This window comes from Mytilus galloprovincialis, chromosome 14 (assembly GCF_965363235.1).
Source record: "Mytilus galloprovincialis chromosome 14, xbMytGall1.hap1.1, whole genome shotgun sequence".
Lineage (NCBI taxonomy): Eukaryota > Metazoa > Mollusca > Bivalvia > Mytilida > Mytilidae > Mytilus > Mytilus galloprovincialis.
In genome coordinates this window covers 34,874,184-34,946,272 of record NC_134851.1, presented here as the reverse complement: position 1 = coordinate 34,946,272, position 72,089 = coordinate 34,874,184, and the positions used below count along the sequence as shown (strand labels likewise).

Below are 72,089 nucleotides of genomic sequence, written 5' to 3'. Positions count from 1 at the left end.
CATTTGCCATTTTTAATTTACATGTTTTTCTCGTCAGCTTCCGTCAAATCAAAAGTTGACATTTTGTAACTAAGGAGCCGCCATGTTGACTTGCTGAAATGGGTAAATATGCAAATAATGCAATAGAATAGAAAATAAAACAAAACCTACCTCAAAAAATCAGTTTTAATACAATATCATACGAATTCCGATGGTTCATGTAACAGAAAACTTTCAAGTTTAGCGGTTTCATTTGTATGACGTCATGTTTTGAAATGACTTAAATGCGCCAAAAAGATTAATAGACTTTCGCGAAATTTTATTTTATTTTTATTTTGTTGATTTCTCCGAGCTCTTGTGCATTACTTTTTTTTATTATGCATACGAATAAGAATAAAAGTTATTTTGTCTTTTTTAAAAACAATAAAATCGGCAAAGGATCTGCAAATAGGTTCCAATACATGTAGATTTACGTGGGAAGTATATTGTAACAGCCATTATTATGCATATCTCTGAGTCTGCGCTAAGTATATTTTATCGAGAATTTTATCACAGTGTTGTTTACAAAGCTAAAGAAGCACGTCATATTAGAATTTATTATATGATTTCAAAAACTGCTGAGTCAGGTGAGCGATACAGGCTCTTTCTTGAGAGCCTCTAGTTTTCTGTTGAACTTATAGGAGAAATAGAGGTAATATTGAAATAAAAAAAGAACTAAATTACAGAAATCGCTTAAATTTTACAATTATTTAGTTTATTTACAGCTCATTTGAAAACAGTAATAAAAAGTATAGGTCACAGATGAGTTAAAAAAGATAATTGAACTTTAAAGCCAAAAAATGGCATTTTTGCACCAAAGGGAGATAATTTCGAGTTTTTGCAATGATATAAAGATCTTAAAACTCATCTGGGGCCAAACCGAATCGATTTTTCTGGTTGAATTTTGTACCTTATCATAAGGTAATAACTCATTGTGTAATAAATAAAATTTGTAATGAAAAAACACATGTTTAATTTTTTGCAGAATTTTTTGTACCCACGAGCCTCCCTAATATTTTAAATACAAGTCAGTTTCAAAGGTTCTTGACCTAAAATTTAGATTTGGTTTAAAAAAAAAATCATTACTAATTATAAAGGGTACTCACCCAAAAGTTGTCTATAAATTTGTTATGATATGCATAAATAGGGAGATATGATTATGAACTATATTTTTGAAGCTTAAAAGACTCACTGAGGGCAAGTACATGAACCTAAAAAGACTCAAAAGTTTAATTCCATTGAAATCGTAGTAAATATCAATCCATGGTAAAATATGCATGGTTACAGCTTGTTCATAAATCAGTCATATTCTCAACATTATAGAACCAGTCATAATAGAAGACTCAAAAGTCAAAACATTAAAGACAAATTCTTGGCTTAAAACAATTAATTAAACTTTAAATCACCCGAGTTGTATAGGAAGTTAAAAGACACAACAAAGAAAGATGTGATGATTAAAAAAACTCGGTGCAGTCTGTTTTGGCATCAGAAAATAACATGATGGTATAGCAACACAGAACGTAACCTAATGCTTAAAGTCCAATACTCTGTGTTGAAGACTGAACTTAGACCTATAATGGTTTAATTACTTTTGCAAATTGTGACCTTGGATGAAGAATTGTTACATTCCAGGCACTCATACCACATCTTCTATCTAATAACATATCATAATGCACTTAAGTGCACAGAAAATCTTCAAATAAGTGAAATCAATCAATGAAAAAATATGTAATAAACAGTTTTTATTAAATCTTTACTATACAATAAAAGGATAATATTGGAAGCAAAATGGTGAAAATTATTCCTCCAAACAGTATTTATTGCACTTAATGTAACATGTGCAAAAATTAATTGCCATATGAAAATGTACTGAGTCAATATTCATCAATTTTAAAATATTCATATATTATCACCCTATATTACAGTACAAGTCAAGGTCAGTTTTAGTGTCAAGGTCAGTTTAAGTGTCACATTAATATATTACCCTATATTACAGTACAAGTCAAGGTCAGTTTAAGTGTCACATTAACATATTACCCTATATTACAGTACAAGTCAAGGTCAGTTTAAGTGTCACATTAATATTATTACCAAAGAAATGGAAAACAATAATAATAAAAAAAAAACCCATTAAAGTCATTGAATATTATCCCTCCAAAGAATATTTATTGCACTTGTAACATGTACAAAATTAAATGCAATATAAAAATGTACTGAGGCAGACTGAGTATATATACACCTAATAATATTCATTCAATTACCCTATATTTTAGTACAAGTCAAGGTCAGTTTAAGTGTCAAAATATTAATATTATAAAGGAAACAGAAGACAAAAAATAAACAAATACATTAAAGTCATTGCTTTCTAAAGAACAATTAATCAACTGGCTGAGCTATACAACTTGTTTATGAATGCCATGACCTAAGCGTTATAACCACTGTTTAATATATTTTACCAACATTTATCACAAGTGTTAGTGGGAACCCCCGTCTGGTACCCCATTGTGTGACTGACCAGAAATGACCAGGTCAGACCACTCTGAATGTGACTTACAACAAAATTCCTTAGTTAAATAAACAGATGGTACTAACAATAGCTTGTGTGGCTGGGAAACACATTATATTTCTTTATGTTTTGTGATGTTATTGTGAAAGCCAATAACTAGAAAATATAGCTTTTTGATGGCTTTATTGTAATGGGTTGCACAGTATATAGCTATGATAGTGGAGTGAGGGTTTTTTGTTCCTTCTTAAGAAAATTAAATGCAGAATGCACTGTTTATTATAAAAGTTTGCAATATATATGATTAAAAAATATATCAGAAGAACTGCATTTCTACATGTTTTTGGATTGCAATATAGAGGCCCCTCATGGGGATGTTCATGAGAAGACTCAATATAAAAAAAACCTCACAAATAAGACCCTTGAAGCACTTAATTTTAATAAAAATTAGACTTTGGATTTTTTTTCAACTGGTTATAAACTTATATTATACATGATATTAAAATATATATATTATATATTTGTCATAATGAATGAATTAAAGATAGAAATGTAGTAACACCTGTGGAGCCATTTTACTATTTGTTTATGTTTGAGTGCAGTATAGATTAGTTTGCCCTTTAAGGTGGTACATTACACTATAGGGAGATAACTCTAAAAATCAGCTTGATGTGCCAATGTTTGCCTTTGTTGAAGATCTCATTAACTTTTAGATGAAGAACAGCAATAAATTAAGCATTGATCCTTCCGTTTTGTTAGTTGACAGATGTTTTTAGCAGTGTCAGATCCAGAAATTTCCATAAAGCCCACTGACTACTAAAGAGGGGCCCCTATTCAGTTAGGCTTCAGTAATTCCCTATAAAACCAACCAAACCTTCTCACTAAAGAGGACGTCTGGGTTACACTTTTAGCCCTTCCCCTAAATCTGCCTCTGTTTAGGGAATAGGTCCATGAATTTATAAACCATATTTTTTTGTAATTCAACTTACAGTATTACAACTTGACCCTATTGTGCCCCTTAAATGATGAGGATATTTCTTCTCAATGAAAAAATATCTACCATGATTGAAGTAGATTGTTTTCGATTACAAGAAGAATTGTAGAATCTAATTTAATCTGAGTGATGACCATCATGTTAAGATCAAAACAACATGGCATAAAACCCACTTGAATTCATCAGATGGCAAATCCATTAGTATAAGATAATTATGATGCTATATGTACTGTATATTTAATAATTATTGTATTCAATAAGTGCTGGCATAAATTTGATATTGAGTTTGAAACCACCATTATATAAATTTATATTGAGTTTGAAATTACCATTATGTAAATTAAATTCAGTTTAAAATAATCCAATCCTGTTAATTTAAATTGAGTGTAAATTAGCATAATTGTGTAAATTTAAATTGGAGTTTAAAATTACTATTGATCGAGTAAATTTAAATTTAGTTTGAAATAACCATAAATTATGTAAATTTACTTTGAGTTAAATTTACCGGTACCTATTGAGTAAATGGACAATGAGTGAGAAATTACAATTGTGTACACAATACATTGAGTTAAAAGTTATCATTGTGCAAATTTACTTTGAGTTTGAATTTACCCTTATACTAAACTAATATTGAGTTAAAATAACATTGAGTTAGGCAAAATCTGCAATCAAGCCCGCATAGAAAATACATACTTTGCTATTTATAGAAACATTTAAGAGGGTGTCCATGGAAAAAGCAGGCAGTGGATGGCACATGACATACTTTGTTTTAAATTTTTTTTCATCTATTTCATATCACAAATTCATTCTTTCTCAAAGTTGATTTTTTTTTTATTAACTGCAACAAATAAAGAGAAAAAAAATACATAGAAAGCACTGAAAATCCATTGAAAAGGGGAGATAACTCTTCAAAATTTTGTTGCATTGTTAGTGAACTTTAAAATCATTTTCTGAGCCATCCACTGTTGATTCAAAAAATATCTTTGACATAGTATATCCTTTGTATGATATAAACATTGCATTGAAATAAAAAATTCAGTGGGAAAAAATTTATGTTGTGCCACCCATATATGATTTGCCTGATATTTACTTGGACAACCTCTTGAATCCATGAAATCAATGAAAAATTGAATACCCCTCTAAGTATACTATTTCCATATCCGTAGCCAGGGGGGGTTCGGGGGTTTCGAAATCAAATAAGCACTGTTAAAGTCAACGTTTTGTTCAAATTGTGACTGTTAAAGTCAAGTTCATGAGTCCAAAGAACAACCCCTGGGAAATTCCTGGCTACGGGCCTGCTTTCCCTGTTGTAAATTTGTAGGTGTTTTTGATGTCATTTATTGTTTATCAGAGGCTCTGTTGTGCTGGATTTCAGATGGAATAAAATTTTTAATCTTTACAAAAACTTCTTGTTTTAAACTGTTCAGGGTAAATAAAGTCACTAGCCTTGAGACTGGAAGTAAAAAAAGTACAAAATATGTTCATGACCTTTCCAATTATTATCGTAAATGTCTAAAATAAAATGATCAACCGTAAAACACCACACAACAATTTCCTGAATTCTGACACTCAGACCAGATGACATTTTCTGAGTCATTTATAAAGATTATCACAGTCTTAAACAGTGTTAAAGCGTGATAATAAATATGACATATTCATGGCCTTAAAGTACAAATGGTCAGTGAACTCTTTAACAAAGTATTTATAACAGTAGTATTATCAATAATTAGTGGTAGGTTCAATATCCTGGCTTATTAAGTAGACTCTCTTCCATTACATAAATCTATATTTTTACAGGTAGCATATATACTTATTTTCGAGACAACAGACCTGTTACATGTAAGTAATATTATATATTATTCACTGTCGATAACAGATTATTATAAAAAAAGAAGATGTGGTATGATTGCCAATGAGACAACTCTTCAAAAGAGACCAAAATGACTTACAGTGGATTCATTTATTTTCATGGGTACCAATTTTCATGGTTTAAGGAAAACTTGCATGTTCATGGATATTCAATTTTGTGGTTTCACTGAAGCCTGCATAACAAGCATATAGAAAGTTTGTTATTCGTTTAACATTTAATTTCGTGGTTAATCTGTACCCACGAAATCCACGAAAATTGGTATCCATCGAATATTATTTAATCCACAGTAGATATTAACAACTATAGGTCACCATACTGCCTTCAACAATGAGCAAAGCCCATAGGGCGTGGTCAGCTATAAAAGGCCACAAAATGACAATATAACAATTCAAACGAGAAAACAAACAGCCTTATTTATGTATTAATGGTTCAAATGTCATGAAAATCATATATTTTTATCAACAGGTCATCAAAAGTATTGTGATAAAAGTTTACAGAAATTAAACGAGTCAAATCTATTTTAGTCAAAGTGTTTGGTACCACAATAAGTAGAGTGGGATCTGTTTTACCCTTCTGAAAAAAAAAGTAAAATCACAAAAACACTGAACTTAGAGGAAAATCAATTTGGAAAGTCCATAATCACATGGCAAAATCAAATAACAAAATGCATCAAAAACGAATGGACAAGAACTGTCATATTCCTGACTTGGTACAGGAAGCACCTAAGCTGGCCTATATATATATATATAGTTTTAGGAGTGTTGGTTTCCAATCTTCGGTGCCTGTGTAGTGTTTTATGGAATTTGAATTGACTATTCATCTTTTCTTAAGCCATGTAGTATAAAATGATTTGACTAATGCATTTTATTGCCGAAATTCTACATCTTTTTATGGTTTGTCAAATTGTGTTTTAGATATGCTGTATTATAAGGGGTGTGTCAAATTTACACAAATGAACATAACAATAAAATGTTCCTGAGGAAGCATACAGTTTATTATACTTATAAAAGCTAGTCTGCTTCAGTGCAGTATTTTCTTGATGTGTTGAAGACCCATTGGTGGCAGAAGTTGTTTTCTGCTCTTCGGTTGGGTTGTTGTCTCTTTGGCATAAAAGTTCAAATATATATAAATAGCCAGAAAAAAGGACAAACAATTTAACAGACAGCACAGTTTGATCTTTCGCCGCAAGTATAATACAAGAATGAGTTGAACTTTGTAACAGCAAACTTAAGTAATGATTAATATTGATATCATATGTATAGTAATAAATGTCTGTCCATCAATTTGATCACCCATGTGATTATATACATTATAGGAAAAGTAGAATCAATAAAATAATGTCACAAAGGACTATTTTTTTACTGGACATGTTAACTTTTTTCTTGAACTCTGACCAAACAGAAAAAAATCGATAAAAAGATGTCACGAAGACATTTTTTGCGCTTAAAAGACGATGGAAAAAATTTCATCAACTCACGTGAACACGTCCAATGACAATATTTTTGTTCTGGACACCTAAACTTTTTTTCTTGAACTCAGATCAAACAGAAAAAATACTACACTGATGTTACATTAAGAACATTATTTTCACTGGAAATGTTCATTTTTATTCATGAACTTGAATCAAACAGAAAAACATTTTGTAAAGATGTTACATTATTTTAAGGACATTTTTTTCCCTGACATTCTTATTTTTTTTTCTGAACTAGGATCAAACAGGAAAAAATCTGTGAGGATGTCGCATGAAGGCCATTATTTTTCTTGGACATTCTAATTTTTTTTCTTGACTGTTTAAAAAAATCAGTCAAACATCTGGCCAAGGGTATGTTAAGTTTATATGTACTTCGTTAAGGGTTCATCAAATACATGTATCATGTATTTATTGATTCACAGTGTCAAGGCACATTGTATAGAAAATTAAGCTAAGGACTATTTTTAGAGCTAGACATTTTGTAAACAGTAAGTTGTTTTCTTTTAAACCACATCAACTTTACCATGGTTTGGGTATTTGATAAAGATATTGAAATTATATAAAGTACACATTCTGGTGTGCTAAAATAGTCATTTATGAGATTTTTAGAGAGTTGTGTTCATGTTTTGTTCATGTTTCTTAAGGTGGTACATGACACTACAGAGAGATAACTCTGTAAACATGTTGAAATTTTAATCAAGTTCTTTTGTTAAGAAAATATCATTAGCTTTTTTTGGCTGAAGTAGACCTCATTTTTGCAATTCAAAGTACTGTTCTTTAAGTCACAAATGGCTTATAAAAGTTCCAGTTAAGAATTGAGTAATATAAATTAACATTTTTTGGATGGGGTTAATATTTTTAATTGTTTTTAAATTTTAAATTTATTTTAAAAGAGCTTTTTTATTATATAAGTGCGATAAAGAAACACTAAATTATATTCATTTAAAGCTCTTACGTATTAAGTATAACTATGGTTAGAAGTTGACACTGTTTTACTGTATGATGTCCACCGAATTGGAGAAGATCTAGTGGACCCAGAACATTAGAAAAAGTAAAATATTTAAACGGTTGATTTAATGACAAAAGTTCTGTTCAATTTCTCCCAACGACCAGAGTTGGGTCATGGCTGTTTGGACAATACCTCTATTAAATGTCTAACACAATTTTCACAACTTATTGAAATGCGAGTCATTTATATGAATGCTCTTTAATGAGATAAATTTTTAAAATTCTTCGCTATTTACAATAGCACATCAAACAGTTGACCTAACTATATTGAATTTCAGTTTAATTAGCTCAGACTTGAAAATCAAGTCCATTTAATTGTGTTTTCGTTGCTAAGGTTACACACTAATTATGGTCACATCCTATTTTAGGCCAGTATGTCTCTATCAAGAATTGTGTTAAGATTAAATATAAGTAAATCAAACTATTTTTAATTTTAGTTTCTTGTGTACATTGTGGAGTTTAGTGTGGCGTTCATTATCACTGAACTAGTATATATTTGTTTAGGGGCCAGCTGAAGGACGCCTCCGGGTGCAGGACCTTCTGCTGTTGTCTTTTCCATGGTCGGGTTGTTGTCTCTTTGACACATTCCCCATTTCCATTCTCAATTTTAATAATGCAAATTAATTGACAATTCGATTAATATCCTGATCAGAAAGCTTAAAAATGTTCTTTTTACTGAGAAATGTATCAAATAGTGGAAATCCTGAAGGGAATTGACCTTAGTGTACTGGTAATCATGAAATTGATTTCAGAAATCAAAAAATATTCCATAGAAATTAAATTTTGCTTATAAAAACTACATTACTAATTGATGCACCTAAGCATGTGTGATTTTTTTTTTTAAGGATTATAGACTTATTAAGGTGGTACCCAACACCTTACCTAAAATTAATTTGGCTCGTTTAATTTTCTTAAAAATTGGACAAAGTATTTACTTTTACCCTTTGACAAAAATATAATTTTTTTTTTAAATTTGAACCAATCGTTTAATCAGAAAAATTACACTGGTTATATAGCAGTTTGACAAACACTTATTTTGATCGTTGAAAAGCTTAATATTCCCTTAACAACACAACGTAATTAAAACGCTTTGCTGATTTTACAGAGTTATCTCCCTGTATTGTTAGGTACCACCTTAAAGCTGAATTTTTAGTTAACCTCACATCTGTGATTTAATGATCTGAAGTCAATTATTGGGAAAAAAAGATAGAAATAAATGAAATTTAAAATCAAGTGATTTTGTGAGAATTTGAATACATTCAGAGAAAAAACATTTTTTGGGGAGGAATTTTTTAAGCCGTAACACATTGGTTAACACACATCTGATTACTTGCACAAGAAACTTGGCCTCCCTACTCTTATGATTTGTTTAACTCTGATATAATCAATCAGTTTGCTAATCATAGTAAAATCTGATTGATTGGTTATTGGTTGTTTAACATCCAGTGACAAATATTTCATGCATGTTCTGGACGAAGAACAGGATTGTATGAACTATCAGAGTTGATAATTTCACCCAAATAATAAAGTATGACGAGCATTATTAAGTCATGTTAATTATGTGGTATAGTTAGTTATCAAAGGTACCAGGATTATAATTTGATACGTCAGACACGCGTTTCGTCTACATAAGACTCATCAGTGACGCTCAGATGAAAATAGTGGTAAATCCAAACAAGTACAAAGTTGAAGAGCATTGAGGACCATTAATTCCTATAGGTTGTGCCAAATACGGCTAAGGTAATTTATTCCTGGGATAAGAAAATCCTTAGTTTTTCAAAATAATATAAAATGGAATTTTTAGTGCAAACAATAATAAAAAATATCCAAATCTTGTATCAAAGTGGCTGTGAGTGATTTTTTGGCATGACCACAGAGTATAAACTATCACACTTTTAAGAGTCATGAAAGTATCAGACCACAAACCTTTAAAAGTCATAAAAAAAACCTCTCGGTTTGGCGTTACCACAGAATTTGAAGCTCACACTTTTAAAAGTCATGAAAGTATGAATGCTGACCTAGAAAAGTCATGAAGTGTCAGACCACAGACCTTTAAAAGTCATAAAATATATTGGTGAACCTAAAATTAATTAGGCATTAACAAACTTACAGCAATACTTTCTTTGTTTATATATATGCCATCTTAAGATATTTTCAATACATTAAGCTTCCTTTATAGCTCTTTATAAAATAAAAATAGAATAGATCAATTGAGTAATACATTTTGCTTGGATTATTTTTTTTACACGAAAAATAGCCTGTCTAACTGATAATTAAGTACAAAAATCACAGCCTATTTATGTTAGATTCATAGATTCAATGTTATTTGAGGGATACTGACTTTTATGGATTTTGTAAGTTTACATGAAACAGGAATTTCAATGTTCAAAGTAGTAAAAGTAATTGTTTTCTGTCATCTTGTATGCAAATTAGGGTAAAACCAAAAATTAGAAATACATGAATTAAAGTAAAACTTTACCTCAATCCATAAAGATTGGCACCTAAATTTCCCAGTATGTAAAAAAAGAAAAACAGTATCATTATTATTTGTTAGGATAAAGAAGCATTTTTTTCTAAAAAGCTGAAAGAAAAAAAACCCAACTTAATGGTCACTCATAGAAATTATAAACATTCCTGCTTGCTTTGACTGAAGGTCTTAAATGTTGTAAAAATTGAATTAAAGGGGAGGGGCTAGTAGAGGAGAGAATAAAATTCTTTTAAGTAAATAGTTTATTTCAATGACTATAAAAACCTATCTCAGAAAAAAAAATGTGACCTTCAGCCTTGAGGCAATGACACATTATATACAAACATTATAAAACAAATTTTTCTTAAAAGTTTTTAACAGGTTTTAATGAAACTTGATAGGTGGTCCCTTCTTTCTGTGTTGTTTCTTTTCAAATTTTTTTCGATGGTCACGTAGGTATACCTTTTTTTACCTAAAAATTAAAATGAAAATGGGAAAATCGAGAATTTCGATTGCAAAATTATTCGGTAAAATTGAATCTTAAGTCCAGCTGTCAGAAAAAGGGTCAAAAACCTGTCAGCTACGTAGTGTTATAATTAAATCATTTGGTTCAATTCTATTGATTTGTTCTTCTTTTTTTCTCTATATGAGCTTCCTCAATAATGAACACCAATGAAAAATCTAATTAAATGTTCAATGAAATTTAATTTATGCATGAACAAATAAGGAATTAGCAAAATTGTCAGTTTTAAAATTCAGGTGATATTATCCATTCCAACAGCTTATATATAATGATGTAAATAATGTCACATGCTAATTGTTTAAGCCAATAATGGGAAGAAAATAAGTACAAATAACTTATACAGTTAGAGGCTACCATTTGTAAGTAAAATCAATATTTAATTGGATTATTTAAACATTTACTTTAAGGATAAAATTGCCATTTGTTATTTTGTCTTCAAGATTATGGTTGTGTTTTAATGTTTTTGTGTATGTGTATAACTTTTTGTACAAAGTAGTAAAGTTTTAAAAAACATAATAACATACATTCTGATAGCTAGGGGTGTTTGGGGGTTTAAAAAAGCTTGCACCTGCCTTGAAAACAAATAATGCTTTGAAAGACTATTGACTGTTTATTCAGATTCAAGTTTTATGATAAATATTTAAGCGTCATACAGTCACCCCAAAAAAACACCTCTGTTGGAGGCATCTTGGATTTTAGCTTGGTATATATGTAAGACTCAGATCGACGTCCGGTCTCTAATCGAAGTCCGTTCCTCAAATCGACATCCAAATCTGATGTCACAATAAAATATCCTTCCAAATCGACATCTTTCTGTTTGAACCCGTTGACCCGGAACTTCTTAATTATTAGCAATATTAATTATGTGGAAAACAAAAGGGTCTGGAGTGGTGTAATTTTAAATCAACAGCATTGTACTATATTATAGTTATATATAAAGTTGAATTCTTTGAATTCATCGTTTTTACGTGATGACGGCTGACAAATTGGACCTCCTTATTTTAGTATTATAGATATGAAAATAACAAAATATAAGTTTTGTGCTTCCACATACAACACTTTTAGGAATAACATTTATCAGAAATGCATTAACCTTAACGTTTGACAGCCAGTGATATAAGTGAGCATAAGGAACATATAAATAGCCAATTCATTTAAGGTCAACTTTGCCTGATATATAATATTATATACTGTTATATTGTTATCAGATTCCTTGAACTTTGACTTTCCAACCAGGAAGTTGAGTGGACACTCATGATTGTCATTGAAACTGACCTAGTTTCATGATGGGGTCAATTGATACAGATGTTTAAACTCAGTGGTCATTCCACTTCAGATAAAGGGGGGTTAACTCAGTTGGAAATTTGACAAACATGTCAATCAACTTATTGATAGAGTTAGTAATCTATTAGAATATTTATACCATCTGCCAAAACTGTTATTATCTAAAACAACATTGCCAAATAACAAACATTCTTGATAAATGGAGCCTGTTACTCAGGAATTTAAATTGAATTTTAAGTATAGTGCCTGGTTAAAAAAAATCATGATGGAATACTATCTTAATTAAGGACCTAAATGCAGACACAAGATACATAGATAATTGTATATTTCAGTGGCGGATCCAGCCATTTTAAAAGGGGGGTTCCCAAACCAGAGTTAAGGGGGGCGGGTGGTTCCAACTTTATGCTTCCATTCAAATGCATTGATCGTCCAAAAAAAAGGGGGGGTTCCAACCCCCGGAACCCCCTCCCCCACCTGGATCTGCCAATGTATTTATGAGTTTTTGGTGGATTATACCACTTTTCATGTGATGATGAAAAATTATTTTTGTGGGGTGCATGTAAAAAAGAAAACAAAATGTATAATTCATGTCTAGTGCATGAACTCAGAAGATGATGGATAACACATCATAACAATTTATGAAATTCATATTCCGTGTTTATATATCTCAATCTATAGATTCCAAGATGTCCCTAAAGCTTAAATAATGTGATACAAAATCCATTTGAAACTTTTCCAAGATCAATTTAGCGATCACTTAAATGTGTTTTAGGCTTTTTTAAAATATAGCACATAATGAAATTTGTAGCTTCTTTTTAGAAACTGGTTTGTAGCCTATAAAGTTGTTGTTATGCCCCACCTACGATAGTAGAGGGGCATTATGTTTTCTGGTCTGTGCCTCCGTTCGTCTGTGCGTCCGTCTGTGCGTCCGTCTGTGCCTCCGTCTGTGCGTGCGTCCGTCCGTTCGCTTCAGGTTAGTTTTTGGTCGAGGTAGTTTTTGTAGAAGTTGGAGTCCAATCAACTTGAAACTTAGTACACATGTTCCCCATGATATGATCTTTCTAATTTTAATGCCTTATTATAGTTTTTACCCCAATTTCATGGTCCACTGAACATAAAAAATGATAGTGCGAAGTTCAGGTTAAAGTTTTTGGTCAAGGTAGTTTTTGATGAAGTTAAAGTTACATCAACTTGAAACTTAGTACACATGTTCCCTATGATATGATCTTTCTAATTATAATTCCAAATTATAATTTTGACCCCAATTTCACGGTCCACTGAACATAGAAAATGATAGTGCGAGTGGGGCATCCATGTACTGTGGACATATTCTTGTTTTATTTAAAGTCATGAATTCTAATGATCAGGATAAATTTCTAGTTTTGTTGCTTTTTGTAATCTTTATATTCTTGATTTTCCCCAAAATCTTGATTTTCAAATAAGTACAGATACAAGAATGTATTATATTCAGACATGGAAGCTATCTCTTGTTTGTTAGACTAATGAAAATGGGAGATAACTCTTTTTGTCAGACCAATAAAACTAGGAGATAACTTTTGTTTTTTAAAACCAAAAAAAATGGGAGACATTTCCAGTTTGTTAGACCAATAAAAATGGGAGATATTTCCAGTTTGTTAGACCAATAAAAATGGGAGATAACTTTTGTTTGTAAGGCCCAATAAAAATGGGAGATAACTCCTGTTTTGTCAGCCCTATAAAAATGGGAGATAACGCCTGTTTTTCATCCCCAAAAAAATGGGAGATAACTCCTGTTTGTTTGTCCTAATCAGTGAAATGATATTGAGTCTGTACTTCATTTATATCTGTTCTCATAATCTGATAACTGTCATTTATTAGTCATGGTATACAAGCAATCATATCCTAATAGAAAACAGTTTTTTCTTACACTTCATGAAAAATGTATACCTACTGCTAATCTTTTAGACCTCCTCTGTGGAGGAGATTATGCCAGATGCTTAGTTTTTCCAATCAAAGTTTTTTATCAAGTTTTACAGTATAGTTACATATTTTAAGCTTAAAGAGATATAATTTCATAATGATGTACATGGATTTTATTTAAGTTAAAACAACTATCTTAATGGCCAGGTATGATGTCTTTTTCTCTCTGTTAAAACAAGGATTTGTATAGTAAGATCTTGGTTAAAATTGCAATACTGATCGAGTGATTTTATTTTTAAAATCACAAAAAATACTATCAAAACAATTCAAAGGTTAAAGTGAAGTAAAAAATTATTTATGAGGGTGGGTTTTTTTTTAGTGAAGAAGCAGATTTTGTTCCTTCCTCTCTAAAAAAATGTTCAAATGAGGGTATTTCATCTTTTATTAAGGAAACAAAAGTCTTGATCCCTGCTTGTTCTGGTGCAATTTGGTTGGTATTTGAATTCAAGATGACATTTAGCCGACAATTATCAGAAAATTTACTCAGACATTTAAATATAAGTTGAAAAGTTGCAAAGTTGAAAAGTTTTGAGGATATATATGCGTCATATTGAAATACGGCAGTATAAAATATCAGTGGTTGTCGTTTGTTGATGTATATCACTTTTGTGTTCTTCCATTCTTTTTTACATAAATCAGGTCTTAAGTTTTCTGCTTTTAATTGTTTACATTTGTTATTTTCGGGCCTTTGATATCTGAATATGCAGTCTTGGTGGAGAGTTGTCTCATTGGAAAGCATACCACATTTTATTTTGATAATAACATGAAAATAAGTTTGTTGAAAAATTGATTTTTTTTGTATATAGGTTTGTTCTCACTTATAACAATACTACTGTTTTTTGGTTTGTCTTTTTTAGCTTTTTTAAAAGATTTAGAAGAAGTAAAATTGTAAACAGTTTTGTATTTTTCACTTTCAGATTACATGCACTAATAAAGATTTACGAAAATAAGAAGATTATATCCAAAGGTAAAAATATTGTAGAAGGGTTATTTATAGACAGGATTATTTCTTTAAAGATGTTATTCTAGTGTTGAGTTTATTGCAATTTGAAACTTCAGGCATATTTTCATCCAATAGAGCTATTTACTGCTGCTTTTTGTAATACAAAAAATTGATATTGAATAATAAATAACTGCTATTTTAAGATCATAGACTCAAAAACAGAATGCCGTTTACAGTTTTGACTTAAGAGGATTAAATATATCCTTGCATGGTCTGATTAATAACAAACTCAGACATATAGTAATATAGTTATACATATAATTATATTAGTATTTGGTAATATTACATATTAAAACGTAAGTAATTCTATATTATATTTCTGTATGATTGCAGTTTTTTGGATAATCAAAATTAATCTCGGATTATTAAATTTTTAAATCCTCTAAATTCAGAAAATTTGTGACAAAAAATGCGACAGGGCTATAATCACAATAATTAAAACTCACATTTTGGAACTTTTTATATGAATCAAACAGAATTTTTCTGAATATTGCTAAAATTAAAATTTACAGAATTATAGTATCAGCTTTTAGTAACTATTTATGTTATTACTGATGTTAAAATGCCTCTTTATAGATGTAACATATGGTAGTATTTATGAGGCATCAAAATGGTTTTGTTCTGTGACTAATACCAGACTTAACTAATCGATCAGATCGGTAATCGAACACTAATCGATCATATTTGATCAGTACTCGATTGATGACTTGAAGTCATCGATCAGTAATCGATCAAACTCTCTCAGGAGTTTGATCGATTAGTGATTGATTAGATTACTGATCGATTTAAGACCGATTACTGATGGATTAGTGATTGATTAATGACAGATTAGTGATTTTATTATTATTGACAAAACAATGCTATTCCAGAAATAAGCCTTATGAAAGACATCATTTGTGAAATAAAAGTTCCATGAAAATATTTTCACCATTGCCAAAATTTTCTGGAATTCCTGGATTTACTCAGTAATACATGTTTATACAATATGCAGTCGTAACCAAGAGAAGCGTATTTAAAAGCTTAGCCCTAACAAATTCCTGACTAAAAACTACATTTTTGTAGGTTTACCCATGTATATTAGTCCTAAAAACTATGATATGACGTCTTGAAAGGCTATTGTATTTTTTTCTTTTATGCCTTTCATTGACGGAAGGGGTCAAAGCAAAATTTAAAATAGCCTTCCAAGATGTCATAATTATTTGGACTACTGTTTATATAATTAGATATGACCTACAACATTATTTCCATGTGAATTTGGATCCAGCACTTACCCAACCCTTCCCGTATCATATTTTTACTTATCAAAAATGTATATCTGTCATAAAATGGTTTTTTTTTATGAAAATAAGATTAACCTAAAGTATACATGCATATAACTGATGAAAGATACATTGCTATTTTTTCTAAACACATCAGAATTTCTTTTCAGGATACATTTGTAGTAATGTAATGTTTCATTATTATATATTGTTAATGTTAATTAAGTGAAAATGTCAAAATAATAGGATCAAAAGCACAAACAGCAAATAAATAGCTGGTAAGATTGTATGGGAAAATACACCAGTTTCACATTTAACTGCGCATGTCTAATCTAATTAGCAAAACTATGAAATCACGCGATAATTCTCGAGAGTTTATCAACTGGGGGCTAACGGTTGTAAGCAGTGACCATTAAGACTTGGAAAAACAAGCATCTGATTGAGTGTTTGCGTTTACATTTGGGTCATTTCTAACAACATGAGCATCATTTGAATCAAAATATAAAATTTATATTGACCAGACAACTTTAATTATTAACAATTGACACCATAAAAGATTTTAAAACGGACTACTGCTGTGTTGTTGATTGAAGTATTATATACGATCTGATATGCCGCCTGGCTTTATATTAATTGTACCTTTAAATGTCACGAATTCACGCTGAGATCGTTCACCTAACGGGAAGAATAAATTAGATAAATAAGCGGGGATCACTTCATATACATAGTATAAGGTCATAAATTAAGAAGGCAATTAACACCTTGGCCATGTGGAATCCTCGTTTCACCTTGTATAATCTCACCAGGTGAAAATTGATAAAACGTACCCTTTTCTGTATAAACAGTTACTGAAAAAGGGCGACCGTTTGATAATTCATTTAACTTTTGTACACAATTATTTCCTGTAGTTTTGTTGCAGATCATTCTTTTCCATCCTGCCTAGGTCATAATTATTTATTAGGAAATTAGTCTAAGAATATTATTTTTCTACCCCCCCCCCCCTCCTGAAAATCAAATGGTCATCCCCTAGTACATATGTTTAAAATGTTAACCCTGGTACCTTATTAACACTGAGATATCATGGCCAGTGTGGTTAATGCCACTGGGAATATTTTAATAATTTAGGAGGGGGTCATTCAGCATTTGATCTTAATTTAAGGCATACATCGCTTGTTGTAAATACAGGATATTCAATTACTTTTAATGGCACGAAAAATGATAAAGTTGACAATATGTAGAAAATTACTCGCCCCGCTGGCACTGAACCTCTGCTTAGACGAAATCGATCATGAACATAGCTTAGAAATTAAAATAATATTGAATGCATTGTATTATAGTCCGATCTTTGAAAATTGAAGATGAACCTGTATTTCTGATACGTATTTTAAAACTGCCTTATATCTCACTTCATTTATATCATGGCCGTCTAAAACATCATTGACACAGAAATATTTGAAACAAATGTACATACAAATAAGCAGATGTGGTATGAGTGCCAATGATTCAACTGTCGATCAGTCCATGTCACAATGTATCAAAAGTTTAACAACTATAGGTCAATGTACGGTCTTCAACACGGTACCAGGGCCCTGTCTACTACGTGTCTATTACAATCAATAGGAAAGTGTTCTATTAATGTTATATGCCATGTACGCTAAACAGGATAAAACGCATGGTGACTCCATTTTTTCTGTTGTTTTCTGAACGCATTTTATAAGAGCTATTTTCTCACATTTTACTTTGGAATTCTATCATTTGTTTTACCTTCAAATATTCATATAATGATACTTTTACCTTAAAAATGCCTCTGTTTAATCCATACAAAATGCTTCATATTTTCACAGCGTATAGCTTGAAAACACTCGGTGACCTATCATTGTGTTTTTCACATTGTTAGCATATCACAATAATTATGTACTACATCTTTGACAAGAGTATGTAAGGAAAATTCTATCAATTTTCGTTGAACATTATATATTATACTCCCCTACATTGTACTACCATTATTGGAAATTTCGATTATTTAGTAGTGCCGGTATCATGTCCTTTTACCCATAAAATTTCATGCAAAAGTCACCATAACAGTAACCTGTATTTTTTTAAAAGAAAATTAAAAGTTCGAGTCTATGATACTAAACCTATATGTAGACCGTAAAAACCCTTTACATGCATGTGAAGAAGATGTAAAAAATATTTAAGAAAAACTGGAACAGAACTGAAATTAAATGAATTTCTGATGTTTAGGCTGTTTTCTCTTTATCAAAATATTTTTCTCTTTTCACGAAAAATCAAACTGACATACAGCAATGTACATAACGCAGTAATTATAAGCGGTTGATTTATTATTGTGTTGCTAAATATCAGTAGCCCCCTGTCACGTATGATATCGTTAATTATCGCGAGATTTAAACTCAAACGCGCAGAAGATTTCGAGATCAGCGTTGATTAGTAGCTTATGTGAAACTGGTCTATTGATTTAGAGATAATTGATTTGACCACACTATTGGAAACATTAACAAACATCAAAAGATTCTGACATCTAATTAGTTTCAGACACTTGTGATATAAACAGGCAAGTTGAAAACTTCACCTCCATCTAAATTTCACGATTTTATCATGAAATATGTAATAAAGCTTGAAATAGTGACCATGGTGACCAGCTCATCCCTACCACTCAATTCATTCAACAACACTACCCTGCTAAAGTTTACTAAGGAATGCAATAATCATTCCATAAAATTTCTAGACCTTGAAATCCTCAAAGACGAGCACATGAAAATACTGGTAAGATATGAAATGCTATAAAAAAAAAATACAGAAAAATTTCAACATCTTCATAAAAACCCAAAACCAACCCATTTGGAACTTTAAATCCTATATTAAAGGCATACATAGAAACACAAACCAGAAAGAAAACTCTTTATTGAAAAACCATTTTATTAACTAAAATTGGTAAAACAAATTTTATTAAATTCCATGACAGAAAAGATAAAATTAAGAAAAAGAAAAAAGTTTAAAATAGATGTTATGTATCATTTACATATTATCATCCTCAAGCAGAATAACTTCAAAAAGTATTCAGGAAATTCTGGCATCTTATTAAAACAGATTCTTCAATAAGTGCTACATTGTGTATCATATCCCATTAAAACCTATCCATAGGATTCAAAAGAAATAGAACATTGGTGAATTAATGAAATGACCTATAAACTAGTTTGTATGAAGGTCACAATTCCTTCAAAATATTTCACTGTGCAGAACTAATTAATGACCATCATCATGTAAACCTCACATGTAAACTGAAATTCTTATAAGACAAAATTCTACCAGGAAACACTTAATTCAATATTTATTGAAATAGGATGAAATAGTTAGAAAATCAACAGAGTTCGTGAAAAGTGGTGGTCCTCTGGATTTTACCACCAAAATTTTGCATAGGACTGACACAATTTTAGTATTATTCAATAGAATTAATAATGAGGACCAGCAGATTTTCTCCAAGGACCACCTGGGGAAAAAAGATTTCGTGAACTCTACAAAAAAAAAAAAAAAATCTAAATTCAAATTAACAAATTTTACAAAATTATGAAAAAATCAATAAATTAAAAGCAGTAATAAAAAAATGACAAACAGAAGGGGTGGTCTCTGCTGAAGGTTTCCCTTTAATCACCATATTTACAGAAAAACTCTAAACATTGCTACACAGTATCAATGAAAGGCCAGAACAATGATTTGTAGTTGCACTTTGCAACTTCAAATCATAGGTGGATATAACGGCCTTATTTATTTAAAAACAAATATGTAAAAGACAATCACTGAATTACAGGCTCCTGACTTGTGACGGGCACATACTCAATTCTATTTAAAAACATCTTTAATTTCTTATTCATATTCATTCTACTTATCTTTAGATGTGTATGCTTTCGTGTGAAAATAAAACACTAACCACTATTGCCTTGAATTAGGACTATTTTAAAATTTTAGAAAAAAGGGGGGATCTTCTGTATGTAAATTCAAAAGTCAATAGAAAGTTTTCCACCGACTCTGATAACAATCTAATTATTTTTATCAGTATTTTGCAATCCTTAGTAGAGTCATAGTCCACAGCTGGTCATTTCTGGTCAGTCTTCTACAATATTGTGGAAATTAGACAATATCCTGCTGTGAAGACAAACAAGGTGTTTGAATAAATGATGTATCAATTTTCTGTTAATTGGTAAATGTTCTGGCTATTTAGTTGTGACCTAAATTCTGGCATTAGTTAATAATGTTATAGGACAAACCCTAAATTTCATCATAAAGTTAAGGATATATCAAATTGCACAATTTATTTGTGTTGATTAATCCGTATATATGAAAAATACAGATTTTAGTATATATTAGCTTGGTTGAAATTTTCATCTTCTAAATAAAATCACAAGTGTCTGAAGCTAATATTATATGTAAAACTTAATTTTGATGTGTTAACAAAGGTCATTAACTTAAAAGGCATCAAATATTTATCAAACCATGGAAGTATATATATACTACTATTATCAAGTCAAATGTTGTTGTTAAAATCTATTTTTTCACTCTTTTGGTCTTTTGGAAAATGTAGTTTGTGCTGTATTTAGACCCCTCTACAACCAAATTTGTTACATGCACACATATAAAAATTAGAGTTTTTATATCAATAATTATGACATCTTGGATGGCTTTTTTAAATTTTGCTTTGACGCCTTCCGTCAATGAAAGTTTGTAAAAGAAAAAATTACAATAGCCTTTCAAGACGTCACAGTTATTGTACCAATATACATGGGTAAACCTACAAAAATGTAGTTTTTAATCAGGAATATGTTAGGGCTAAGCTTTTAGATACGCTTCTCTTGGTTACGACTGCATTATGTGTAAAAATGTATTGCTGAGTAAATCCTGGATTTTTTGGCATATTTAGACAGAAACATAAATTCAAGACTTAAAAATAAACACTGATGTCTGGCATGGGTATTGGTTCTAATCTTTACATTCAAATTTCCAGACATATTGACAACATCATGAACAAAAAATTCCAGTATCTTCTTAGCAGTGAAATGATTTTAAATTCTAGAATTCCAGAAAATTTTGGCAATGGTGAAAATATTTTCATGGAATTTTTATTTCACAAATGATGTCTTTCATAAGGCTTATTTCTGGAATAGCATTGTTTTGTCAATAAAACAATAAAATCACTAATCTGTCATTAATCAATCACTTATCCATCAGTAATCGGTCTTAAATCGATCAGTAATCTAATCAATCACTAATCGATCAAACTCCTGAGAGAGTTTGATCGATTACTGATCGATGACTTCAAGTCATCAATCGAGTACTGATCAAATATGATCGATTAGTGTTCGATTACCGATCTGATCGATTAGTTAAGTCTGGCTAATACAATCACAGGATTACAAGGACAGCAAAATGAGTACAAAAAACTAGTTTAACTAGATAACATTTAATAAAAACATATGAAGAGATGTTGTAAGATTGCTCATTAAGACAACTATCCAAAATTCAAAGTAGATGTAAGCAATTTTAGGCCTTCAACAATAAGAAAAACCCATTCCATATGGTCATTGGCTGGTCTAAACTTAGATAACTCATTGATCATGCAGTGCTTATCAGGCTTAAGATTTTGGTTAAAGTAGTTTACCAAGATTTTGTGGTCAGATTGACTTGCAATAAAGTACATAGAAAAGGAAAATGTGGTATGAGTGCCAATTGAGACAACTCTCCATCCAAGTAACAATGTGCAAAAAGTAACAAGTACGGTAATTATAGGTCAAAGTACAGCCTTAAGTATGGCGCCTTGACTCACACCAAACAGCAAGCTATAAAGGACCCCAAAACGACTTATTTTAAATAAGTGGAAAGCAAATTCAAACTTGATAACCAACTTTCTAATGAGTAAATTATACATGTTATATAAAAAAGGGAAAATAAGGCTTAGAGTTACTAAGACATTTTATCCCATCAACTTTTTTCTGGCATATAAATTTGACTTTCTCTAATGCTGAATATTCTTTTATTTTTGCAGTAATATGGTGACAGTCCACTCATCTAGTTGAATGTTAGTGTTAAACATGAATCACAGTATGGGTCAGGATCAAAATATGACCCATGAGCAGACCCTGCTTCAGACCCTCAGCTTAGGTCATGGTAAGTATGGGCAAGAATCAAAATATAACCCATGAGTAGACCCTGAGCTTAAGTCATGGATATTATGGTCCAAGATCAAGATAGGTCCCATGAACAGACCCTGCTTCAGACCCTGAGCTTAAGTCATTGTAAGTATGGGGTAGGATAAATATACGACCCATGAGCAGTCACAGTCACAGTCACAGTCATGGTAAGTATATGCCTGGATCAAAATTTGACCAATGAACAGACCCTGCTTCAGACCCAGGGCTTAAGTCTTTGAAAGTATGGGTCAGGATCAAAGTATGACCCATGAGCAGATCCAGACAGTGCTTCAGATCGCCAGGATCAAAATATGACTTCAGCTTAAGTCATGGTAAGTATGAGCCAGGATATCAAAACATGACACATGAGCAGATCATACATCAGACCTTGAGCTTTATCTAAGGTCATGGTTAGTATGAGCCAGGATATCAAAACATGACACATGAGCAGATCATACATCAGACCTTGAGCTTAGGTCATGGTAAGTATGGGCCTGGATATCAAAACATGACACATGAGCAGATCATACATTAGACCTTGAGCTTAGGTCATGGTAAATATGTGCCAGGATTAAAATATGACCCTTGAGCAGACCCCATGCTTCAGACCCTGAGCTTGAGTCATGGTAAATATGTGCCAGGATTAAAATATGACCCTTGAGCAGACTCCATGCTTCAGACCCTGATCTTAGGTCATGGTAAGAAAAAGCCAAGATCAAATTTGATTCACAAGCAGGCCAATGCTTCAGGTCTTTAGCTTAAGTCGTGGTAGTTAGAGGCGATAATCAAAATATGACCCATGAACAGACTTGAGCTTTAAATCATTGTAAGTTTATTCCAATATCAAATATGACCCATGAGATGATCCTGCTTCAGATCCTGAAACATGCAATGAAAATCCTGCACAGGGTTCAGAGTTCTCGAAAAGTGGTGGTCCTCATGATTTTACCACCAAAATTTTCCATAGGACTGACACAATTTTAGTATTTTTCAATAGAATTAATAGTGAGGACCAGCAGAATGTTCAAGGACCACCAAGGAAAAAAAAAATTTTCGCGAACTCTGAGGGTTGCTACAAATATAATGACTATATACCAATGGTAAAATTAACATAAAGCATTTACATAAAAGAATTATTTCTTAAATCTATTAATGCTTCCATCCTTTTCAAAAACAATTATTTATTTTGTATGTATTTATTTTCAATGTCATATGTAAGTCAAATTAATCTTCATATTAAATATGAATATTTGATGACTTATTGCTTGTTTTTTTCTTCTATTACTGTGTAAGTCTTAATAATCCATTTCAAAATTAACAGACAGAAATATATCATCTCTAGTAATGTCACCTAGATAATGGACTCTTAGTGTGAATTAAAAACTGGCATTTATGAGGATGGGCATTTATGAGGATGGGGAGGGGGTTAACAGATTAGTGAAGAAGGGCAAAATATTGAAGGCTATAGAAAAGTGGCCATAAAAATATAGATCAGAGAATGCTTCAGAAAATGATGGACTAAACAATCTGGAAAAGAGAATTGTGGGGTGCTAAAATATATAGAATAGAGAATAATAAGGAAAAAGAAAAGAAAAAAAATAGAATGAGCTAAAATAAAAAGACAGAAAAATAGAACTCCTTAAATTTTGATCATTGAGAAGCTTAATATTCCTTTTACATCACAATGTAATTAAAACTTTTAGCTGACTTTACAGAGTTATCTCCCTGTAGTGTTAGGTACCACCTTAAATTAAAGTCAAGAGAAAAATCAACATGATCAACTAAAAGAATAATAAAATTTTTAAAAATGGAGTTCTATAATAAAAAGAAAAGTGAATAATGGACAACATATATAACAATGGTGGAAAATGGTTGATAGAGAAATTTACCAAAGAAATACAGAAAAGTAGAACTCCTCCATTGAGACCCTCCTTTATGCAATGGTGATATGTAGAATTGAAGAAAACAATTGTCCTTGAGCAGAGTTATATAAAATAAAATCCTTATTGATTTATAGCCATCAAAAGAATTGAATTTGCTAGTGTAAAATTTTATACTTTACCATTCTGTTGCATGTAATAGTTTAAAACCAATAGAATGAACAATTTCACAAGAAAATCAAATTATTGTGTAAAAGAAATGATGTTTCATTGGAAGTTGATGTCAATATCCTTAGAATTTGATGTTTTTAATGAAATCTTTCACTTCTACATTTCATTGATGTAAAAGTATTTCCTTGAAAATTATTTAGTAGGATTGAAGTCAGAACTGAATGGCACAATTTAGGATGATCTGAAAACAAATGTTTAATAATTTTAAGGTTTGCCTTCATATTGATGGATTGTCAGCTTGAACTAGAATGGGAAGAAAGATGTATCCATGATATTTGTGTCAATTTGTTTGACACAAATGAGAAAAAATTGTGTCATGTTTGACAACAAATGAGAGAATTGTTTTTTCATATTTTGATAGTTAAGGTGGTACCCAACACTTTCACTAAAATTAATTTGGCTCGTTTAATTTTCATAAAATTTTGACAAAGTATTTACTTTGAACCTTTAATAAAAATTCAAAAATTTCAAAAATTTTGAACCAACCATTTTGTCAGAAAAATTACACTGGTTATATAGCAGTTTGGCAAACACCAATTTTGGTCATTGGGAATCTTAATATCCCCCTTACAACCCAACGTAATTAAAACGTTTAGCTGACTTTACAGAGTTATCTTTACTATGTTCATATGTTGGCATTTTAGAATTTGAAATAGTATGTGTTGGTGACTTTCTGCATGCTTTTAGATATAATCTGAAAATGGGATCAATTATTTTGGAGTTTAGATTTAAGGATTTCAGAATAGAACCTATAAGGCAGCAACCATTTGATTTTCTAGAGGGGGGCCAGGCTATGGATATTTTTGGAAAAAAGGGGTTTGTTTCCAGTTTTTGGAGAAAAAAATAATTTGTTAATGAAGCTGCCACTGTATTTAATGCTAAAATTAAAAAAAAATTGTTTTCAATTTGACTTGACGCCAAAAAAAAAGTTTGTCTGGAACAAAAATCCATAGCCCCCTAGAAAATCAAATGGTTGCTGCCTTGGCGAGTTCTATTTTGAAACAAGATTTTATTCTTCCTCATACAGGATATTTTTTTATTATATCTTATATACAAAAACAATGTAAAATTCTCATACTTAGATTTATATTTGGTTTGAGTTAGGGATAAATGGGGGATATTTTTTTTGGCAATTATGGTATTGATTAATGATACATTATAAGTAAAAAAAGGTCTAATTATATAATTATTTTTCAACCCAGACTGGATGTCCAGAAATATATCATGTTTTAGGACCCAGACATAGACAAATTTTAAATCATGTACATAATTTACTATATATAGAATTGTGTATTGACTTTGGCTTAAGTATTGTATAAAAACATGTAATATTATTTGTCATATTTACATGTATTTTCACACAGCAATAAAGGGAAACAACTTATAATATTAGTCAAGCGTGACCACTCAATTCCTGCCAATTACTTTGATTTGTGTAATAATTCTAAATGTTACATTATACCTAAAGGGCATAAATTACTTTTGGTCATTTTTGTATGGGGACAGAGTAAGGGGTATTTATAAAAATAAAATATTCATTGTATTATTTGGTTATCTAAATGATAATGAAATATTTAAATTAAATTTCGAGAATGCAGTTATTGAATTTAGTATACTAATTTAATTTAATTGTGTGAATAAGTCACAATATTCTATTTGAAATTAGAAAATCTCCCTCCCCCACTATAAACTCAGTGCATAACAGTCATAAATATATATATTTATTTATGTATACTAGTATAGGTCACTCTGACTTCTACCTAGTAGCTGACCAGTATGAGATTACAAAAAATAAAAGTGTTTCTCTACTGTAGTTTTTCATAAATGTTAATTTTTTGGGACTTTTAATTGTGCAGTGCAGTTTTGCAATATATATTCAATTTTATTTGGATTAAAATTAGAATACAGGAAGAGATTAGATGCCAGAATTTTATGTTAATTTTTTGTGAAGATATATGCGAAAAAACCCACCTATATTCATCATTTCAAAAATTGGGATTGGTTTTTACGTTATGTGTAAAATATAACATATGTTTCTATGACAGCTGATATCCAAGGAAAGTGACGAGTGTGCCTATGAAAAAATAATTGTTTAAAAAAAATTTTGAAATATTAGTTGAAAAAAAAGTGATCTGGAATTTTAAAATCTTGATTAATGAGTTTGACGGGAAATGCCATGAAACTTTGGAAAATAATAAATGTCAAATTTTTCTTCCGTTGTCGGATTACAAATATTCTTATGTAATTATTCAAAGTGCTTGGATTTTATTGTGGATATTGCACAATATGATTCAAATGTGAAGGCAAGCTGAATGTCAGTTGCACAAAAAATATAGCAAAGACAGTTTTAAAAAAGTTTCAATAAATTAGTCCTGCATCATTATGGAGTTTGACGATTTGTTTTTGACAGCCGAACATTCCCAGTGTTCCCAGCAGACATTAGAATCGTGTATCAGCAGTTTCCCTTTTGAGGATTATACAAGTAAGAAAATAAGTTTTTAATTCCAAACAAACTGAAGGGACTTTTACCATTTAAATGTGAGGTTTGGGGGAGAGGCCATCACAGTGCATGTACGAAAATTAAATAAAGATGGTATTTCGTGTTGAATCATAATTTTAGCTCACCTGGAGGGAAGGGCCAAGTGCGCTTTTCTCATCGCTTTTGCGTCCGGCGTCGTTAACTTTTACAAAAATCTTCTCTGAAACTACTGGGTCAAATTTAACCAAACATGGCCAAAATCATTATAAGGGTATCTAGTTTAAAATGTGTCCGGTGACCCAGCCAACCAACCAAAATGGCCGCCATGGCTAAAAATAGAACATATGGGTAAAATGTAGTTTTTGGCTTATAATTCAAAAACAAAAGCATTTAAAGCAAATCTGACTGCGGTTAAGTTGTTTATCAGGTCAAGATCTATTGTCCCTGAAATTTTCAGTTAAATCTGACAACCCGTTGTTAGGTTGCTGCCCCTGAATGGGTAATTTTAAGGAAATTTTGCTGTTTTTGGTTATTATCATGAATATTATTATAGATAAAGATACACTGTAAACAACAAAAATGTTCAGCAAAGTAAGATTTAGAAATAAGTCAAAGGACCAAAATGGTCAGTAGACCCCTTTAGGAGTTATTACCCTTTATAGTCAATTTTTAACCATTTTTCGTAAATCTTAGTTATCTTTTACAAAAATCTTCTCCTCTGAAACTGCTGTGCCAAATTAAACCAAACTTGTCCACAATCATCATTGGGGTATCTAGTTTAAAAAGTGTGTCCCGTGACCCGGCCAACCAACCAAGATGGCCACCATTTCTAAAAATAGAACATAGCGGTAAAATGCAGTTTTTAACTTTTACACAAAAACCAAAGCATTTAGAGCAAATCTACCAGGGGTAAAATTGTTTATCAGGTCGAGATCTATCTGCCCTGGAATTTTCAAATGAATCGGACAACCCATTGTTGGGTTGCTGCCCCTGAATTGGTAATTTTAAAGAAATTTTGCTGTTTGATTATTTTTATAGATAGAGATAAACTGTAAACATCAATAATGTTCAGCAAAGAAAGATTTACAAATAAGTCAAAATGACCGAAATGGTCAGTTGACCCCTTTAGAAGTTATTGCCCTTTATAGTCAATTTTTAACAATTTTTCTAAATCTTAGTAATCTTTACAAAAATCTTCTCCTCTGAAACTACTTGGCCACAATCATCTTTTGGGTATTTTGTTTAAAAAATGGGTCCGGTGACCCGGCCATCCAACCAAGATGGCCGCCACGGGTAAAAATAGAACATAGGGGTAAAATGCAGTTTTTGGCTTATAACTCAAAAACCAAAGCATTTAGATCAAATCTGACTGTGTTAAATTGTTTATCAGGTCAAGATCTATTTGCCCTGAAATTTGCAGACTGATCGGACATTCTGTTGTTAGGTTGCTGCCCCTGAATTGGTAACTTTAAGGAAATTTTGCAGTTTTTTGTCATTATCTTGATTATTATTATAGATAGAGATAAACTGTAAACAGCAATAATGTACAGCAAAGTAAGACCTAAAAATAAGTCAAACATGACCAAAATGGTCAATTGACCCCTAAAGAGTTATTGTCCTTTATAGTCAATTTTTAACAATTTTCATGTCGTCGACTTGATATCTAATTGTTCTGCTTAACTATGTACTAAATAAATTGAAAACTTATGCAAATTGTGTTTTTGAAATAAAACCCTTCGTAATTGAGAAGAAAATTGTAATTTTGTTTGTTTCTATTAACTTTTAAAATTTTTGTCACTATAAACATTACAGTAAGCATTTATTGCCTTCTCTAACAAAGAGCTTCGATTCTTTTGTTCTATTTCAACTGGGTTTCCGACTGCAGGCATGTACTCACACTATCATTTTCTATATTCAGTGGACCATGAAATTGGGGGTCAAAACTCTTAGTAATTTGTCATTAGAAAGATCATATCATAGGGAACATGTGTACTAAGTTTCAAGTTGTCATTGAACTTCAACTTTGACAAAAACAACCATGATCAAAAGCATTAACTTGAATTTATTTGACATAGTTTCATGGTTGAAATGCATTCAATTCACTGTGGGTATCTTTCAAGTAGGATGTAGAAAATGCATAACCTCTGATTTTTAAAAAAAAAATACCACAGACGGAAAACATATAAATCTAGTATAGTTCAGTAATTTTCGTGTCTGCCCTTCCATTATGTGACTCAAGAAAAAATTCTAAAAAATGGGTAACAATTGTATCGAAAAGAGAAAATCGAGTGCACCTTTTTATGTTAGGGTTTGTTTGAGTTGAATATTTTGTCTTGATATCGTACAAAGCAAGAATATTTCATACATCGTCTTGCTTCAGATTCTATCATTTTTATATATCAAAGCTACAGGTTGACTTTATAACATAAATGGGTCAAGTGAAATACCTATCTAATGAATCACAAAAACAGAGTAGGTGTGTTGGAATAGCTATTTTTTTACTGAAAGTACATGTACTTGACGACAATCTTTCAAGTTGGATCATGAAAATGCATATCTTCGAAAAATTACATTTTTTGTGTGTGAAAACTAGGGTTTATAGTCTTCAGCCACTAAAAAAATCTAGTCTGGCTTTCCACGCAATATTTAATTAGAATTTTTTTAAATGTTTATGAATTTTCCAAAATTCCACCTGACAACCTATCAGACAATAGTTTTAAGTTGAATCAATGCAGACAAGATCATTATTTTAACTGATGCTCATTAGCTAGTTGATACATTTGTCTTTTAAAATACAACTGACATATAAGGATCGTAATGGTGCAATGTGGATAAATTTATCGGTTTCCGAGAGCAAAATTGGCAGTGCATCATCCCTACAATGGCTTCCATTTCTACGATTGTGAAAATGAACTGGCGTAATGGGGAGATAATTTTGACGAAGTAGAATCCTGACTGCCTGCATCCATGTAATATATGGACACAATCTTGTTTCTGTGTAAATCAATGTTTAAAACTTACAGTAGTAACAGTCACCAACAAAGGTGATTGAATTAAAAATATCTTTTGAAGATAATTATACAATAGTGCTGATATGATTGACATATATCTACAACTATTTGAATTTGATTGGTTACAATGTTCCAATTAAATTTTTTTGCTATACACTTCCGTGAATCATATAATTGAACTATTATCCTAACCTTTGTAAACTTTATATCAATTTGAATGGTACATAATCATGCCTAGTGATAGACCTAAATGGAATACCAAATATTTGGTTGAAATTAGAAGAAAAATTACTAAACTTTGTGTTAATTATAATATAAACTTATTTTTTCTAAGGTTATTGATCTAATTAAACTTTGACTCAGCAACCCAGTTTTCGCACCAATAACATCCAGAAAAAAATGTGTTAAGGGAATTCTGGTGGTTGTGGGTGATTCCTTATGTAACATCCTCTCTATAGCCTGTATAAGTATTCCATTGTATTCATTGTATAAGTAATAACAGGGTCACAATTTTTGTATTACTTTTCTTTACTAGATGGTCCTTATACTAAATGCCGTGTTGTACTATTTGTCTGGTTAGTTTCAAAATAAAATCCATAGAAATATTGCAACCTTTTTTTTTACCTTGGTCCATTTATATCAAGGAAAATAAAATAAAACTTAAAAATAAACATCTTTAAGAACATATTTTCAGTGAATAATTTTGTTCTTTTATATATATTTTTATGTTTTATTAATTTCCCCATCTATATTTTTTACTTTTCAGTGTTTTATAACACCTATTTTGATAAGGGGTAAATCAAACAGATATGATTTTAATCATTTAAAGGAGAATAGGTACATTTTTCGTCAATGAAACAGAAACCCAAAAGCAATGATATTGAACAAATATAGGTAGAATAAAAATCTGTAAATTTGTGTAAATTATTGACTTTAATGAGTAATCATCATAATAATTGACCAGCAAAGAAAAGTGTTGCAATGTTGTAATCGACATTTCTAAATCAATGAGATGATGAGGTTGTGCAATATAAAGTGCTAAGCATAATTATTTTGACAGGAAAAAGAACATTAGAAATGTTCTTGATAGATAGATATAAAAAAATAGTTAAAGTTGTGATTTTGTTAAATGTATTGTTAAAAATATTTTTTTTAAAGTAAATATCCAGTTCCTTGTTGCTTTTACTTTTATTTATTTTTCTGCCATTACTGTAAACACATATTTTTTTTATACTGTACTGATCTGTACTAGTATTTTAAAGAATGATTACAGAAATAGATAAATTATCCAAAATTAAAATAAGTTTAAAATGATAACATGGTTTCATATTGTCAATTTAAAAGTATTTTTATGACCTCAATGGAATAGTGCAGTGGGTCTATTTATATATGTAGATAGTTACGTTAGGTAATCTAATAGTATTTTCAGCGCTTTGATTTCCATAGATTTATAAAATTACCTCCCCTGTTACTGTTCCGAGATAAACAATGGCCGACACGAAGTGATGGTTGTGATACTTTTTGGACGCAAAAAAACATGGAAAAGCATGAAGAGAAGTCGAAAGAAAACTGTAAGAATCCACGGAGGCTATGAAGGATTGTTATCAAATTATTTTAGTCTTAGTTTCTGTTGAAATAATCTTCATTTTCATGTATAGATGATGTTGAAATGACATTTTGGAAATCTCTTCTGATGTTTACAATTTTCGCGAATTTTATTTTGATAGTGAAAAGAATATCCAAAGATCATTTGAATGTATATTGTTTTTTTTTCATTTGTTTTTACTGTTAAGGTTAGTTAAATTATAATATCCATTGATAGAAAGTACGAATTTAAGAAAAAAAATCAAATTTGTCAAACTCCGGCAGAGGTAGGCCAAATAATTATGACTGCTTGAAAGGTTATTATACATGATGTAAGGCTTCAAAGAAAAAAAGTAAAATAGCATTTCAAGACGTCATAATTATTTGGTCTAAGGCAGAGGATGATTCCTGCTCATTAACAGGTCAGGAATAACCATTAATTAGTGGATTACTTAATTCAAGTATTATCCACCATTTCAGATAAAATGAAACACACAAATTGAGGTATAAGCTGTTTTTATCTCAAAATTGTAAGAAATATTGGAGCATTTTTAGCATTTACCATAATAAGCTATGATGACGAAGTGTGGGTTCTTGGTCTAGTGATTAAGAACAATGGCTACAGTGCTGAGGTCCATGGTTGCATTTGCTTTGACCTGAAGATCCTGTTGAGTGTCACAGTTGTTCTCTCTGAGTACTTCAACCTGCAACTTAATAACAGTCTTCCCGGTGTCCTAGTACTCCCTTTGAGGTTGGGGTTGTCCTTGTAAATATTGTTGTAAATACCTTAGTAACATATCTACGTTAATCTCAATGGTGATTGCACATGGATTCTGCGTTATTCTCGCAGCTCTTGTGGGGTCCTTTGGATACTAGGGGAATTACCAGTACAAACATACTGAGTGGTGACATGTTATTGATTCTAACACTTCATGCTGCAACTTGTAAGAGAAACCTAAAAGTTAAAATGACCCTCCTTTTCCGACTTTTTTAGTTGTTAATTATTAAATCTTGTTTTTGTTCTGTAGTCTCTTCTTGTCCATTTTGACTATATAGTTGGAAGTTCTGATGCAGACTTTAGGAAACTAGTCATTAATTTCCTTCAATCAGTTGAGGTATTAATATCCACATTGTCTCAAAAGGCAGCACAGGAAATTCTAACCAATATCTGGTATAAAAACAGGAGTTTTAACTAGAAAGGCCACTTTGGAGGCCTTGTAAGGACAAATTTAACTCCAACAACAAGCTGCAGATATCTCTTTGGTTTGTCTATTCTACAAAGAAGATTGGTGGCTCTCTCGAAAGACTTGGAATTGTCATTAGTATACTCCCACAACTATGTTTAAGGTTGTTAAGTTCATGTAGGGACACATCTCAATTAATCCTGATCTATAGACAGGTTTTTCCAATTATCTGCCTTAGTTTGTGATGCGACTCCTAGGCGTCGTGGTAGTAGCGATCGCCATTACAACCGTGAAAAAATGTAAACAAGATATACATCTATCTCTCAGATCGCAGGCAATTAACGTAAACACAAGAATGTGAAGCGTACTTGATCTCGGTAAATTACAGAATAAATAATAAAGTAATTAGATAAGTAATGGAGATTAAAATTATTAAAAGTATAAGTGTGTTTTAGGCCAGGTGTCCGGTGTCTCATTAATTAAACATGTTTAACCCCGCCGCATTTTTGCACCTGATCCAAGTCAGGACCCTAAGGCCTTTGTTTATAATCTTGTATGATGTTTTTAAAGTTAGTTCATTTATATATGCTTAGGAGTTTAGTTTGACATCCATTTCACTGAACTACAAAATGTAGTACATATCTTTGTTTACGGGCGAGCGGAAGTCCGCCTCCGGGTGCGGGATTAACTTGATGTGTCGAAGACCTATTGGTATAAGACCCCTCTATAAATTCACGATGTATATAGTACATGTGCACACCACATCTTCCTATAGCTATATACTTTAAGCACACATGCCTTCATATATGGACCATCAAGACGAGGTTTATAGTGAAGTGCCCTTAATAGTAAGTGTTGTTGGGATTTGTCTCTGGATGCAGCTGTTTGCAAAAACTAAGTTTTTCAACAAGAACTGACACCTCTGAATAAAATATTTTACAAGCCGCTTATTTTCGAAATATGAAAGCGCCATCACAAATAACCAAATATCAAACTAAGTGTTAACCTCATCAGAACGATGCGTAATATGTCTATACTCTATAACCTGGTTTCCCCCTTTTATTAAAGTTTGAGCTCCTTATACATGTTATATACTCGTCTCTTCACTCGTCTGTTAGCAATATGTTTGTCTGAGTTTATGTTGTCCATTTTGAAGCATAAAGATAGTCATCTATGTATAAAAAAAATCTTCTCTTCATACTTGGTTGATATGCATCAGATTATAACTACGTAACACTGCATGTGGCCTCGGGGGTAGGTTTCGTTGTTATTATCTAAAGGAATGTGCAGGAACGGATTGAGGAGGGTGCCCGAGCCCCCTTATGAAGCTTCATTCATGGTGAATCCATTTTATTTTACCAATTCCACTACAAATTGTATCTTGTTTGGGGACCCATGGTTCCCCCTTTTCAAAATCCTGGATCCGCATCTGATGTGTAGGTATTCTATACAAACAGAGGCAGATGAACTGTAATCATCGGAATAATTTTCATAGATAATTTAAGTTTGACGACGTGTCAACATTCGTCTGCCAGTGTATCAAGTTTTATTTAAAAAAAAAACATATTGTGTGTAGTCGGCACAACTTGTATATTTACATATTTTATTTATTGAGTTTTTCCACATCTGAAATTTTCTACGATTAATAGTACAACTTTTAACTGCACAAGAAATACTTCTACCTTTTTTTAACTTTCAGCAGTATTCATAGTAAAATAAATAAGAAAATTAAGGAAATACAAATGTAAACAGAAAATCGATAATGTTTTGATCAATACACGTGCGTTATTTTTCACGGTTGTAATGGCGGATCGGTCACGTGAGAGGTTAATGGATGCGCCCATGTTTTCTAGGTCAGTTATAGATAAACCCGTCTATAGGAAGTGTTCAACGTCATGTACATGTATTCCAAGAGCTCTCCTGAGGGAAGCTATGAATAATGAATAAATATATATATATAGACTACATGTATGATGGAACAAATTTTTAAAATATTTTCAAAAGATGCTTATATATATAGCCATATATTAATAGGTAGAATTTTTAAGATATTTTTATCATGTTTATTGAAATGATATGATTTTGTGAAATTTTGCATAAAATACTGCTGAAAAAATCTACTTTGAACATTTTTATTTGGGGTAAATTTATAACCACGAAATACATTATAAAGTTGGTACACTCGACATGTGCATTAGGTTGAGTACAAATGTATGTTAATTTCCACATATATTTTTATGACCCCATAGTAATATTACACATGACCTTTCTACTCTATTGTCAAGATGATATTAACCAGTCATTTATCAATAATATTAGCATAACTTTTTTTAAATGCTTGAATAATTTTACTATTTTTGAAACTTTATAACCAAATAATGGTATTTATATATTGGTTAATTCTTCATCCTTTGTCAACGATGTAACAACAAAAGTATGAATTTTTATTGGTACAGTGGAGTTTATGTTTACGGTGGTTAATTGGGTGTTCAGATCATTGACCTAAAGAATTTGCCCTCAATTTTTTAACCTTGAATCATACAAATATAAAAAACATTAATACATACAGGTACATTGTATATATGATAATTATCTATTCATAAATTTTGGGGTAATTTTATTCAGAATTGATACTGATTTAAAAAACATGAATAAAAATTAATTAAACATGTGGCTTCCCCAGTAAAGATATCATTTGAGTTGTCAAAATTTTTTCATGTCTAGATCTCTTTTGTGGATTGTATAAAAAAGAAGATGTGGTATGATTGCCAATGAGACAACTATCCACAAAAGACCAAAATGACACAGACATTAACAACTATAGGTCACTGTACAGCCTTCAACAATGCGCAAAGCCCATACCGCATAGTCAGCTATAAAAGGCCCAGATATGTCAATGTAAAACAATTCAAACAAGAAAACTAGCGGCCTTATTTATGTAAAAAAATGAACGAAAAACAAATATGGTATATTTTATGGATTTTTTTTTATTGGTGAAGTTTGTATGGTGACCTATACATGTAGATACTGACATGTATGTGAATTGGAGTCTCTTGAATAGTCTCACTGGCAGCCATACTATATCATCGCCTTATTTTATATTGACCTCTTATACTTTTCAATTTCAGCACCCATCAATGCAGACCACTCACCATACAGCTTAGAACCTCAGAATGGCAGCTATGTCGGATCTCACTCAGCTTATGAACATTATTTATTTGCTCAAAAGTCTGGTTATATGTTGCCTAACAACCAGCAACTCAAAAGTGAGTACCAAAAACAATAGAAAACATAATATGTATTCAAGAACATTCATATGGTATAGATTCAGTGGTCAGTTTTCAATATAAACCACAAGCCCTATGGCCAATGCTGGTTAAAATGAAGTTAGGATCATTTGTTAAATTCAATTTTGATCTCAAATTCAATCAAATAGATTTAAAAAAATATATGTGTACCAAATTGGTCACAATTAAAAAATGTGATACTATCAGATTATTACATGGCATTTTTCATATCGCATGTATTATCAGCCCTAGGTTCAATATCAGCCCAAGAGCCGAATGGCTCGAGGGCTGATATTGACCGAGGGCTGATAATACATGCGATATGAAAAATGACATGTTATGATCTTTTTATCATATGCTTCAACAATAGAGAAACATAAAAGATTCATATATTGAATACAGATCCTTGCATGTGGTTCCCAAATAGAAGTTCAAAGAGTGAACGTTCACGAACGTCGGACCCCAAATTTAGTACATTCGATATGAAATCTTTCTATCATATGCATCAAAAGAGAAGAAAAACATTTTAATATGGATGAATCGACAAAAAAAAATTAATTTAACAATCTACATAATGAACACTGTTTGGAAAAGTCAAATTTTATAAAAGTTGCTTTCTAAATTATGTTTGAAACTTTTAAAAATGCATTTATTTTGGGTTTTTTACACAATATACTTTCCACTATCCAAATAATTGTTTTGTACACTACTTTGTGATGTTTTTCACTGAAAACGTAGCATTGAGGTGTATTTTCCGGAATTTGCCGAGTATCACCGGAATGCCATGCGATAACGTTGCGGAAAGGCATGTGATAACAATCGAAGCATGTGATAAACTTTTCATATCAGCCCGCTAAGCACCAATTCGAAAAATATGGAAAATACGTTAATTTAATGCTATTATCATACGGTAAAAATCATATGTTATTTAGTCTAAGTATATGATAAATGTATGTAATTATTTTTGGCATTTGCATGAATTGTGTAAATTGAAGAAAAATGCTAAATTTTCCTGCTTCCACAGCTTTTGTATTTAAAGACTACAAAGGACAATGCATAAATGTGGTGTTGTCTCAATGTGAAGTATAATTTCAGGTCCAATGTTTGACACTCAGGGAATGTATGAGATGCAGAGTCCAGCGACCATGTCCGATCCAAGCATGTCCCCCTCACCCCCACCCCCACCTAGAATCTACAAGCCATGTGTGGTATGCAGTGATAAGTCATCAGGCTATCATTATGGAGTTAGTTCCTGTGAAGGATGCAAGGTGGGTATACATACAATGTACAGAATATTGATAGGAGACAAAATAAAACTGGCCTTACACACTTTTTTCAGAGTTTTGACCTATGCATTAAAGTTTAAAGTTAAAAAGTATTGCACAAACAGAAAACTGAAAACAGGCAAAAAATGAGTGACTTGAAAAGACAAATTTTCTCTAAAAAAACTTTAAACAGGTGACCTTTATAGCAGTTTTACTATTACCTATGAATATTATTTGCTCATTAGTATAGCAAACTTATCCAATCCAAATAACGTATTGATTAAACGTGGAATACCAAATTTTGTGGAATTCATGGGTACACATGCATGTATGATGTAGAAATGTTCAAGCAGGTTAACCTCAAACTTAAATGTTCAAAAGGTTTGTAAACTTTGCTAAAACCATGGAATCAAATTAATTAAATATCCAAGAAAATAAAATATTTCCATGCACTAGAATAAATGAATCCATGCTGCTGTAAATTCTGAAATGTTTTTGTGCCCTTATTATTGCGATTGTTTGAAAATGGACACATATATATGCAAGATCAATAACTGATTTCAAAAAATCCTGCACACATACAAATTACAATGCTATCAGATTTTCAAATGAGATGTATTATTTTTACAACACCTATCCAGTGGCAATTATTGCATTGATAAAAACAGAGCAAACATTTCTGAATGTTCTTGTCATTTCTCCTCAACTAAAATCTTTAGTTAGTTGTATGGAGAGACCCATGACTTTTCATCCTACAAAAATACCTGTACATTAGCTTACATATTGATACCACTGTTTGATTTATGACGTGCTAGTGGCTGTTATAGGGGTTATTTACCTGATGTGTTTACACAAATATCTCATAGACTGAAAAAGATGTGACATCCATTGGCATTGAACCCTTTGACTAGATATCCTGGAGCCAGTGGAGTTCATAAAGTCTATTTTTCCAAGACCTGATTTGACCTATGGAATTTATGTAGGGGAATGGAATGTCCTGAAGCCTATTTTGCCTTTTATTCTTGGTCTCCTTTAAAACAAATCAAATTATTATAGCAAAATTAACATACTTGATGTTGATCTTAATTGAATAGATTGAGAAATATCAGTGGCTCTTTGAAGGAGGACTCTAGCTTCATTGACAAAAAAAAAACCTGGCTGTTAAAGTGTTGAAAGTGATTCAGCAATCAATCAGGTTTAGGTATAACCGTATAACACAGTGAAATGTTTAGAAATATTTTGGGGATTGATGAAAATAAGGCATCAGAAAATTAATTAAAATTAATCAGAAGTTAGGAGAGAAAAATATACATGTAGTACCCAAGCTCAAAGCAACCATAATTTGTTTCAGCATTCTTTTTTTTTTCACTGAAAATTGAGCAGATTTTATTTTCACTGGTACTGTTCTTGACATTATTTTTTTTTGTTCAACTGCTAACTATAACTTAAACTGAAATTCATTAACAAGTATTGTGTAAAACCAAATAAAAACATATTTGATTGACAAAAACAAATTTGACAAATGGCAGCAGACGTGCAATATACTAGGATCCAATTTTTGAACTGAATAACAATAAGGCTAGCGGCCTAGCCACAATCAGATGTGCATTTTGTGTTTCACATGAAGTCAAAAATGAGTATCACCTCAGGGAAAAACTCTTTTGATATTTTGGTTCAAAAATGGTTTAAATTATGAAAAATTGACCTCGTTGGGCTAACACTGGAAGCATTTATATAATTACATGCAGTTTTTGAAAGAAATATTTAATATTTTTATTAAATAAATTTTATGGTGTTTAAAAACTATAATTTTCTTTAATGGTTGCCTTCAAGACATGGTCACCAGTGACATATTTTTGGTCAATGACAAAGACAACAAAATATGTTTAGAACTATTGAATATCAAACATTTTAATTGAAAAAAAAACAACAAGAACATGTTTGACTCACAGTTATTTCAAACAACAGTAGCTTTCTTTGATCATTAATCTTATCTGATAAAACTGTATCTAAAATTATCTATAAATAACAAAACTTCCAAAAGAACCCTTTCTTTTGGTGTATATATAGAACATTAAAATAACTTGATGCATATACTTACAATAAACAATCAAACTTATCAATACAATTTATATGTTTTGTCTATGGACAAGACATTGTATTCATATTTAATGAAATGCATTATTAAAACCTAATTTTGATGTAGCTGAAAGTGTAATCTTGAAGAAAAAAAACATACATTTTATCAGGTTTATCTATCAAATGATGCTTAACTTCGAGGAAAATGGAAACAAATACATTTTTGATAATGTCTACGGACAAGACATTTTATTGATATTCAATTAAATGCTTTCAAAGATGATTGTTAAAGTTAAGATTAAAAGTTACTAATTAAGTTTTAAGCGGTGTTTTTTAATTTTGGAAAATATAAAAATGTACCCATAATTCTTTAGATATCTCAATAATTTATTGATTAAGCCAAAATGAAGACACGTACAGTCTTTTAACTGAAATCCATATATCTGACTGTTTAAAACAATCAAACTATTATTAAAACTCAATTTTGACATAGTTGAATGTGTTCTCTTGAAAAAATAACATACATTTTACCTATCAAATTAGGCTGAACTCAAGGAAATTGGATACAAATATATTGTGGTAATGTCTACGGACAAGACAATTTCAGTTAAAAAAAAAATCTGTTAGAATTAATTGTGACTATATTTATTTTGAAAATACTGAGTTTTAATTTGAATATATAACTTTCATCACCTATAAATAAGATTTAAGTTCCATAGCAGACAAATAATTGAATTTAATACTTGTTATGTACAAGTGTCTTGTCCGTAGACACTTCCTCATCTGCTGTTAATACTGAAATGCAAAAGATAAAGTTAGAGAGAGAGAAATACTTTTTCTTCATTTGATTTAGTTAATCTTTTAAGGTATGCAGCAACTGGAATAAACAATATTGAAGTAAAACAAGGTATGCTTTTTATGACTGATAATCTGACACTTTTTAAAATCCACTCCTGTAAAGTAATTTTACAAAAATTGAGAACACTTAAATTACCATTTATTTATTAAAAATAAGATATTTTTAAGTTTAAACAACACATAGGACTAATTAAGACCCATAAAGCCAAGCAATATTGATAAAAAGACATGTCTACGGACAAGACATGTGTCTACGGACAAGACATTCTTACATATATTTTTGAATTTTTTCCTCTATTAATAGATGGTAGAAAAAAATTTTAGTAGTGTTTTCATATCTACAAAAGAACAGGAACTTAGCAATGCAACATTAATGTAATTATGCTTCCAGTTTACTAGGGAATGCATGTCTACGGACAAGACATTTTTTCACTTTATTTGTATATCCAACTTTGATGGCATATATTTCCAGCTAGGGTACTACAATTTTGATAAATGAGGTAGTTTTTATACGACCGCAAAAATTTTAATTTTTTGGTCGTATATTGCTATCACGTTGGCGTTGTTGTCTGCGTCGTCGTCGTCCGAATACTTTTAGTTTTCGTACTCTAACTTTAGTAAAAGTGAATAGAAATCAATGAAATTTATAACAAGGTTTATGACCACAAAAGGAAGGTTGGGATTGATTTTGGGAGTTTTGGTCCCAACATTTTAGGAATTAGGGGCCAAAAAGGGCCCAAATAAGCATTTTCTTGGTTTTCGCACTATAACTTTAGTTTAAGTGAATAGAAATCTATGAAATTTTGACACAAGGTTTATGACCACAAAAGGAAGGTTGGGATTGATTTTGGGAGTTTGGTTCCAACAGTTTAGGAATTAAGGGCCAAAAAAGGGCCCAAATAAGCATTATTCTTGGTTTTCGCACAATAACTTTAGTATAAGTTAATAGAAATCAATGAAATTTTAACACAAGGTTTATGACCACAAAAGGAAGGTTGGGATTGATTTTTGGAGTTGAGGTCATAACAGTTAATGAATTAGGGGCCAAAAAGGGGCCCAAATAAGCATTATTCTTGGTTTTCGCACAATAACTTTAGTATAAGTAAATAGAAATCTATGAAATTTAAACACAAGGTTTATGACCATAAAAGGAAGGTTGGGTTTGATTTTGGGAGTTTTGGTCCTAACAGTTTAGGAATAAGGGGCCCAAAGGGTCCAAAATTGAACTTTGTGTGATTTCATCAAAAATTGAATAATTGGGGTTCTTTGATATGCCGAATCTAACTATATATGTAGATTCTTAATTTTTGGTCCCGTTTTCAAATTGGTCTACATTAAGGTCCAAAGGGTCCAAAATTAAACTTAGTTTGATTTTAACAAAAATGGAATCCTTGGGGTTCTTTGATATGCTGAATTTAAAAATGTACTTAGATTTTTAATTATTAGCCTAGTTTTCAAGTTGGTCGAAATGGGGGTCCAAAATTATCAAAAATTGAATAAATGGGTTCTTTGATATGCCAAATCTAACTGTGTATGTAAATTCTTAATTTTTGGTCCAGTTTTCAAATTGGTCTACGTTAAGGTCCAAAGGGTCAAAAATTAAACTAAGTTTGATTTCAACAAAAATTAAATTCTTGGGCTTATTTGATATGCTTTATCTAAATATGTACTTTGATTTTTGATTATGGGCCCAGTTTTCAAGTTGGTCCAAATCAGGATTCCATATCAAGTATTGTGCAATAGCAAGAAATTTTCAATTGCACAGTATTGCACAATAGCAAGAAATATCTAATTGCACAATATTGTGCAATAGCAATTAATTTTCAATTGGAGTTATCTTTCTTTGTATAGAATAGTAGTTGATAATATATGTTGGAAATTTGCCAGACATGACTATGATGTCATTTTCTATTTTTATTTGCCAATAACTTTATGTAAATAACTTCATTGGAAATTTGCCAATATAAAATGTTGCTGATGAAGCTTTTTTTCCTTATCTTATCTAAAATGTTTTTAGATAGTGTATGTTGGACATTTGCCAGACATGACTATGATGTCATTTTCTATTTTTATTTGCCAATAACTTTATGTTAATAACTTCATTGGAAATTTGCCAATATAAAATGTTTCTGATGAAGTTTTTTTTATTGTTTTATACAATAAACAATGTATATTCACTTTTACTACCAACCAATCTTTACCATTCAGTGATAACAAGCACTTTATTTTACATTTTAATATTTTATGATGTATTTAAAAGAGTAGTTATTGTTGCAAACTCCATTAGAAATTTGAATTGATATCAGTTTTGGAAAAAGGGAAACGGGGATGTGAAAAAAAAGGGGGGGGGGGGTAAATTTTTCTCATTTCAGATTTTATAAATAAAAAGAAAATTTCTTCAAACATTTTTTTGAGAGGATTCATATTCAACAGCCTAGTGAATTGCTCAAAGGCAAAAAAAAACTTTTAAGTTCATTAGACCACATTCATTCTGTGTCAGAAACCTATGCTGTGTCAACTATTTAATTTTAGATTTAAAAAGTTTGAAGAAGAAATCTGTAATTGATTTGTAAAATCTTGACATTTGTTTTGTGTAAAAAAAACCCATGTATTGTCAAAAATTTGATCACAATCCAAATTCAGAGCTGTATCACGCTTGAATGTTTTGTCCATACTTGCCCCAACTGTTCAGGGTTCGACCTCTGCGGTCGTATAAAGCTGCGCCCTGCGGAGCACCTGGTTGATAATGTGTATACTAGAAGAGAAAACAAAACACATAATAGCATAAATTTGATTTATTGTTCTCTTTTATCACTTCACTGAGCAAGCTAAAAACAAAAGTACAAAATTTCATAACAAGCGCATAGTATTCAACTTTTTATCATAACTTTGTAACCACTGAAGATTTTTTGTTGCAACAAACAGTAAAAGAAAGATAAAAAAAATTGTCTATAACAATGAACCAATAATGTAGTTCAAATTAAGTTCACTTATTAACTATCAATTGATAAAAACAGCGAAATTTTAAATGAAACAACATAACGTGAAATTTTGCCCATTTTCAGCGTGTATTTTAGTGTTTTTTTTCAAAACGGTAACACCTATACATGATATTTGATATTCATTGTGAAGCCCTACATTCTCTTCTTCAGTTCAAAGATGTATTACTTATGTAAAGTTTATCTTCTTGTCTTTACAAGCCTATAACATATACCCAATATGAAATGCACATCTGATCTTGGCTAGGCCGTAGGCTAAGGATTAGTTGATAATTTGTTTTAATGGCCCCGCAACGAAGTTGTCGATGCCATATAGTTTTACCCTTGTCCGAAATTCCCTAATTCTGAAATTCCGAAATTCCGTCATTCCGCAACAAACCATTATATGTGCTGATTTTTGGTATGTAAGTTAACCATGTTGAGTTACAGATCAAGTTTAAGTTTCGTTCCACTCCACTAAATTTTGCCGAAATTACGGCTTTGGACTTCGAGAAATTGTTGAAAATCAGTTATACACACTTTTTTTCGAAACACCTTCAGATATTGTGCTGATTTTTGGTATGTGAGTTAACCATGATGAGTTACAGATCAAGTTTAAGTTTCATTCTGCTCCGCTTACAATGTAGGTTTGCTGAAATTACGGGCTTTGGACTTTTATAAATTATTGAAAATCACAGTTATACAGATTTTTTTTCTATACGCCTCCAGATTTTGAGCTGATTTTTGATATGTGAGACTACCATCATGTTTGTGTACACACATGTTATTGAAATTGCAGATTTTTTCACTTTTTAAGGAAGGGGCCATTCGTGTCGCTTTGACACATCTAGTTTAATTTGTTTTAATTTTTGGCAACCTACTTAACCTTCTGTTTTCAGCAGGTGACTGAACATTGTTTTCTCTTCTATTCTCCAAAAAAATTGGGTTGATTAAGGTTCTGAGGAGACTCTTTCTCTTATCCATGGAACTTGTAATATTTCATCTTGTGAGATCTCTACAAAATGCCAAGAAAAGCAGCCATAAAGAAATACATGAACTGCCCAAAGGGTTCTTTCTGGTAGACATGGTAGACACAAGGCCATTGATGATCAGTTCAATGACCAAATATTTACCATAACTAGAATAAGTAAACATGTTTCAATAGCCGTATATATTATAACATGTTTTACATGTTCTCATATTTTCTGGGCAATTGACCACAATTGGTCACTTGTTTTGTGAGTAGAGATTTGTGTAATTTATCACTGGTTTTCATTTGATTTAATTTTACATATAATGGTCAGTAGGCCAGGTGATGACATGTACCAGGTATGTGCAGATTTAAAAACCATTTTTAAATATTTTTCTGTAACCTTATAATGTCTTGTTTAGTCAAAAATATCATTTATAATTTAAGAGATAGCCCTCAATCCAAGAAAATTAGTATTACCACAAAATAAATGAATCAACCAGACTCATTATTTTTATTATGCCCACCTACGATTATATAGGGGCATTATGTTTTCTGGTCTGTTCGTCCGTTTGTCCGTCCGTCTGTGCATCCGTTCTTCCCACTTTAGGTTAAAGTTTTTGGTCAAGGTAGTTATTGATGAAGTTGAAGTCCAATCAAATCAAAACTTAGTACACATGTGCCCTATGATATGATCTTTCTAATTTTAATGCCAAAATTAGAGTTTTAACCCCAATTTCACGGTCCACTAAACATTGCAAGTTTCAGGTTAAAGTTTTTGGTCAAGGTAGTTTTTGATGAAGTTGAAGTCCAATCAACTTGAAACTTAGTACACATTTTCCCTATGATATGATCTTTCTAATTTTAATGCCAAATGAGGGTTTTGACCCCAATTTCACGGTCCACTGAACATACAAAATGATTTGGAGTGGGGAATCCGTGTACTATGGACACATTCTTGTTTTAAAAGAAATCTTCATGATAACCAATGCTGCTTGATTTATTCTATTACAAATGTTCTTGGCTGTTCAGTGGGAGATTTTATCCAGTTTTAGTACATGTACTGGGAATTTTTAATTTACATGACATTTAGGCCTTTAACATTTGAGTACATGTCCTGCCCATGGGAATTTTAAATTTACATGACATTTAGGCCCTTAAAACATTGTATAACAATATATAAATTAGCTGTTCATTAGCACAGTCCTTTTAGAAAAATTAACTCTGAATGCGTGGATTCATATTGTTTAACACATGGTTATGTTTATGTTATAATCTTTCTATCTGGTCATATTTGGTATGCATATAAAAAAGAAGATGTGGTATGATTGCCAATGAGACAACTGTCCACAAGAGACAAAAAATAACACAGAAATTAACAACTATAGGTCACCATACGCCTTCAACAATGAGCAAAGCCCACACCGCATAGTCAGCTATAAGAGGCCCCGAAATGACAATGTAAAACAATTCAAAAGAGTAAAATGAAAAAAAGTTCTGTAACAACATGATCATGAACAATCCATACATAGTTAGTAAGCAGCTTCCCTCCTGTGAATTTTGAATGTTACAACTGAACATGTACAATTTTGTTTACTTGGTTTTTTTTACATACTTGATAGGGTCCAAATTTCCTAATTTTTAAAGCTTTTTTTTTAATACTCAATAACATGATCAACTCTCTTTATATATTTTTAGGGCTTTTTTAGAAGAAGTGTTCAGAAAAATATGCAATATACCTGCCATAAAGACAAAAACTGTGTTATTAATAAAGTGACAAGAAATAGGTGCCAGTATTGTCGACTACAAAAATGTTTTGCCACAGGGATGTCGAAAGAAGGTATGGAAGAACGAGGTGAATTGATACACAGGTAGAAAGGGGTTTGTACAGGTGACGGGTGCCAGTTTTATTCACTCACAGGTTTACAATAAGAAAACACAATTTTTTTTCATTTTTTTTTTGGGAAAGTTTGCTATAGCTACTTTCCATAGGCGTTGGCCTAAACTTCCGGGGAGACAGACTATCGCAATGTTCTGCTCCAAGATAATGTAGTACTAGTATTTGAATTCTGATTCTTGGATATTTTTAGTTGCTACTCTTTTGAAAAGATTACAGCTTGAATAAAAATGGAATGAATGTTCACCGACAATTCAGATGAATTTAACTTCATTTTGAAAATAAATATCACAAACACTATATTTGAAATAATACATGTCTATAAGCTATTTGAAATAATACACATATATACAGTTGCAAACTTTCCAGAGGTGCTATCCAGCACTTTGATTTACATAGGAATGAAAACAAGCATTGACATGTCTCTTTTACCATGTCTTGGAGTATTCACAGCTTTTACAGGTTTACATATTTTAAAATAATAAGTAAACAGCGTTTTTTCTGGTTCATATATTGTGATAAAATTAAGAAGGGACACAATAACCTACTGCATCTTTAATATGTCCTGGACGACTCATATAGGAATGAAAATTAGCAGTGGCACAATAGCACAATGCCTATTTAACGTGTCTGGGACTAATTATATAGGGAAGAAAATTAGTAGAGTCCTAATCATGCTAATAGCCCATTACCCTTTAAACGGGACAAAAGACTACTTAAATAAAATTACTGGTACCAAACCCATTTGCTTAAGTTTGCACATTTTATAATGTTGTTGGCTTCTAAATTAACAGACTAAAACATCTACATATTTCTCCTTTTTATCCAAGGGAAAAATGTATGGTATTGCATAGGATTAAAAAGGGGAAAAGTTCAGACGTTGTTATAAATTAAACCATATTAGGCAATCTACTGATATGTATTATATATAACCACAATATCTTTATTGCAAAATTTTATACGTCTATGTGTATATGTACTTTTTACCCGGCCATATTTGATGGTGTTGCATCTTACAAAGTCTATTACTGCATGTACTGTCCAGATCATTTTGCAATTTTTACATGTTAAGTTTGTGATTAGGTCAGTTAAAGGTGATCCACTAATGATAAGTCAATGATATATATGGTATGCATTGGTAAATCTCATAGTTCATTGACTTAGGAAGTTTTGCTGTGGGGGTCTTTTTCTATATTAAGGTATACACAGATCAAAATGATCATGGGAGGTCAAATTTATTAAGTGAAATCTGTTTATACTCATTCCATTTGCCTAATTCCTATTTAAGATAGATATACAATGATTTTATGTGCAATCGATTCAACTGCAATCCTTATGTATCGGTAATTCATGATGATATCAAACCCCTAATCTGTGTTACATCATATTATGTGAAAAACATCTTTTTTATGCCCCTCCTAGGGCAATATGTTTAATTCCCTCCTCGATCTTTTTCCTTCGTTCGTCCATCTGTCCTGCTTCAAGTTTTAAGTTTTTGGTCAAGGTAGATTTGAGGAAGTTGGAGTCCAATCAACTTTAAACTTTGTAGTACACATATTCCCTATGATATGATGTTTCTAATTTTAATGCCATATTAGAGTTTTGACCCCAATTTCACTGTCCACTGAACATAGCACATGATAGATATTTAGTGTGAGTATGGCATACATACTCACATGGATGATGGACATTCTTGTTAGGTATATGATAAAAAAAGAAATGTATATATATGACGTGACTTAATATTACACACCGTATCAACCCTCAACAAATATTATCCTTAGCAGACCTGTTAGAATTATATTTGTGTCTCGGGTTTGATATGGGAGTTTATATTGAAAAAGCCAAATAATATTCTCCATATATATTCTGAAGTAAACCTGTGATTAAAATTACTGATATTGTCACCTTTACAAAGTTATCCTAACGTGCTAATTTAGTATTTATTGTGTGGTGGGTGTGTCAACAATTAACATCTTGTGATTTTCATTAACTAACAGCTGATAGAAACACCATAAAAGAAGATCAAGGTTACAATGGGGGTGTTACACCCATGCAATACCGGAAAAAGTTTATTTCTACATAATATAAGATGTGAGACTCCTTTTCTCAGGAGTCACCATACAGACTTTCAACAACTAGCAAAATCGTAATCAATAATAGGTTCACATGCAAAGAAACTCACTATAGATACCAGGATTAAAAATTTGTTTGCCACATATGCGTTTCTTAAATACAAAAAACTCATCAGTGAAGCTCAAATTAAAAAAAAGGCCAAATAAAGTGTGACGGTGAAGAGCATTGATGACAAGACATTCCTTAAGGTTTTGCCAAATAAAGTGTGACGGTGAAGAGCATTGATGACAAGACATTCCTTAAGGTTTTGCCAAATAAAGATAATCTATTTGTCGGGTAGAACATCCTTAGTAAATGAGGACAAAAAATCAATGCAATGTATACACAAAGAATTAATGGCTTCATTATATTAGAAAAGGAGATGTGGTATAATTGCTAATGAGCCTCCTTTCCACCTGCACAGCCCTACAGTCTTTCAGCAACATGCAAGAAGCGTACTTGATAGTCAGCTAATAACATGAGATACAAATTATGTAAAACAGTTCAAACAAAAAAATCTACATGATTATTTTAAGACAAAACAATAAATGATGAACAGATTTAACAGATAACAACCAATGAAAACAAATGAATTACAAGCTCCTGACTGGGTATATACTTAAAGTTGCTTCATAGCATGAATGGCAGCTCTGTGGTTAAACTCTTTAGCTGAAAATAAACTGACAATGCCATATATTGTAAAAAAGAGAGAAAAAAAAAACAAAAGACAAACAACAGTACTGTGGATTCATTATTATTGGCGGGATATCAATTTTCGTGGATTTCGTGGATAAAGGTGAACCACAAATTCTAATGTTCTACGAAAGCAATTGTTCTATAGGCTTGTATGCAGACTTTGGAAAAGCCACAAAATGAGATGTCCACAAAGACGCAATGTTTACTGAATCTGCAAAAATTGATACCCACGAAAAATAAATGAATCCGCAGTATACAAAAGACACATGTATAGATAACTATTACCATAATAACAGCATTACATCACAATATTTGGTGAAATTGAATTTCCTTTTTTGATATATAGATTTTAGCATATTGTCATTTTAATAATATTAATAATATTTTCTAATCAACAGCTGTAAGAAATGACAGGAATAAAAAGAAAGTGAAGCGACCAGAAGAATTTACCCAGTCTGAAGAGCTGACCGATGATGAACAACTGATGTTACAGGAGATACTGGATGCCCATAATGACACATTCCATAAACAGTCAGAGACTTCATTGTCTAGGGTACCAGTAATCAAGACAAATGGCGTGGATGCTGAAAAAGCTGAAGATAAAGAAGTAATTTGTTTTAAAAGAATTATTGTACATAAATTATTATGCGTAGGTTTACTAATTTTTGTCACTTTCAAATCCATAGACCACATTATTGCTGTTAAAAAAGAGCATGGATGTATTGAAATCAAAAAGGCCATGACACTTATTATTGAAAAAGACCAGGACACATTGTTATTAGAAAAGACCAGGACTCATCGCTTTATCTTAAGACCAAAACAGGTTAAATAAATATCAAAAAGACAAGGACAACAAGTAATACAACATAAAAAAAGTTTTAAAAGCACAGCATTCGCAACTAAAGACTGAGCAATACTTAAAGCCCGCAAAAAAGGTGCTCCTGAAAGATGAGCAGATACTACTCAACATCTGACACCAGTTAAAAATTTCATAAACATGAATTCGGGATTGTGAAAAGGGAAGTTTTAGTTTTGATTATTTGTGGTAGGTTATTAACTGTAGAATGTTCTACTCTCCCAAGTCCATGTTATATTTGATGATTGATGTAAAGTATTCATAAACAATATTTCATAGGCTCCTGCTAATTATATATAATCCTATGTTATCTTTTATTCAAACGTAAAATGATACAGATAATTTATTTTTAGGGAGAAGAGAAAGGGAAGATAGAAAAGATTATGTTATGGGAAAAAGTAACCGAGCTGTCTTCAAAAGGAATTATAAAAATTGTTGAATTTGCGAAAAGGATACCAGGTTTTGCAACGTTATCTACCTCAGATCAAATCACGTTACTTAAGGCAGCATGTTTGGAAATCATGGTAAGATATAAAATAAATAACACATAGCTGAGAGAGTGATAGAGCACATTGTTACCCCAAAAAAACATTTGTCCACAAAGGTTGACAATGTCTTTTCCCTTGTATAAACCAATCAGAATCCTGCATTTTGACATAAAGTATAATAAATTCATCTATTGGTACTGTTTGACCATTCAATTATTTGATACAAGGGTCATAATTCAGCTCATAGGCTTCAAAACATATTTGAATTTTGAAAGCAATTTTGTGGACCTATGTTTCTCTCTTTTTGAAACCTGTTTTTAGCTTGTATTCTGTTAAATATTGTGAGTATTTAAATGATTGTGATACATCAACATCCCTTTATTAAATGCATAAAAGAAAAATACATGCAAATTAAAATTTGAAATATGTGTGATGGATTTACCAGACTTTTTGACTTACTGGCTCATATTTTCTGTTTCATCAGTTCTGGAAAGTCAAGACTATATTTAAAGTGTACAAATAATACCAGGCAAATGAATTGCCACAAAAATTAAAAAAAACATTTTAACAACAGAGCCCTTATTTGACTAGCATGACAGTTAACAATTTCATAGACTTTTATTTTACTTTTTAAGATTTATGCAAAAAAAGTGCATTGAATATCATATGCGTGACATTATCAATACACATATGAAAACAGATATTCAACTCACAAAATGACAATTTGAAATTTCATAAAATTTAACTTGGTGCATGAATTATTAAAGTACCTGATCTAATATTATCAATTTGTTTTAATAGTAATATTTAAAATTTGAGTTATTTTTCTTTGTTCATAATTGTAGTTAAACCAACAACAAAAATTTATATCTTCAATTCATATTAATGCCTTCCAATTTAATGATTAATTTTAAGTTCTCATTGCAAAATCAATGCAATCTTTACTCTTCATTGCTGACAAAATAATATATGATGCGATATCCCAAAAATATATAATATATTTGCTATTGGACATGAATCCATCAACAATCAAGCAGTCCTATTTTACATTTTTCCTTATTTAACAAGACATTACTTACAAAATATTTGTACCCTTGTACAGACTTAGTTATGATGTTGACAAAGATATTTTTGATTTTAACGATGGTATATATTTTTAAACACTTATGAAATATTTTTCACTTTTACAGATATTAAGGCTTAGTTCTAGATATGATGTTGACAAGGATGTTTTGTGTTTTAACGATGGAATAACATTAGATCGTCAACAGTTACGTAATGGCGGATTCGGTTCGCTCACTGACACTATATTTACATTTGCATCTTCCCTTAAATCCATGGAAACGGATAGTTTAGAATATGCAGCTCTGTCTGCCGTGTGTTTAGTTAGTAATGGTAAGTTTATTTTTATGCCCCACTTACGATAGTAGAGGGGCATTATGTTTTCTGGTCTGTGCCTCTGTTTGTCCGTTCGTTCGTCCCGCTTCAGGTTAAAGTTTTTGGTTGAGGTAGTATTTGATGAAGTTGAAGTCCAATCAACTTGAAACTTAGTACACATGTTAACTATGATATGATCTTTCTAATTTTAATGCCAAATTAAAGTATTGACCCCAATTTCACGGTCCAGTGAACATGTAAAATGATAGTGCGAGTGGGGCATCCATGTACTATGGACACATTCTTGTTTGGGTAAAGATTGCACAGATATCTTAATCTTCCAAGGCTTATCACTACCTTTTTGATACACAAAACATAGTGCATTGATCATAACATTCTATACATCCTATCCATGAACATTTACAAAAGTTTATAAACCTAAATATATGCTCAGATATTCAAGTCATTAAACAATGTTACCCATGTCAAGAAAATTAAATTACTTTTGCAAGATGCAGGAATCTAATATCTGCTCTAAAAATCTAAATGAAGTCATCTATAAAGTCATCTTTAAAAATTGGAGTTATCTCCCATTGTCAAGAATAAGTTGAAGCAACTACAACCAATGCTATATATATAGATCTTGCAATATTTTTTTAATTTTACTTCCCACTGATAAATTAAGGCAATCTTTACCTTTTAAGTGCTTACAAGCATTTTGATTTAGAAAATATTATGGATAAACCTTATTACTTTCTTGTTAAATTGCTGTCAAAGAATGTAGTTCCTTGTGGGTAATTGGTTGACCATATGAATTTTCTTCAATTCCTTTTACCTAGATTTTAAAATTAAATATGTAGATATTAAGAAGATGTGGTATGATTGTCAATGAGACAACTCTCCACCAGAGACCAACTGACAAAATTTAAATTAACAAAAATAGAAAAAAAATGTACAGCCTTCAACATTGAACAAAACCTATATTGTATAGCAAACTATTAAACTCCTCGAAAAGACAAATGTGAACAATACCAATGAGAAAACAAATGGCCTGATTAAAGTACAAAACAAGTGAAAAGCAAAAAAGATGACCAGCAACAAACCAAAACTATTGAATTACAGGTTCCTGAATTAGGACAATAGGACACCAAAAAACCAAACTATGAAAATCAGTCCAAAAAGGGATGTCTCATCAGATTGACACAAAGATTACAAAAAAAACAATAAACAAAAGGACCAATTTGAGAGTACTCAGTTACTGAAAGCCAGTTCAAATGCGAGAAGCATCTAATGAAAAAAAAATGTATTTCTATTTCATGAACATTCACTTGTCTTTATTTCAGATCGCTCAGGTTTAGAAGATCCAGTCAAAATAGAACATTTACAAGAACCTATATTAGAAGCATTAAAACATTATATCCGACAACGGCGGAAAGAATCACCTCATGTGTTTGCTAAAATGATAATGAAATTAACTGATCTCAGGTCTATAAGTGTGAAAGGTTGGTATAACTTCTAGATGATCTTCTGTCTACATCTTTTTAGCTCACCTGGCCTAAAAGGCCAAGTGAGCTTTTCTCATCACTTGGCGTCCGTCGTCCGTCGTCGTCGTCGTCGTTAACTTTTACAAAATTCTTCTCCTCTGAAACTACTGGGCCAAATTAAACCAAACTTGGCCACAATCATCATTGGGGTATCTAGTTTAAAAAATGTGTCCGGTGACCCGGCCAACCATCCAAGATGGCCGCCATGGCTAAAAATAGAACATAGGGGTAAAATGCAGTTTTTGGCTTAAAACTCAAAAACCAAAGCATTTAGAGCAAATCTGACATGGAGTAGAATTGTTAAACAGGTGAAGATCTATCTGCTCTAAAATTTTCAGATGAATCAGATAACCCGATGTTGGGTTGCTGCCCCTGAATTAGTAATTTTAAGGAAATTTTGCTGTTTTTGGTTATCTTGAATATTATTATAGATAGAGATAAACAGTAAACAGCAATAATGTTCAGTAAAGTAAGATTTACAAATAAGTCAACATGACTGAAATGGTCAGTTGACCCCTTAAGGAGTTATTGCCCTTTATAGTCAATTTTTAACCATTTTTCGTAAATCTTAGTAATATTTTACAAAAATCTTCTCCTCTGAAACTACTGGGCCAAATTAGTCCAAACTTGGCCACAATCATCTTTTGGGTTAGTAGTTTGAAAAATGTGTCCGGTGACCCAGCCATCCAACCAAGATGGCCGCAATGGCTAAAAATAGAACATGGGGTAAATGCAGGTTTTGGCTTATAACTCGAAACCCAAAGCATTTAGAGCAAATCTGACATGGGGTAAAATTGTTTATCAGGTCAACATTTATTTGCTCTGAAATTTTTAGATGAATCGGACAACCCGTTGTTAGGTTGCTGACCCTGAATTGTTAGTTTTAAGGAAATTTTGCTGTTTTTGGTCATTATCTTGAATATTATTATTGATGGAGATAAACTGTAAACAACAATAATGTTCAGCAAAGTAAGATTTACAAATAAGTCAACATGACCGAAATGGTCAATTGACCCCTTAGGAGTTATTGTTCTTTATAGTCAATTTTTAACAATTTTCATAAAATTTGTAAATTTTTACTAACATTTTCCACTGAAACTAATGGGCCAAGTTCATTATAGATAGAGATAATTTTAAGCAGCAAGAATGTTCAGTAAAGTAAGATGTACAAACACATCACCATCACCAAAACACAATTTTGTCATGAATCCATCTGCTTCCTTTAATATTCACATAGACCAAGGTGAGCGACACAGGCTCTTTAGAGCCTCTAGTTTTTTTTATTTTGTGGGTATAGGTATTGGAAGTAAAATGGTTAATGATGTAGAAATTTTCAAAAGACTTTTAAAGCAGACTTTAGTAAAACCATATATATCAAAAATATGAAATTGTGATTTGTCTTCATTCTATGAAAATTGGTACCCTCCAAAATAAATACGTCTTCATGATCAGTTATGGAAGGTCCTGTATACATTTCATATCCAATTTGGAAATCCTTGACGTCAAATAACAAAGGGAGATAATTTGATATAATAAATGTATGAATAGAAAATTTTGGGATGTATCTCAATGTGACAAGTGCCAAGATAAAATTGAGAAGTGAATACATTCTGGTACATGCAATATTATTCCTTATGCATGATGGGCACATATTTTAAAGGAATGTATTAATTTTAAATTGCATTAATTTAGATTCAAGAGAAATCAAGTTGTTAGTTTCAATTATTTTTTATACATATTTGAAACCTCTTGTGGTGACATGGAACTCATCTATATTTTTCATGAATAATTGTTTTGGCCTTTTGGAACCCAACTCTATTTTACCCGTAGAATGAAGTGCCTTTTGTATCTCTACCATAGATAATATTTCTGTCTTCTTTTTACAGGTGCTGAAAGAGTATTACATTTACGGCTGGAAATGCCCGATGAACTTCCGCCATTAATTATAGAAATGTTGGATAGAACTGAAAATGTTTGTATACCATGACGTAATCAAAATTCTGCTGTTTTGTGTTAGAGCGTATCTTCCAAGGAATTCTGGGTAATCTTCCAGTTGTCTGATTTATTGTAACAGATATTGGTAAAAATCTTGAGAAGGATTTTGTTTTACTTCATGGTATACCTGAGCAAAGTGATAGTTATGTACACAGATTATGTTTTACATCTGTGAATTGATGACTTAGGTAGAATTGACGATCGTTGTCGTCGTATATATTTGAATGACAGATTCTTCCCAACACCAGAATCGTAACATTTGAATCTGTTTCAGGAAGGGAAAAAATCTCCAGCTTTTTACTTCCTCGTTGCAGAGAGATTATTTATCCCAGATTACTATTACTATCATTATTATACATTCATCTTGACTGTGTATGCTAGCATTTGAATGCAAATGATTTTTCATGTGTAAAATATGAACCATATTCATATTTGATTTTTTTTTAAGATAAACAAAAGAATAAACTATTTGTCAGATTTACAGAATATGTGCTCACTCATAAGTAATTTGTAAAAGTTATCTATGAAAATCTCAGGTTTAGTTTTCATATCACAGACATTGCTGTATTCAGATTTTAAATTTAGGAATTTTTGTTTTTACATATTTTTTCGTGCAGAATTGAAAAGCAGTGGCGGATCCAGAACTTGTCCTAAGGGGGGCCCACTGACTGACCAAAGGGGGGGCTGCTCCAGGCATGCTTCAATGATTCCCTATATAATCAACCAAATTTTTGCCACTAAAGGGGGGGCCCGGGCCCCCCAGGGCCCCCCACCCCCTTGGATCCGCCTATGAAAAGGTAAAAATAATTTACAATTAGAACTTGGAACTTAATTAAAATTCAAAAACTTGTTTGCCTTTAATAAATTATTGACTTTTTTGGTATCGATTTTCTAGGATTTTGTGGATAAAAGGTTAATCGTGGATTTAGATGTTCAAGGAAATCACCATTTTCTATAGGCCAGTATCTAGAATGTTTAAATCATGAAATCATGTTTCCACAAAAATATTTTTTTCCTCAATCAACAAAAATGGGTACCCATGAAAGTAAATAAATAAAGTAAGAATTTATACTTGTAGAAACAGGCAGGTTCAATCACTGTATTTAATAACCTTGTGTCTTTTAATTGTTTTATGTGCAAAACTAAGAAATATCTGTGATACTTTATGATATTTAGAGAACAAGTTTTATTTGGTTGATTTATTAAGATTGAATTTTACCAACAAAGGGAGATAATGTATTCCAAGTCAACTAAATGTTTTTATAACAATTTAGTTAATGTTAAGCTTCCTATTGAATAAGACTGCTATTTTCTACAACAAAATCTTCCTTTTTAACTGATATATGTTTGTAATTTTGTGACTCAATTTTAAGAAGAGATGAAAATCTGTGCAATTGAATTGTAGATTTTACAATAGTAAATGTTCAAAAAAAAAAGCATTCTTACATTCAAACTGTTTGGCACCCCTTAAAGATGTGTTATTTTGACTAATGTGCTATTAAAAACATTTAAAAACGTCTTATGTGAAATGTGGTTAATTTTTCAACAATAACAGAAAATATTGTCAAAAAGTGGTATTTCATAGCCAAATTTTTCTTTAATTTATACTTAACTTCAGGGTACTATCTACACACTCAGAAAAATTAGTTATAATGTGAATATTTTTTTTACTTAAATTCAAAGTACTATCTTTACAGTCAATTAATTAAGCTCTAATGTGTGATTTTTTTTGTGCTGTCAACTATGTACTAAAAGTTTTAAATGTGAAAGTTGGAGTTGTTGATATTATGAACTATGTACTAAAAGTATTAAAATGTGACAGTTTAGTTGGTGATATTAAGACTTTTGTCTTGTGGTGACTTTTGGTTTGGATGTAATTTTTATGACTTTATTTTATTACAGAATGGAACCTCCTTGTAAAATAGCTACAATTAGTTTTGAAATGAAATGTGTACACACTTATTTAGTATTTCAGTACAGGTGAAAAGTTTAATCACTACACAAAGTTTTAAAATATTTATTATAAACTTTAAAGCTTCGATAAATACATCCTATAAAAGGGAAAAAATATCAAACTTTTGCATTTTTATGTTTAATAAAAAAACATCAAAAATTTCTTATTTCCAGTTGTCTGTATTGCGCAATCACAATATTTGGAGCATTCTTGTTTAATCTGCATGTTGATAGTATCTATTATACTCTACCTTACAACAAACAAAATACTTATATTATCAGATAGCATTGACAAAATGTTTAAGGATCTATGTAAGAGCTTATTTAAGTGTTTCAAATTATGCTTTGAAAGTCTTTCTTCCAGATAAAGGTTTTTTTTTCAATTTAAGTCATATCTTTTAATCTTATTTATTGCATTTACAGCATACAACTCCCTTTTGAAAAAGAAAACATTTTTGTTGCAAGATGAATACAAAATTAATTTAATGTGTTTGCTAGATAAATAAATTTCTAGAACTTTTACATACTTGTTAAGTATATAGATAAGTTTAAATCCAAGGCAAGTTAGAAAAAGAAAAAAAAGATAGCATTCTTTAAGAATGTTGTTATCTCTAATATACTAGGGCAATCTGTGAAATTCTTACAATGCATTCAATTATATTTTCCAGAATGAATTTATAGAATATTTGATCTATGGTTTTAAATACTCTATTGTATGAGCTAGTTTTATTTATGTCTGTTGGTTGTGTATATATATTATATATTAAGTCTACAACTACCTCATGGAATAAACTATAATCCTATGTATTTGAATTTATTTATTTTACCTATAAACATTAAAGGAATGACTTTAATATTTTTTCTGTCTATTCGAAATAACATGAAAAAATTGGTGCACACTGAATAACGCGCGTAGCTGGTTATTTAACAGTGTGCACCACATTTTTTATGTTATTTAGAATAGACAGAGAAAATATTACAGTCACTTCTTATAATTTAATTCTAAATTCTATTTTAAACCATAGAAAACCATGAAAAAACGTTGATGACGTCACGGTCACATGACTCAATTATGTCTATGGGCTGATAACACAATAACGTCAGCCAATCAGAAGACGTGTTACATCCAAAATTAAATTATATATAATTATCGAATTTGATTGATTGTTGGTGTTTTACACCACTTTTGGGGCTATAACATGACGGTCAGTCTTTATGGGTGAAGCAAGACGGAGTGTCCAGAGAAAACCACTGACCTTCAATGGAAAAACTGACAATCCTAGTGAATTAAGATTGGTGTTGAGAGCAACCACATGAGATGGGTTTAAAGGTACAAATTCAGTGTTGAATGGCTTGTGATCACATAACATAAGGTGTGGCTATTTACATGCACTGATTCCATCATCATTCTCCCAATGAGAAAAATTAAATGTACACTACACCAAAATACAAGACATAAAAAGTCGTTCAAACATAATTTATAAAATCCTTATTGTTTGGTCTCAGGTGGATACTTATATATAGATTCTACCACTGCATCGATTATGATACGATACTTATCCATTCGAGACAGTTAAATTTAAAACTCGAGGCTAGCCGAGCGTTTTGAACATTTAAAATTTAACCGTCGAGAGTGGATAAATATCGTATTACACGAGATTTGGTGGTAGAATCTGTTTCTCTATTGATTTTCAAACAATATGCAGGCAAACTTATTCCTACTTTGCGATTGATCTGCAAAAATATGTTCTTTTTATGTGACGTCATCAGGCATGGTCGCCTTTTTTCATGCCGTCACAATAGGAAATTCAGAGGAAAACAAGAAAAGTCGACGTCATAATCGTATTTTAACCAATGAAGAACAGATCAAACGAACCACACATTGATTAAATTTTTTTTTACAATGGGTGCAGAAAGGGATAAATTGACGAAGAATTAGAGAAAGTAGTTTATCATACTTCATTGAATGATCTATAATCCTTTATTTTATCAACCTGTATGTATCACCTTACAAAAGATGAGGCTATTCACAAGCACTGATTCCATTGATTTCTCTCCAATGAGAAAAAATAACAGTGGCAATAGACAGTACACCTTATCAATATATAGTACATAAAACCACTCATAAATAGTCTCTGGTGAACTAATAGCAATCATACCTCATGGAATAATACATAATCCTTTATTTTATCATCATCAGACAACAAATCCATCATTCTCTCCAATAAAAAAAAAATAACTGGCAATTAACAGAATGCTGTGCCAATATGTAGTACACAATTGAACTCGGGTAAATAGTTGTCTCATTGGCAATCATACCACTACTCCTTAATCAGTTTTCATCACTTGGCACTCTCATTGTAGTCCATTAACTTTTACAAACAGGTTTTCTCTGAAATAGTTATGCCATTTAAAACCAAACTTTGTGTCAATCATCATTCAAGTATCTAGTTCAGTAAATGTGTGCAATGATCCTGTCTGTAAATCAGCATGTAGGACAGAACTAAAAATAGAACATTGAGGTAAAATGCAGTTTTTGTCTATTTATATCTTAAAAACCTCGAAAAGGTAAAGGATTCTAGCAAGACAAAAATGATTACATAGTTGAGAACCATCTACAAGTCATGTACATAAAAACTGTTAAAAGATGACATTCAGCAAATGAGGATAGACATGACATGTGCAAATGTACCGTGCATTACTTTTACATGAATCTCTTCAAATTCACCACGAATCCCAAAATGCAAAATCAATTTTCTAGGCAAAATACTTCTAGTAAGAGTTATTTTTATAAAAATAGGAATGTTACCAATATATATTTGCCTCCCCTTGTTGGATTCTAAAAGTGGGTATGCTTTTTCTGATGGTGGAATCGTCTAAAATTTTGTGATTATGTCACTTTATAGGGGACCATTGTGGTAGGTCAATTATATTTAGCATGCACTTGTATTAGTATTGGCAAATCTCATTTCCATGGAGACTACTTATTTCTGCCCTCTCAGTCATGGTTTATTGACTTTGAAACTTGTGCTTTACCTGTCTGGATTTGTGATTAGGTTATTTTATAAGGAACCACTTGTAGAAGGTCAATGATATTTGGTATGCAGATGCATAGCCTGCATAAGCATTGACACATCTCATTTGGCCCTACCTCCTGAGTCATGGTCTATTGATTTTGAATGGTTTGCCTAGTTTACATGTTAAAGTTTGTGATTCGATCAGTACTTAAGAGCCACTAATGTTAAGTCAATGATAGTATAAGAATTTGAGATTATTTGGCCCTACCCCAATCAAGGCTAATTGACTTTGAAACTTTTACACTGTTTACAAGTTAAAGTTTGTGAATAGGGAACCAATTTTGAAAAGTCAATTGTATTTGGCAGCAGTTTTATAAGCATTGGTATTTTTCTCATTTCTATGGAGATTATTGGGTTCTGTTAACTTCTGTATCTTAGTCCTGGTTCATTAAATCTAATGAAGTTGAGGATGGAAAAGGGAGAATTTGTCAAAGAGACAACAACCAGAATTAGAGCAGAGAACAGCTCAAAGCCACCAATGGGTCTTCAACTAAATTGTGTACTAGTTCAGAGAAAATAATTTGCATAGTTTATATGTTTTAATATTGCCATTCGGGTTTATTATACTATCAAAATTCAAGAATACAACACCTATCTCAATGACAACACAAAAACAAAACAATAACACCGTGGCAAAAAACGACCAATAGACAAACAACCTCCTCAAAACACAACATAGAAAACTGAGTAACACAAACCTCACAATAAATGGGAGAAGATCTCAGTTGCTTTCCAAGGATACCTTTTGAAAGAAGATCCTTCTCCACTTGCATGTGGCACCTGTCAAGTTGCTCACCATTTCTGTGCAAAAGAATCACTCCTCGATAATGTCAATCAAGTTAATTTCTGGAATAAAACCATGTCACTTTGGATAAACTTTTATGTCCAAATTGTTACAAATCAGCTTGTACTCACGTAATATTGAAATATTGATTAAAATGATTAATTATTAAAAACAAAAAAAATGAAAAAAGTTGTAATTAAGATTGCGAGTCATTTTTCATACTCTCAAAAAAACTTTTTCACATTACCGATCATTTAAAAACAAGTCCGATTGGCGAATGATTAGTACAAATGATGTTTTTAAGAATAAGGTATTATGACAGACGGAATAGGTCAGTTGGAGACAGCTCTGTCTTCATACATGTATTAACTTTTGTTTAAATCTTGAAACGAGAACTTCACTGCTAATTCCCGCTGTAGAAAACTAAAAAATATTCAGTTTTCAGGACAAGACCTATTAGTTAGTAAATACTAAAATAGAACGTCTATATTACAATGAACTGACAAAAAAAAAGGTTTATAAAAGCTTACACATTACTTTTAAAATATTTTTGATGAAACGCAGCGACTAATACGTATCACGAAAACAACCTTTTCTTCACCCGCTTAAAAGCTTTGACTATTATACTAACATAGTACATGTATAATAGTCCCAGTTAAATGTAATTAATATTTTTTGGGGGGATACTCTGTGTCTTGATTGTATATATGTAGGTCTTAGAGTTGCGAAATGGACGCTGCAGTGCGATGGTCACGCCGATGTGTGATGGTCATACTGAAATGCGATGGTCTATATTACGCGTGATGGTTAGTTTAAAATCTGTAGATGATCAATTATCATGAGAAGATTTCTTAATGGGTAGTATATACATTTGCATTACAGTGTTATTGTCCATGTACATATACAGTTTGATACTAAATGCGATATCACCATCTTTGATTTCTGCATATATGAGCATAGTTCTGCGTTAACATTTTAGATTTACATGGCTCCTCAACAGGGACTCGGTTAGCAGATTAAAGTTCTGTATATCAATTTTTTGTTTTGTTTTTTGTTATTATTTTCTGTCTATTTGTATTATTTTATTAACGTATTTGACGTTGACATCACTATTTCTTTGTTTTCTAGCAATATGCAGTTTACTATCCATATCAGTAAACTGAAAAATCCTAAATTAAAAACATTGATATACAGAATTTTATCTGCTATCCGAGTCCCTGTGGTCTCCTCTCATGAGTTATTTGCTTTACCGTAATTCTATAACACGGATAGTTTTTCTGTGCACTCAAATGTACTAATAATTTCAAAAAATATCATGCTCCATCGCACATAAAAAGAACCTTTTTGTGGAACATAAATCCGCTTAAGAAGAATGACTATCTTTCTCCACCAATCACTCCCCGTTTGCCGAGGTATTAATAGTGTATAAGCTCCAATTAATTAATAACCAAACAAAATGCTTGCTTAACGAACAAACTGACTTCTACATCGACATTACTGCCGATTTCCATTAGTGTGTAGATAAAGGTAATATCTTTGGTTAGCTGGCTTCCTAGCTGAACTGTGAAGTCCTTATTAGGTAAGGTATACTACTCTCCTTCCGGAGTAGTCTAGTTCTACAGACATATGAATTGATTATCTGTCGGACTACTGTACAGCTAGTCTACTCTTAAATGAGGGTAGTTCACCTAACCCAATAATGACTTTATGGTTATGCTAGCAAGCAAGCTAACCAAAGATATTACCTTCACCTACACACTCGATGCAATCGCCTGTAAACGCATTGTAAATATAGATTACGTATATGTAGTCCATTGCACTTCATCGCTACCAGCATCGCACTTCACCGGAGTAGCTAGTAACAAGATAGCGTGCTGACAACACAATGCTACAATTGGACCTCTGCGTGACCATTGCGGTCCAGAGTCTTACTTAGGTACAATCCCAAGTGGTCAGGTTTTATCTTTAGGATTAGCTCTTTACGACAGGTAGGTCTAATTATTGCATTTGTATCGACACTGTGATATTGTCAGGATATAAACATTTGTAACATACATTGTAGTTATATTTCTTAACTTAGACATGTATACATTTAATATCATGCTTCTTTAGTGAAGGGTCATATGAGCTTTTGTCACCACTGCCTTCCTCATCTGTCGCTCAATTCGGTTTTCCGTAAACTTTTCTATAAAACATTATCATATTCTTTGAAACCGCTCCATGGGTTAAAACCAAAGTTTGTTGCTTAATCTATAGGATGTCTACCACGTGAAGGTTTTTATTTCCATCCAGTTTGATCAACCAACACTGCCACCGTGGCTACATGTGAATAAGGGGTTAAACTGCACTTTTGGGCTACATAACAACAACAACAACAACAAACTAAAGGAGCCAAGTTAAAGAGTAGTTGGGTGAATGACAGAGAGAAAGAGTGGTTGGGTGAATGAGTGAGAGAAAGAGTAGTTGGGTGAATGACACAGAGAAAGAAAGAGAAGTTGGGTAAATGAAAGAGAGAGATAAAGAGTGGCTGGATGAATGAGAGAGAGAAAGAGTGGTTGGGTGAATGAGAGAAAGAAAGAGTAGTTGGGTGAATGACAGAGAGAAAGAGTAGTTAGGTAAATGACACAGAGAAAGAAAGAGAAGTTGGGTAAATGAAAGAGAGAGATAAAGAGTGGCTGGATGAATGAGAGAGAGAAAGAGTGGTTGGGTGAGAGAAAGAGTGGTTGGGTGAATGATAGAGAGAAAGAGTAGTTGGGTGAATGAGAGAGAGAAAGAGTGGTTGGGTGAGAGAAAGAGTAGTTGGGTGAATGAGAGAGAGAAAGAGTAGTTAGGTGAATGATAGAGAGAAAGAGTAGTTGGGTGAATGATAGAGAGAAAGAGTAGTTGGGTGAATGAGAGAGAGAAAGAGTAGTTGGGTGAATGAGAGAGAGAAAGAGTAGTTGGGTAAATGATAGAGAGAAAGAGTAGTTGGGTGAATGATAGAGAAAAGAGTAGTTGGGTGAATGAGAGAAAGAAAGAGTAGTTGGGTAAATGATAGAGAGAAAGAGTAGTTGGGTGAATGAGTGAGAGAAAGAGTAGTTGGGTAAATGACACAGAGAAAGAAAGAGAAGTTGGGTAAATGAAAGAGAGAGATAAAGAGTGGCTGGATGAATGAGAGAGAGAAAGAGTGGTTGGGTGAGAGAAAGAGTGGGTGGGTGAATGATAGAGAGAAAAAGTAGTTGGGTGAATGATAGAGAGAAAGAGTAGTTGGGTGAATGATAGAGAGAAAGAGTGGTTGGGTAAATGATAGAGAGAAAGAGTAGTTGGGTGAGAGAAAGAGTAGTTGGGTGAATGAGAGAGAGAAAGAGTAGTTGGGTAAATGACGCAGAGAAAGAAAGAGTAGTTGGGTAAATGACACAGAGAAAGAAAGCGTAGTTGGGTAAATGAAAGAGAGAGATAAAGAGTGGCTGGATGAATGAGAGAGAGAAAGAATGGTTGGGTGAATGAGAGAAAGAAAGAGTAGTTGGGTGAATGATAGAGAGAAAGAGTAGTTGGGTGAATGACAGAGAGAAAGAGTGGTTGGGTAAATGACACAGAGAAAGAAAGAGAAGTTGGGTAAATGAAAGAGAGAGATAAAGAGTGGCTGGATGAATGAGAGAGAGAAAGAGTGGTTGGGTGAGAGAAAAAGTGGTTGGGTAAATGATAGAGAGAAAGAGTAGTTGGGTGAATGATAGAGAGAAAGAGTAGTCGGGTGAATGAGAGAGAGAAAGAGTAGTTGGGTGAATGAGAGAGAGAAAGAGTAGTTGGGTGAATGATAGAGAGAAAGAGTAGTTGGGTGAATGACACAGAGAAAGAAAGAGTAGTTGGGTAAATGAAAGAGAGAGATAAAGAGTGGCTGGATAAATGAGAGAGAGAAAGAGTGGATGTGACTGGTTGTGTGAATGAGAGAGGAAGAGTGGATGAGAGTAGTTGGGTGAATGACAGAGAGAGAACGAGTGGGTGTAAGTGGTTGGGTGAATGAGAGAGAGAGGTGAAAAGGGGGTGTGGATGTTTGGGTGAATAAAAAAGAAAAAGAGTTGGTGTATCAATGAGAGAGAAAAACAGAGTGGTGAATTAGTGACAAAGTGAGTGAGTGAATGAGTGTGTAGAAAGTGTGGATGAATGAAAAGGTGTGGCTGAGAGATAGTGGGCGGTGAATGAATGAGAGAAAAAGAGTGAATACTTATTTATTTCTGACAACCAAAATGACATTCCAACTTGACAAAAGTTGTTTCCCTGTCGGCAGAATACTAATGTTCCCATTTTCCATTCCATATTCACTCTTGGGGCACAAAGACACTAATGTCAAAAATTGAGAGGACGGTTTGGCTCCAGAAAACTTGTGTACATTTGTTTTACTCCGCTATATTCCTGTATGTTCCTTAGCCCAAACAGGGGGTGTTGCTGTGTATCAAATATATTTTCGTTTATGGTTTTGTACAAAAATCCCACCATGCATTTATATATTCGTTTGAACTAATATTGCTTTACAGTTTTCATTTCTGGTCCCTTTATAGCTTAATATGCAGTATGGGTTTTGTGCATTGTAAAAGATCGCACGAAGACATATAGATGAACATTTTCTTTTCTCATCATCAATCATACCAAATCAGTTATGTTTCTAATAAATGTGAAAAAAAATCGTGTTTTATCCAATATTATATTTATTTACCAGTGTTTTACCAATATTGATTTATTTGATTGACGACAAGTGTTTTACTGCCTAACGTATCTATAATAAAACGGATTATATGTTCAACTATCCGGAAATATGATGTGTGATGAATTATATGCAAAATCCAACAATAAGAAAAATCAATTCATCCAATAGCTACAGGTATAAGTAAATCGAAAAAGACATACATAAGGCATTTGTTGCAACTCTTACTTAATTCAATTTCCTTATTGTACATTTGAAAAACTCTACATCACTTATGATAAACATCTATCCATCTATTTGTAAAATTATGAACCAATTAAAATTTTTAACAAATATATTAAGATTTCGAAGAAGGAAATATTTTTTTCTTTCATTTTTATCTTCCTTAAATAGCTGAAGTGTCTAATCATTGAGTTGGTGCGTGAGAAGAGGTAAAGCTGTAAATGTATCTCCATTGAAGGTAATGTAAAAATTTTCTCATTGAAGTAAAAGTTACCTGAAATCATATATATATATATATATATATATATATATATATATATATACCAGTTACAACTTAACAGAATGTTTCACAAGGTCAAGGTAAAGACATACGTAAATTTTATTCACATTGATAAAATATGGATACTTTAGTCTTCTAGTTTAGGTTTCAATCATGAATCTGATGTCATTATTACGATGCATATAATGTTGGTATCCCCAAAGTTGGATGCTTTTTGAATGTTAGTTATATATATGTATATATATTACCTGATTATCGGTATATCATTTTGAAATCCATAATTGAATCTATAACATCGTGTCTTTCTTGTAGACATCATGGACGGACATTCAGGAAACCAAGACGATTCTGAGGACGAAAATCTATTTGGCATAAAGAAAAGTACGTACTGGGAAATATACGGTGTGAAACGTTTTCCGTACAGTGGAAAGCGTAAGTTTACACCATTGCTTTACCCATCTTTCCATGGAGGAATGGTGATATCAAATGACGTTTTTGGACTAACCATCAGTCAGTTTGAACGAATATATAAAGCTTGTTTAGAAAGAAGAAAAACAAAGGAACAGTGGATACTGAATCTAAGATATCCTGATAAATCTTCCAATGACTATTTAGAATACTTCCAGAATTGTACAGACTGCAATATAGGTAAGGCAATACCAAAGAACCTGTTTGTTTGCCCTTACTCTACCTACCAAAAATATAGCTGCCTACTCAAAATCTTTTATTGTCATATAGTGATAAAGTGTTTTTAATCAGATAAGCATGAAGACTAAAAAACATCATGAACAATGAATGGACGATTTATTTCTATCTGTCGAAAAAAGAAAAAAGTGCCTACCCACTTTTTTTACCTTTACGTAGGGTTTGGGCAAACTAAAATATTTTAAATAATTTTCTCATATCAATTTCTTAAACTGTAGGCAATGACAGTTATATACTGAGTTTAAACAAATTGTTGAAACTGTCTACTAATATTTAAAAAAAAAATTAAGACAAACAGACCACAGTAAAACCAAAAAGGAAAACAACAAACAGAGAACAGCATTTAAAAGAAGACGAACCGGGGGCAGCATGTCCAAAATAGAAACGACAAAGGATGAACACAAAACCAAAAAAAAAAGAAGAGATGAAAGACATATATACAAAGAAGTTCACACAATAAATCAGAAACACCACCAAAAGTTGGTTCTCACTTTAAAAAACAAAAAATGGTTATCAGTCGTATTCACTTATTTGCAATCGAATACTAGTGGACAGGATGAACTAAATTTATAATATAAATGATATCTGTAAAGTGAAAGTGAAATAAGGAAGATTAATGTCAATTTAAGTACAAAAAGACTTAATATAAATGTGGATTCTGGGGATAATCCTGAGACATTTTTTTTAAATATTTTACCAAAATGAGTAAGAGAGTATAAGGTCACCGAGCTATTTTTCAAGCTACAAGTCGTGCAAAATTGCCCAAATTTGAACACATTTTTTGGGAATAAAAGAAAAATGTAAAATAGAAGTTCGAAATATAGAAGATAGGTTTTATAAAATGCTTTGAGAAAATAGAAGAAAATGGTCTTAACGAACTTGTTTTCTTGCTAAAAATGAAAAAGAAAATTTCACATCATTCCAGTATAAAATTTTTACTATAAGAGTTATATCCCCAAAAATTACCAAGTTAAAAAAAGGATTCTTAAATCATAAATATTAGAAATTTGATTAAACATTTTGGATAATGCAATACATCAACTTTGTTTCTTATACAAATAAGCAGTCTTACACATGAACTACATTTCTGTCTCAAAATTTGATAATTTAGTTAAAGAACTAGACAGACTTTGCACGGATGTTGTACAATCCAATATGGCGGTATACAGTGAATTATCCTTAGAGTACATTAAATGTTAAGGTAAAACTTTGATTTATTATACAAGATTTCTCAATAAATGAAGTTGTTCTAATTCGCTTTTCTGAATATACCTTAATTAGAAGCGTTTAACTACAAGAAATAACGCAAAACATGTAGATAAGTCTATATTTGCAAACGGTAAGAAAACTCAATGGTGTTTTGAATAATCCTATTGCTTATGAATAGCTTTACAAGAACGAACTCTCCTCTTTCATTATGTACATACTTAGGCAATAGTGTTGAGTTCTAGGCCAATAATATCACGAGAACGCAATAGCCAACATAATAAGTATTGTTGCATTGGTTGTAAAATGTCGTATCTTTCTTATTGTGCAAGCTAGAGGTCGGATTTGTCTGCATACCTGTTTAAAATATTGACAATCTAATTTTAACGATTGCTTACTATATATATCGGGGAAATACATGTAACTCTCCATGTACGGACGGAATTTTACGTATTTATTTTATAAATATGTAATTATAATATGTATATTTTTCGTAGGTCAATTGCTTTGTTACGAAAATAGTCCGCGAGAGAAATGTCTGTACGAACACCTAGTACAAATAGTTGGCACGGAAATAGATATACGAAAGCGACAACGACTATTTATCATACAAGATAGGATCTTCAATTCATCATGTTTCAAAAATCGTACACAAATATCAAGTGGGAGTATGGCAGAAGGTCTTGATTTACCAGGAAGTGACATGGATGTTATGTACGTAGTCAATATAATAAAAATAACAAAGAATGTCAAGAACATCAAAAACCCAATACATAGTAATATGTTTGCTATGGAAATAGATATTGATCATCCTGGGTTTGCCGCACTCAGAAAGGTAGCAGCACATAATGAGGTATCCCTCCGTGAAGAATGTGGCCGTTGTCCACTAGGTACATGTACAGGTACACAATTTTATCTCCCAGTAAAAACCTTTCTAGATGAAGTTAAGCAAGAGTACTCCTATATGAATCCATGTGAACATGGCCCTTGTATATCAGACCAAAACCAATTGGTAGATATTGCATTATGTATACGGAGTAAACATCTGCCTCACAACGCAATTCCATGGGCATCTCGTCATCGATTGCAATGGCCTACGAACTTTGTTATTGACATGATCATGCAAAAAGGATGCTTGTTAGTACCTATAGGACCTAAGACATTATCAGATAATGAATTCTTATGGAGAATATCTTTCTCTGTGGCAGAAAAAATACTTGTACATTCGTTTAATTTTACTCAATTCTTATGTTACGGTCTACTTAAATTAACACTAAAGTGTATTGTAAACACAAATAGTGATGTTAAAGAGCCTACTTCCTCAAGACAGCTTTATTTTGGGTCTCAGAAGAGTTGGATATTGATACATTTCAACTATCGAAATTGTATTGTTGCTTTTCTCTCTGTCTTGATAAATTAATGTCATGGGTAAACACATGCTACTGTCCGAACTATTTTATACCCGAACACAACATGTTCATAGGAAAGATCAATCCGAGAAACAAAAATATACTACTTGCTGTACTTGGGAGTATTAAATTTGGAGGGGTTGATGGGTTAATAACTAGTTTATTTTTGTCTGACCATTCCCGTTTAACAAGAGCAAATAGTGAATTTCCATCCATTACGTTAGACTTCCTATGTCATAAAATAAGATCACTGTACTATTTGAAAACTGTTTTAAATTGGAAAAACATGATTGATTGTACTGAACATTTATTAAAGTCTGAATCGTCTTTATTTATTATTGATGTATGCACACATCATAATGCCGAAATCAGTAAATTTGTTGCACAACTACTGCCATCACCAAACACAAAAGGCAACACGTACAACATACGCAAATGCCATCATAGACATTTACAAAACGGCACCAAAACTGATGCTGTATCAGGTTGGTTGTTATACGCATCATTTTATTATGTAATAGGAGAGTTTAATGTTTCACTAAGACTAACGGATTATGTCCTATCAAGATGCTCACCTGATATGATGCAGGAAGGTGATGACGAGTGTGAAGTACATAGAAATTGTTACATACAAAATATACATTCTACAATGAACTTGATTGACAGGATGAAAATGGCTACTATAGCTAATGTCAAATACATTCCGAACTCATCATTAATTCCAGAAGAACTTCAGCTGGAGGTTGAAACGCGAGACTTATTCCTACAGCCTGTTGTAATGTCCCACTGTCTTAATGTTCTATGCTATCATCATCTTGGTGATATATACAACAGACAAAAATCTTTACGTGATTTATATCTAACAGTGACACATAGCATTATTCCTCAAACTGTTATAGCTGCTTCGAAAACAGTCCTTGGAGTGTGTTATGAGATTTCCGTCGATAAAGAATTAGCCTATCAGTGCTATGAGGAAGCCCTACAATGTGGTCGTCATATTTTTAGTTCAGCAGTAAAAAGAAAATCAAAACTGGAAAGCAATTAACGTGAAATGTGATAATTTTCATCATTATACTGAACATGACTATATCAGAAATTCAACATACGTGTTTGGTATGATGATATAATTCAATTATAACACTCTTTTCGTGGTGATATTGAAAAACAAATCACAAACATTATATCATTTATATCTATCAGAAAGGAAGAAATAATAGACGTCAGTAAATGAATTATCTGATTAATTGACATGCTTCGAGTAAGTTATGATATATCAATACATCTTTACATAATAATGTTATCAGTGTTACTTACGAGCTTTATATGTCTAAGCACAAAAGAAGAGAAACCATCATTTCGTTACATCCAATACATACTTTATCGTTGCCGTTGCATTGTGTTGGCTGAATGTTATTCATTTACTCCTCGGAAAGATGTTACCATGTTTATTAGAATGAGTTACCTTATCAATTGAAAATAAATAAATATACATGCCTTATTTGTTTTTGATATAAACCTCACCGAGTCGTTCTATAATGTTAATGAAGGCATTTTTTTTTTATACCAGATAGCACAACATATATATGATATTATGTTTATGTTGCCACCCCGTATGGTGCCTATAATACTCATCTACAATTTCAAAATTTATCAAGTCAACCAAGCTAAAAATCGATTCCTAGTGCTTACATGAACTCGTTAGATAATTCCACTTATCTAGATCATGAAAACCATCTACATTTTGTCGCATGAATCTTATAATGTTATTTCTCTTGTGGGTGTGGTTTGATATCTGTTTAATGACTTAATAGATATACATATATATATAGGTTCTACCACTACATCGAGTGTGATACGATAATTATCAACTTGAGACAGTTAAAACTTTAATTTCAGACGCGAGAGTTGCCGGGCGTTTTAAATTTTTGTAATTTAACTGTCGAGCATGGATACATATCATATTACAAGAGATCTGATGGTGGAATCTGTTTCTTTAATTATTTCCAAAGAATATGCTGGCAAACTTATTCATTCTTTTCGAATGATCTTATGAAAGGTGTGTTCCGAATTTGTCAATTTTCTCTGTACGTTTGGTGCACGCCGGTCTATACGCCAATGTGTGATGCCGGCATTAAATCGAACGCTGCGTTCACATTTTAAGTAAGATCGGGTTACTTTATAATGCCGGCGTCACACATTGGCTTATAGACCAGCGTGCACCAGACGTATAGAGAAAATTGACAAAGTCGGTATACGTAAGTTGTACGCCAAATGAACACTAACTAATCCTCAAACGCGCGTTGCATAAGTTTGATGTACGTCGAAAATCTTATTTCTTAGGAACTTGCCAATTGATTTTTATGTGCGGCTTAGATGAAAAAAAGTTGTGATCTCTGTTCTGCCTTTTTATATTTCACCATAGACTTTTGTTTTTACATAAAT

The 72,089-nt window shown here is 31.7% G+C and overlaps 1 protein-coding gene and 1 long non-coding RNA gene across 6 annotated transcripts; both read left to right on the top strand.

Moving 5' to 3' along the window:
- Nucleotides 1-15,023: 15,023 nt before the first annotated feature.
- Nucleotides 15,024-58,090, top strand: LOC143059160 (retinoic acid receptor beta-like). 5 transcript variants are annotated; one of them, XM_076232655.1, is made up of 10 exons: nucleotides 15,024-15,064; nucleotides 22,415-22,536; nucleotides 36,057-36,194; nucleotides 37,311-37,483; nucleotides 46,064-46,220; nucleotides 49,472-49,680; nucleotides 50,283-50,453; nucleotides 51,608-51,812; nucleotides 53,138-53,296; nucleotides 55,225-58,090. In XM_076232655.1, the coding sequence occupies exons 2-10, from the start codon at nucleotides 22,446-22,448 to the stop codon at nucleotides 55,323-55,325; spliced, it is 1,404 nt and encodes a 467-aa protein (XP_076088770.1). In that variant the 5' UTR covers nucleotides 15,024-15,064; nucleotides 22,415-22,445; the 3' UTR covers nucleotides 55,326-58,090. The 5 variants fall into 5 exon arrangements, with proteins under 5 accessions (XP_076088770.1, XP_076088769.1, XP_076088771.1 ...); XM_076232654.1 differs by lacking the exons at nucleotides 15,024-15,064; nucleotides 22,415-22,536 and adding an exon at nucleotides 27,035-27,152; XM_076232656.1 differs by lacking the exons at nucleotides 15,024-15,064; nucleotides 22,415-22,536 and adding an exon at nucleotides 27,036-27,152 and having other exon boundaries at nucleotides 46,064-46,205.
- An 8,094-nt stretch (nucleotides 58,091-66,184) lies between these two features.
- On the top strand, nucleotides 66,185-71,136 carry LOC143059147 (uncharacterized). The gene is made up of 3 exons (XR_012973404.1): nucleotides 66,185-66,285; nucleotides 66,640-66,975; nucleotides 68,736-71,136. It is a non-coding gene; the product is annotated as an uncharacterized LOC143059147 (long non-coding RNA).
- The last annotated feature ends 953 nt before the right edge of the window (nucleotides 71,137-72,089 follow it).

Bases quoted from the DNA above. Each gene is read 5' to 3' on its own strand.
- LOC143059160 (XM_076232654.1), top strand. From the start codon at position 27,053: ATGGAGTTTGACGATTTGTTTTTGACAGCCGAACATTCCCAGTGTTCC. The intron at 50,454-51,607 runs GTAAGATATAAA...TCACTTTTACAG, and splicing joins CAGCATGTTTGGAAATCATG to ATATTAAGGCTTAGTTCTAG. The intron at 53,297-55,224 runs GTTGGTATAACT...TTCTTTTTACAG, and splicing joins CAGGTCTATAAGTGTGAAAG to GTGCTGAAAGAGTATTACAT.